General features: G+C 53.2%; 1 protein-coding gene and 11 non-coding genes across 12 annotated transcripts; 7 read left to right on the top strand and 5 right to left on the bottom strand.

Annotated features, from left to right (window-relative positions):
• Positions 1 to 1,892: 1,892 nt before the first annotated feature.
• Positions 1,893 to 1,964, top strand: TRNAG-UCC. Its single transcript has one exon. It is a non-coding gene; the product is annotated as a tRNA-Gly (tRNA).
• Positions 1,965 to 3,897: 1,933 nt separating this feature from the next.
• Positions 3,898 to 3,970, bottom strand: TRNAV-AAC. Its single transcript has one exon. It is a non-coding gene; the product is annotated as a tRNA-Val (tRNA).
• Positions 3,971 to 9,123: 5,153 nt separating this feature from the next.
• Positions 9,124 to 9,196, bottom strand: TRNAC-ACA. Its single transcript has one exon. It is a non-coding gene; the product is annotated as a tRNA-Cys (tRNA).
• A 1,607-nt stretch (positions 9,197 to 10,803) lies between these two features.
• Positions 10,804 to 10,877, top strand: TRNAT-UGU. The gene has a single exon. It is a non-coding gene; the product is annotated as a tRNA-Thr (tRNA).
• A 1,422-nt stretch (positions 10,878 to 12,299) lies between these two features.
• Positions 12,300 to 12,371, top strand: TRNAE-UUC. The gene has a single exon. It is a non-coding gene; the product is annotated as a tRNA-Glu (tRNA).
• Positions 12,372 to 18,771: 6,400 nt separating this feature from the next.
• Positions 18,772 to 18,843, bottom strand: TRNAG-UCC. The gene has a single exon. It is a non-coding gene; the product is annotated as a tRNA-Gly (tRNA).
• Positions 18,844 to 32,237: 13,394 nt separating this feature from the next.
• TRNAT-AGU lies at positions 32,238 to 32,311 on the top strand. Its single transcript has one exon. It is a non-coding gene; the product is annotated as a tRNA-Thr (tRNA).
• Positions 32,312 to 36,467: 4,156 nt separating this feature from the next.
• Positions 36,468 to 36,540, bottom strand: TRNAF-GAA. Its single transcript has one exon. It is a non-coding gene; the product is annotated as a tRNA-Phe (tRNA).
• Positions 36,541 to 37,531: 991 nt separating this feature from the next.
• On the top strand, positions 37,532 to 58,641 carry LOC123359747 (DNA-directed RNA polymerases I, II, and III subunit RPABC2-like). Its single transcript, XM_045001140.1, has 2 exons — positions 37,532 to 37,577; positions 58,092 to 58,641. The coding sequence occupies exons 1-2, from the start codon at positions 37,566 to 37,568 to the stop codon at positions 58,557 to 58,559; spliced, it is 480 nt and encodes a 159-aa protein (XP_044857075.1). The 5' UTR covers positions 37,532 to 37,565; the 3' UTR covers positions 58,560 to 58,641.
• On the top strand, positions 42,322 to 42,403 carry TRNAT-GGU. The gene has a single exon. It is a non-coding gene; the product is annotated as a tRNA-Thr (tRNA).
• On the top strand, positions 44,181 to 44,254 carry TRNAT-UGU. The gene has a single exon. It is a non-coding gene; the product is annotated as a tRNA-Thr (tRNA).
• TRNAI-UAU lies at positions 51,461 to 51,554 on the bottom strand. Its single transcript has 2 exons — positions 51,517 to 51,554; positions 51,461 to 51,496 (listed from the first exon to the last, which is right to left on the bottom strand). It is a non-coding gene; the product is annotated as a tRNA-Ile (tRNA).
• Positions 58,642 to 69,747: the final 11,106 nt, after the last annotated feature.

Here is a 69,747-nt window from a genome sequence, read left to right as displayed (position 1 = left end):
ACAGTTCCCGCACTCTCCGAAAACCATTTCAATTCTTGGCTGAGTTCCCAAAGCCTGAAGGGTAAAAAACATTGTTGCGGGTGGTTCAGGGTATATGTCGTTCCCCCCTCCCTCCTCCTGTGAAAGCAAAGGGGAAAAAATCATTTCTTGCCTTTTTTCACTGTCACCGTATGTCTACTTGATGTTGCTGTCAGACGCGGTGCTGCAGCGCTACACAGCAGCATACCCTTCCCTTCCCTTCCCTTCCCTTCCAGACGGCAGACGGTACAGTAGGACTGGTATGTGTCATCGTCATCCTGTGAGAGCTCCTGGCTGGCCTCGGTGAGGTCACCCAGGGGCACCTGGGCAAAAACGGGAAAGACTCCCAGGTCATTCTCTTCTTTAAGCTTTGTCTAATGGAGATTCAGTCCTGCCTGCAATATCATAGCAGCTGGAGGCTGCCCTCCCCTCCCGCCTTTGAGCTCTACTTGCAGAGGCAATAAAGTCAGTGTTGTTTCAAATTCCTGCATTCTTTATTACTTCATCACACAAATGGGGGGATAACTGCCATGGTAGCCCAGGAGGGGTGGGGGAGGAGGGAAGCAATGGGTGTGGTTGTTGCAGGGGCACCCCCTAGAATGGTATGCAGCTCATCATTTCTGTGGGGTGTCTGAGGCTCTGACCCAGAGCGGCTGTTTGCCTCTCTGGTTCTTTAGCAGGCTTGCCCGATAGTCCAGACAGGACTGACTCTCCCTTTAGACAAAACTTAAGGAAGGGAATGACCTGAGGAGTCATTCCCATTTTTGCCCAGGTGCCCCTGGCCGACCTCACCGAGGCCAGACAGGAGCACCCATGACAGCAACAAACGGTACAGTATAACTGGCAATTGTCATTGTCAAGTTGCAAAGCAGCAGACGGGACAGTATGGCTGGTAACCATCTTTGCTAAAAGAACAGGAGTACTTGTGGCACCTTAAAGACTAACAAATTTATTTTAGCATGAGCTTTCGTGAGCTACAGCTCACTTCTTCGGATGCATAGAATGGAACATACAGACAGGAGATATTTATACATACAGAGAACATGAAAAGGTGGAAGTATGCATAACAACAGGAAAAGTCTAATCAATTGAGATGAGCAATCATTAGCAGGAGGAAAAAAAACTTTTTGAAGTGATAATTAAGATGGCCTATAGAAGGTGTGAGGAGAACTTAACATAGGGAAATAGATTCAATTAGTGTAATGACCCAACCATTCCCAACTTGCAAAAGGCAAGGGGATGCTGCTGTGTAGCGCTGCAGTACCGCGTCTGTCAGCACCATCAAGTAGACATATGGTGATAGTGAAAAAAGGTTGAACGGGCTCCATGGTTGCCATGCTATGGCGTGTGCCTGGGCAATCCAGGGAAAAGGGCGCAAAATGATTGTCTGCCATTGCTTTCACAGAAGGAGGATTGACTGACGACATTTACCCAGCATCACCCACGACACTGTTTTTGCCCCATCAGGCGTTGGGATCTCAATCCAGAATTCCAATGGGCGGGAGAGACTGCAGAAACTATGGGATAGCTATGGGATAGCTACCCACAGTGCAACACTCCAGAAATTGACGCTAGCCTCAGTACATGGATGCACACCGCCGAATTAATGTGCTTAGTGGGGCCGCGTGCACTCGACTTTATACAATCTGTTTCCAAAAACTGGTTTCTGTAAAATTGGAATAATCCCGTAGTGTAGACATACCCTGTGATTAACAACTTTGGTGGCTAATTGAAAGGCTGATGGTTCAAACCCAAGTGAAAATGGAGGTGGTTTTTTTTTAGTGATGAGAATCCAGTACATTTTAACAGGCAGAAAATCTCCTCAATGCTGGTCTAGCCTCATTGGACAAGCATAAGTGGCATTTTTGCCAGATGCATTGGTGGTATAGTGGTGAGCATAGCTGCCTTCCAAGCAGTGGACCAGGGTTTGATTCCCAGCCAATGCAGAGATATGATGTTTTCTCCCCTGGGAATTGGTTTAATTTCAGTCACATTTTATCAGTTTAGCAATGGAACGAGAGAATCAATATCCTGCAGGTCATTCAACACACAATGGAGGAAGAAAGGGGAAGGACTGTACAATGAGCTGTTGAAGTCATCCTGGTATTACAATGTTTGGTTTATTTTTTTTAAAAACTTCCTTTACTTCCCTCTCCCTTTTAGACTCAGAGCCTTTAAGGTCAGAAGGTACCAGTGTGATCGTCTAGTCCGACCTGCTGCACCTTGCAGGCCAAAAGACCCCACCCACCCACTCCTGTAATAGACCCGCGAGGGGAGGCAGCTCTGTGCTCTGCCCCTACCCCAGGCAGCACATGGAGGCCCTCTGCTCCCCTCCCACCATAGGTGTGCAGAGATGTGCCAGCAGCACTAAGGTGGCTCCCTCCCCACTCTGCCTCCGTCCCTCCGTGCCACTCCCAGAAATGGACGGCATTTCCCAGCATCCCCGGGGCGGGGGGAGTGTCTCCATTCATTGCTCCTGCTCCAAGTACCAACTCTGCAGCGGCCATTGGCCAGGAACTGCAGCCAATGGGAGCTCTGGGGGCGGCGCCTGCAGGCAGCGGTGCACAGAGACCCCCTGGCACGGCCCACCTAGGAACTGCTGCCGCAGGGTTGTGTGTACCGGTCACTTTGGGAGCTGCAGTGCCCAGGGTAAGTGCCACCCCTCCTGCACCCCAACCCCCTCCCCCAGCGCAGAGCCAGCACCCCACACCCAAATTTCCTCCCAGAGCTTTGCTTGTCTTCCTTTCACCCAGAACTGTCCTTCTCCTGGGCTGCAAGTAGCCATCCCTGGGAAGCCAAGAGGCAGGCACAGGATTCTACCTCCCAGCAGCCAACCGCACCTCCCCAGGCTTTGCAGAACGACTGGTGACGCTCTACTAACCCCACTTAGCCGCACTGAGGTGCTTAGCTTCTGCCCTGCCTTCCTTAGCTTGACTTTCCTCTTTTTCCCCATTCCTGCCTCACTCCCTCCTTTGGCAAGTCACACAGAGGAGGCCAGCAGGAAGAGCCGGCCGCCATAGGCCAATCTCCAAGTTCAGAGGAAGCCAAGCCACAAGGCTTCAAAAGGTGACTGGCCAAGGTCCTCTAGCTTTCCCCTGCTGATGCCAAGGCTTTTTTCTCAGCTCATTTCACCACCCTCTGTCCTGCAGGGGTTGAGTTTATCGCAGGTGTTACCCAAAATTGGGCCAGCTAGTCAGTGTAGGGAGAACTAATGACACACCAGAGTTTGGCAGAAAGCAGCACGTTTATTATACTGACAGCTAAGCTCAAAAGAAGAAGTGGGGTGGAGGGGGTGTCGCACTCACACTCGCATACTCACGCTCCCAGGACAGGCACGGCACTGGAGATGTCAGGATTCTGCAAAGTAAGTGTCCCACAGGGCAGCTATGGACGGTGCGATGAAGGTAAGTCTTCCTGAGGCACAATGAAATACAACGCAGAGAACCACTGGCCAGGCGGTCCGGGCAAAGGGCCTTCACTGGAGGTACAAGCTTGTGAGTGCTCTCCTGAGCACAGGGCCCCTTCCCCTTTTAAGGACCTGCACCTCATGGCCTGCGACTAGAGATGACTTGGCTGCATCTGGTTGGTCACACTCCACCTTGGGCAGTGTCCATGCTCTGGGTGTGTGAGTGCTGCCTAATTAGCGTCCCAGACACCTTGTCTACCTGGGAGCTCTTCTGCTCTTCAACTAGCCCATTCATCCCACCAGCATTCCAGGGGGGAGCGGGAGGGGAAAAGCCACTTCACAGGCATTCAGAGAGGGAGAGGAGACAAAAGTGGGAGCGGGGGAAGTATAACAGACCTTCTGAGCATAGAAATCACTGCTGCTCCTACAACCGCAGGGACAGGCCAGTAGGAGCTCGGAAAATTAAGCCATTGTGTTTCTGCCTGGTTTCGAACCAGGGACCTTTTGCATGTTAGGCAAACGTGATAACCACTACACTACAGAAACTCTGTCAGGAGCCTTTTCCCCTCCCTTCATAAGTACATAAGAATGGCCATACTGGGTCAGACCAAAGGTCCATCCAACCTCGCATCCTATCTGCCAACAGTGGCCAATGCCAGGTGCCCCAGAGGGACTGAACAGTTAATGATCAAGTGATTTCTCTCCTGCCATCCATCTCCACCCTGTGACAAACAGAGGCTAGGGATAGCATTCCTTACCCATCCTGGCTAATAGCCATTCATGGACTTAACCTCCATTCATTTATCTGCAAAAAGAACAAGGAGTACTTGTGGCACCTTAGAAACTAACAAATTTATTTGAGCATAAGCTTTCCTGGGCTAAAACCAACTTCATTGGATGCATGCAGTGGAAAATACAGCAGGAATATAGATATATACATATATATATATATATATATATATATATACATATACACACACAGAGAACATGAAAAATTGGCTGTTGCCATACACACTATAATGAGAGTGATCAGTTAAGGTGAGTTATTATCAGCTGGAGAAAAAAACCTTTTTGTAGTGGCTTTCATGGCCTTTGAGAAAGCAAGACAGAGCCTTGGAAGACCCAGCAGGGTTTGTGGCCCAGGAATTGGTCTCAGATTCCACTGAGACTTCACCTCAGATTGCAGGATTCAAAGTCCTGAGTGCTGGCCCTTACACCATGGGATCAGCACAGCACCTGTTGATTACTGTAGACTTCCAGCAGGGAGGACTCTGTGGGCAGGGGCGGCTCTAGGCATTTTGCCGCCCCAAGCACGGCAGGCAGGTTGCCTTCGGCGGCTTGCCTGCGGGAGGTCCGCCAAAGTCGCAGGACCAGCGGACCCGTCGCAGGCATGGTGCCGAAGGCAGCCTGCCTGCCGCCTTTGCGGTGACCGGCAGAGCACCCCCCGCGGCTTGCTGTCCCAAGCACGCGCTTGGCGTGCTGGGGCCTGGAGCCGCCCCTGTCTGTGGGGACAATTTTTTCTGGCAGGGAGGACTCAGTGGGAACATGCCTCTCTGGCCAGCCCTGCATTTGCTCAAAAAGTCAGCACCCAGCACTTTGCTGCAGGCCAGAGGCCTTTCTTCCTCCAGTCTGTGAGGCCAGTGAACAGGTGAGGCAGTAGCACCTTCAGTCCCAGGCAATAAAGGGCCCTTCCTAGGAAAGGCCATGTCCTGAAAAGGAAAAACTAAAGTCAAGGAGAGTCCTTCTAAAACTCTTTGGGGATGTCACAGGGGAAAATGTTTTTTTGCCTGACAAGGGACTTGAACCCTGGACCCTCAGATTAAAAGTCTGATTGTCGACCAGCTGAGCTCACCAGACTCACATTTAAAAAATTGCAAATTTTCTGCAGAAGAGAAACTAGTCAAGAAAAATGAGGGCAGGAAACAATACAGAAAACCTGCTACTCTCACTCTCTTAGCAGTCCTAGCCCCCAACCTGCTCCTCCATCTGGTGCCTTGAGGCCTTCTTCTTCTTTTTTAATAAATATCAAATCCTGGAGAAAACACAGTTATACAAAGCAAAACGAAATCACAAACAGAAATGTAATTGGAAATACAAATATAAAAAGGGAAATGCAATTCCCATCACTTTATCATGTCGGGGCCATTCCTGTATCGAGAGCACCCGCGAAAGTCCCTGTGTGCTTACGAGAAACCTGGAGGAACTCATACCACAGTCTGAACATGAAACACAACTGCTCCCAGGTGCCGCAGTAAAACCCTTTCCCTGCTGTGACCTTGCACTCCATTGTGGGAGCCATTGAAATAATCACAGCAAAGTAGTTCAGGGAAACTGTTATTAATGAAGTGTGAGTGAAAGGTGAGAATCTGATGGTGTCAGTGTCACACTAGAGGGCGCTGAGATGGTTTTAAATTTGTCATCCAAACCCAGCCACCACCTAGCACATGTTTTAACCTCTTCTTCTCTTACTGTTGCTCCTTATTAGGGAAGGGGAGAGAGCAAACGAGCAATAGAAACACAGACCTAGTGACCGAAGCAAACATTTCTTTGCTCCTTGCTTGGCTCCGTCAGTTATTTGGGTACAAACTCACCCCCCACCCACTGTCTGGGCTGGGCTCAGTGGGCAGGAAGAGCTCAGCTGTCAGTGGGACTTGGGGAGCTCAGGACATTACTGGGAGCTGCTTGAATGTTTAGGTGAAAACCACCTAAACACGGACACAAGGTCTAGGCTGCCGTAACTCATCTTGCATCTGCGGCTGTTGAAGCTACAAGGCAGAGGACTAAGTACAACATTTAAACTTATGTTTGACCTCAGAGAATAAAACAAATGTGTCTGTGAAAAGAGGGGAGTTGAGTTCAATCCCTTGTCACCATCAATGTGCAAACCAGGAACCTGTTGCTTTGTATTCCTGATGTGTCACCATCATGTGGCTACTCTCATAGACTTTAAGGTCAGAAGAGACAATTATGATCATCTAGTCCGACCTCCTGCACAACGCAGGCCACAGAATCTCACCCACTCACTTCTATAACAAACCCCTAACCTATGTCTGAGTAACCTATTCTGTCTCAGTCCCTTTAATTAAAAAAATGTGTTTTTTTCATAGAAACTATATTTTCCTTGTAGACACATAGGGGCAGATTAATCTACAAAGGGAAGGTGATTCCAAGGCAGTTCTGGAGGAGAAGGGAATGTTTTCAGCATCATTAAATTATTTTGTTGTGCTTCACAGAGAGAGAAAGAGAGAGAGAAAATAAACCTATTAATTTGAGCTACCGACACAGTTCACAGCATGAAAAACACAATTTTGTGTTCAATGAGTTGTGTTAATTTACATAATATGAAAAATATGTATTAGGCAATGCATGAAAACCTCACTGCATTGAACAACCCACTTGATCTAGTCAATGTACTACAGAATATTTAAAGATATTAAGAAAGATGTGCTTATAAATCAACGTGTTGTGCCATTTACACACGTACAAGACACAGAAGAAACTGAATTATTTGAGCTACTAAAATTTCCACTTTCTCACAGCATTTTAGTTCTCAAGGTTGTTTTAATTTGCTTATTTTTTTGGAACTAGAAATGGGGAAAGAGCACATTAAAGTCAGTGGAATTATCGCAATGAGGGATTAGTCTCATTATTTGCCACTAACAAAACCTTTGTTAACAGAGAGTTAACTTTGACTGTGACTATCTCTTACCTTCCAGAACATGGAGTTCAGTAAAACTCAAACTCTGGAGAAACAGGGAATACCGAGTGAGGGTACATGCCCAGATAACCTTAACTCTGCCCTCTAGAAGAGAATCCCTGATAGCATATGAGAACAAGGAAAGGTTTGGGGACAAATTACAGCTACTTCCCAAGAGTTTGTTTCTTCTGTAATTAATTGATCCTGGCCCCATCCATTGATCCTGGCCTGGTGTCTGGCTGTGGAATTTACTATTTACTATTTTTATCCCAGCATATTTAAAGATGAAACTGCTTTACAAAAGCTCCTTTATTCTAGGTTATACAAACAGGTCACTTCCCCAGCTATTTCAAGGAGATGGAATTTTCCTGACCCACAGGGAACTTAAACTAACATGCTCAAGATCACACATTCCTTAGGAGAAAAGGAAGGAGAAAAAAAACAACCCACCAAACCATTGCTGTTTCTACCCAAATGATCAATGAGACCAGAAAGTGAGACTGTGCAATTAACTGTCTGGTACTACACTGACTGCAGTTACTTGGATGCAGCCACACCCAGCTCTACGGTTGGTAAACGTACAGAGACTCTGCTGCTCTCAACTAGCAGCACATGACCTCTAAACAGCTGCCATTTGAATGTATCTGAAAGTTACAAGGAACAATGATCTGTGTTAAAGGAAGGCTGCCATTTATTAGAGCCCCAGTTGATGCCGTGTGCACAAAGAGAGGCTTGAATGTGTAACAGGGAGTTTGGTAAATCTTGGTTATTTTAGTTTTTTAACAGGCTCCTGTCCACCTCCAGTAGAGTTTTCAGTCCCAATGGCAACTTACTTACCAAATGTAACACAGACTAGTCCAGGGGTCTCAAACTCAAATGACCCCGAGGGCCGCATGAGGACTAGTGCATTGGCCCGAGGGCCGCATCACTGACACGCCCCCTTGCTGCCCCATGCCCCACCCCCAATCCACCCCTTCCATGAGGCCCCGCCCCTGCCCTGTCTCTTCTCCACCTCCTCCCCTAAGCGCACGGCTCCCCGCTCCTCCCCCCTCCCTCCTGGAAAGTGCTAAGTGCCACCAACAGCTGTTTGGTGGCTTGGCGGTGGGGCACTTAGGCGGCGGGTCCCGGAACAGAAGGGGCCCCCCACCGCCGAAGACCGGGCTGCGCTTCGGCGGCGGCGGGTCCCTCTTTTCCCCACCCCGGCCCCGGCCCCGGCCGGTCCCGCTTCCCTCCCCCACCCCCCGGCCCGGCCCCGGCGGGTCTCGCTTCCCTTCCCCACCCCCGGCCCAGCCCGTCTCGCTTCCCTTCCCCCCCCCCACGACCCGGCCCCGGCGGGTCCCGCTTCCCACCCAGGCCCTAGCGGCTTCCGCTTCCCCCCCCCCCTTACCCGAGCGCGTCTCCGGCAAGGCCTGAGCTTCGTCCCGCTCAGAGCCGCGTGGTGAGGGGGCGGGGCTGGGAGCTCCACGCCGAGCGCAGCGCTCAGCCCAGAGCTCCCAGCCCCGCCCCCTCACCACGCGGCTCGGATCGGGGCGGGGCTCAGGCGCTTGGACGGAGACTCGGCGCTCTATGCGCCGAGGCTCCAGGAGAGGGGCGGAGGCAGGAGCCTCCGCTTTTCTCTTGGGGGCCCCTGCGGAGCCCAGGGCCCAGGGCAAACTGCCCCCTTTGCCCCCCCCTCTGGGCGGCCCTGGGGAGCTCCGCAGGCCGCATGTTTGAGACCCCTGGACTAGTCCATGCCTCCCAAGTGGATGTGGTTCTTGTTCTTCTGCATATTGTAGCCCATGGAGGCTAAGGACCTACAAATGTGTCTTCATGGGCCTTTGTTTAGTTGATGAAAACAAACCTAGATACTTAGCAGACTGGAACTGATTTCAGCTGGGGACTTGTTTGCTAGGTTTTTGTGCATTTGCACAGGCAAACATTGAGTATGTCCATTCATTTCAGGGATCCCTTTTTAGTGGAGCTCCTGAGCATACTGGGAACAGAATTATTTTTATTTAAGAAATTGGGACACTTGGATTTGAACGAAGGATCACTTGATTTGTAGTCAAACACTCTACCACTGAGCTATACCCCCACGACATTTGCATTGGCAAGTCAGTGATCTTAAGGATTTTGAAGGACGGGCTCTGCCTCAGAGAGCTCCTTTTCTATTCCCAGGCCACAGGGGTTTAAAAAATGGGGTTTGATTAAACTTTATATACACATGTAGACACCACAGCTTGCACACCCACCAACATAGCTTCCCCCACTGACATAGCTACCACCTCTCGGGGAGATGGGTTAACTGCACGGACGGGACAGCTCTCTCCCCTCCGCTTAGAGCAGCTTCATTATTTATGAATAGGTGGGAAATAACCTCCTGAATGGACAGGAACCAATGTATCAGATATTGCTGTGTCTGCATTCAATATGGGTAACTGGTCATATTGGGCTGGATTAGTAGGAGCGTTGCCAGCAGATCGAGGGAAGTGATTATTCCCCTCTAGTCAGCACTGGTGAGGCCACATCTGGAGCACTGCGTTCAGTTTCCCCCCCCCTCTCTGCCCCTCCCCTGAGACCCACCCTGTCCATCCAAACAGCGTCTGATGTTTTCCTGTCTAGCCGGCTTGCTTCCTGGAACGAACGCTCCTTGAGTGGGGTGATCCACAGGGAGTAGCTCAAACCTCCAAAGTGCCTGGCCAGGGGCAGGACATTAGCACAGCAAGGGAGGGGTGTGGCAGTGACATCACAAAGGCCTTTGGCAGGCCCTCAGACTATTGGTCAAAGGTGGTGGGGAGGTGGTGACCTCACAGAGAGATGCTGACATCAGCCAGGCAGGACAGGGGCGAGGGGCCAGGGAAACCTCAGAGACCCCTGTGGCTTTGCTTCAGCAAGTCTCCTTCTCCAGGTCTCTCTTTGAGGACTGAGAGAGTATTCGGGTTCACGTACGTGAGCGCCAGGAGGAGCCTCTTTTGAGTTTTCTCCTTCCCTTTTAGTGATTTTACTAGAAAACAGACGTCCCTGTTTAGAAGGTAAGAGCCTCCTCGATGGAAGGGATGTCCTGGGGGTGTCACAGTTCGGATGCCGGTGCCCCCCCCATGTAAGGAAGTTCCCGCCACCCTGCTCTGTGTTCGCAGTGCGGGAGAGAGCAGCATCCACGGCAGTGATTTGCTCCTGGCTGCCGGAGCAGAGCAGCAGGCTCAGCTGTCAGAACTTCCCAGAGCGATGAAAGGGGAGGGGCCCATGGCTCTGTAGCAGGAATGCAGGGCAGGCAAGTTCACGGCGGGCATTGTGGGATACTGGCAGAGGCCAGTTATGGTGATATAATGAACAGCAGCATCTACACTGACACTCTGCTACTTTAAGTTTGCTGCAAAAAACTCTAGACCTCTCATCAAAGTCGTTTTATTTTGTCAGCAAAACAGGGCAGTTTTGTCGCCAGACGTGGCATTGCAGTGTGTACAGCAGCCACAAGCTACCGACCGAGAGAGCGTTGTGTTTTTCACACACCAGAGCAATATCATTCTGCTGAAACAACTTTGTAGTGCAGACCTGGCCAAAGATTCACTCACACACAGCTTGTAAGGAAAACCTCACCTGCTCCTCTGCTTTGCGGAATCCAAACACAAGCAAAGCTTGTAAGGCCCTGGTGGAAATGGCAGGGAGTCAGGTGTGGGCAGACAGAGTGTTTTAACCACACACAGGCACCATGGCTTAGCTGGTTAAAGCGTCTGTTTTGTAAACAGGAGATTCTGGGTTCAACTCCCAGTGGTGCCTTGTTGGCTTGATGTTGGGATACCTGTTATTGGCTACTGTCAGAAGAGAAGTTTCAGAGCTAGATGGGCCTTTGGTCTAGCCCAGGGTGGTTTTTCTTATGGTTTAAATTACACTCACAGACACTGATAATAGAGTTACTGAAAGTTTGGGAATTAGGAGCAGGTAGGTCAGTGGTCCAGTCCCCTCACAGATGACCCCCTTCCTCTGGGACAGGGGCAGGTCTGAGCTCTCACCCAAATGCTCATTGTGGCTGCCAGAATCTGTGGGCAGCTCATTTAGTTTACAGCAAAGGTTGAGTCCTGCTTTGTGCACCGTGTGTGAGACTGAAAATCCTAAATCTCCTTTTGAAATATCGAATGCAGCAGGACGTGTTATTGTCCCTGCCCCAAAGCAGACAGACCAATGGAGAAATGCCATTGAGTCCAAGGTAACACTCCCCTGCCATTTTACCTTTTTTGCTTGCTAAACTCCTTCTTATCTGCCCGGCCCAGGCTGTCCTCTGCCTCAGCTGCTGCTCCCGGCCTGCTCTAGAGTCAAAAACGCAGGGCCCCAGGGGAACAGAGGCTGGGACAGGGCAGCAGCCTGGGCTGGGCTGGGAAGATGCTGGGAGTTCTCATTCCCTGAGAACTGGCCTGGCTCCCTTCTCAACAGCAAACAAATCAATTCCGCGTCCCCTCCCCAGAAAAACCAGCCTGGAGCCAAGGGCAGCAGGGGACGATTCCCTCCAGTTCCCACTGAGGCAGGAGAGAAGCCAGGGTGTTTCTAGCAGAGCTTATGGAACTGAGGTGGGGAAACCAGCCTTTAATAACAGGCAGTTCCAGTTTAAGCTCAGTGTTTTTAACAATTTCTACAACATTAAATAACCTTTTAATCATAGTGTCACGATCCATAAAATTGCTTCAGCCTCCTAAGTGCCCAGCTAAACATCTCTTCAAATCCAAGGGAGTGGAGATCAGTCAATGTTCAGAGTCATCCCACGTAAAAGAACCATGTTGTGGTACATACTGGTCCCATCATGTGGCCATCGCCTTTCCCTCCTCCTCCAGAGTCAGAATGTGATCAGCTCACAGCGAGGGGGAGCAACACCCCTCCCTTGGTCTCTATGCCAGAGCTCTTATCAGCTCAGCGTCCTTCCCACAAGAGTTGGCTGCTGAGAGGGTTGCGATGGGGTAAATGAAGGCAGAGGAGGATTGTTCCTGCTGGGTTTTCTTTGTGTGGCTCTGTGATCCTGCTGGAGGAAGCATCATTTGTGCTTGTTTCAGTAGCTTGAGTTGGGCTCAGGTTGTGACCCTGAGTACAGGGATTCCTGCACTCTCTGCTCTTAGCCCCTCAGGGCATGGACAATGGAGCAACTTCAGAAACTGGATAGAAAGTAGCCTAAGAAAGTGTAACATAAGTGAGAAAAAAACCAGCATCTGCCCCTCCCTGGTGGTCTAGTGGTTAGGATTTGGCACTTTCACTGCCAAGGCATGGGTTCAATTCCCACTCAGGGAAAAGTTACTTTAAACCAGAACTGCTTTTGTTATTCTTCACTTACAACATAAACAAATCCATGGTATTTTCCTGATTCCCCCATCTTCCCAGTGTCTCCATGGCAGGGCTGGCTCCAGGCACCAGCGCAGCAAGCAGGTCCCTGGGGCGGTCAATGGAAAGGGGAGGCTTCAGCAGCAATTCGTCCCTCTCAGAGGGAAGGACTTGCGGCCAAAAGCAGCAGAGGTAGAGCTGCCATTGATTGCAGCTTTTTTATTTTTTTTTCCACTTGGGGTGGCAAAAACACTGGAACTGGCCCTGCTCCATGGAAGACAATTTGTTAAATCCCAGATGAGTGGAGTTAAATCAGTTCTCAGCCTGAGTTCTTAGGTCTTAATCCTGAGGATATTGTCCCACCATGGGGCCATTTCCCTCCTCTCTTTCATACAGAAGCACAATTTTCTTTGCACAGACACAGGAACAGCAAGATCTTTCTCTGTCGCTTGTGCAAAGCAGGGGGCCAAATTCCATGGAAACAATGGACAAGCAGGGGGCCCTGGGCACATCCAGCCCTGGCCGTGAGATGTTCCCTCCCCTCTTTCTTTATGCTCCTGTTGTTATTTCATGAATAGTCTGGGATGGGGGAAAAGCTGAGTTCATTCCAGGTGGAGGGTAAAAAGGACCCTGAAAATCTCAGGCCCCAACCCCTGCTACCAGGATCACCGAGGTGCTGGGGATTTGAGTAGGAAAGGGACTGTGTTAATTGTCAAGGTGCGGAATGAATAACAATCTACAACTAGATCCACCTCATTAATCACTGACACAGGCTAATCCTGCTGCAGATAGAAGGGCTCTTCCAAGGCTCTATCTTGCTTTCTCCAATGCCATGAAAGCCTGTCTTTTGCCCGCTAGCTGTTGTGACTTGAGCACAAGAGGGGACGTTTGATCCAGAAGCCTGGCCATGCTTGGAGTCCTGTAGGTAGGGATGCGAGCTCCATTTCCTCTGAGTCCTGAAGCTGGGCTGCAGCCTGGCCTGGGAGGCAGCCCTATTGGTTGACCTACTGGCCCAAAGTCACTTGGGCAGTGTTGGTCTTCCCCAGGGATGCTGAAGGGCCTAAGGGAGGGAGGCTTAATAATCCTCCCTATCAGTCAGGGCGGAAAAGGAGGGCTGCAAGAGTGGGCAGGTTGATGGCTGGGCCTTCTAGCGTTCGGTTTGGGTTGAGGTGGGGAACGCGAACTGGGAGAAATGGTTGCTGGCCTGTGAGGAGTGGCTCAGCCGGTGGCGTAAGTGGACCTTGTCATTACCTACAAGGTTGTGATGCTCAAGACCCATCTGTGGGGAATTTCCTCAGCCAGGTATTTCCCTCTGCTCCACGAGTGCTGCTGAGACCGAACACGATGGCCTTCCACTTCTTGTGGGGCAATAGGACGTCCCTACCTAGTAAGGAGAAGTGTGGCTTTTCTGCCATATTAGAAGAGGGGTTGGGCCTGGTGGGCTTTGAAGCCTTGTACGGCTCTACTGTTTTGTGTTTCAATTTTCAGTGGTGGCTGAGCTGGAGGGCAGGTCAGGCCCAAGGGGAATGGCAGGGTAACCATAAAGAATGCAACTGACTCTTCCGATATGGCCGTATATTCTTTTTACCCCACTGGGTGCAGCACCGGGTATGGGATGGCGAATGGTGGGGGAATGGGGAGCCCCCCCCTCGTGTTCTTCTACCCACACCTTACACCCTACACGATTTTCAGTGGGTGGCTAGGCGGAAGGTGCTTGAAGGATGGCTTCATCTGCAACAGTGGCCACCCTCACAGCAGCGGCGGCCACAGTGGTGAGCCCCACCCCCCCTTTGACTCAGTCTGAACAGAGGTCAATGTACCACTGGGTGAGACAGGCCAATTTTAAGGAGCTTCCTCTGAAGGTGAGCAACTGTCCCCAGAACTTACTGACAGGAGCTTTAAAGTATTTGCAAATGTGCACGGCCGGCATGTACAGAGCAAAGGCGGCCCGGGGCACTGTGTCAGGCTCTGGCACCGCTTGAGACAATGGACCATCTTCAGCCACCAGGCGACCCAGGATCTAAGGCAGGAATGGGGTGAGGAAGCAAGTCAAGCTGAGCATGGCAGGCAAAAATTCATCTCGCCTTCGTGGGCGCTCGCAATGATACCCTTTTCGTGTGCCAGGGCTGACAAAAACCTCCCAGACAGAGAAGCAGCAGGCCAAAAAAGCCCTCTACACCAACATTCCACACAAAGATGGATTACAAGCCGTCAAGAACAGTATCCCCGATAATGTCATGGCAAACCTGGTGGCTGAACTTTGTGACTTTGTCCTCACTCATAACAGATTTGGGGACAATGTATACCTTCAAGTCAGCGGCACTGCTATGGGTACTCACATTGCCCCACAGTATGCCAACATTTTTATGGCTGACTTAGAACAACACTTCCTCAGATCTCATCCCCTAATGCCCCTACTCTACTTGCGCTACACTGATGACATCTTCATAATCTGGACGCATGGAAAAGAAGCCCTTGAGGAATTCCACCATGATTTCAACAATTTCCATCCCACCATCAACCTCAGCCTGGACCAGTCCACACAAGAAATCCACTTCCTAGACACTACAGTGCTAATAAGCGATGGTCACATAAACACCACCCTATACCATAAACCTACTGACCATTATACTTATCTACATGCCTCTAGCTTTCACCAGAGCACACCACACAATCCATTGTCTACAGCCAAGCTCTAAGATACAACTGCATTTGCTCCAACCCCTCAGACAGAGACAAACACCTACAAGATCTGTATCAAGTGTTCTTACAACTACAATACCCACCTGCTGAAGTGAAAAAACAGATTGTCAGAGCCAGAAGAGTACCCAGAAATCACCTACTACAGGACAGGCCCAACAAAGAAAGTAACAGAACCCCACTAGCCGTCACCTTCAGCCCCCAACTGAAACCTCTCCAGTGCATCATGAAGGATCTACAACCTATCCCTCACTCTCACAGATCTTGGGAGACAGGCCAGTCCTTGCTTACAGACAGACCCCCAACCTGAAGCAAATACTTACCAGCAACCACACAACAAAAAACACTAACCCAGGAACCTATCCTTGCAACAAAGCCCGTTGCCAACTCTGTCCACATATCTATTCAGGGGACACCATCATAGGACCTAATCACATCAGCCACACTATCAGAGGCTCGTTCACCTGCACATCTACCAATATCATATATGCTATTATGTGCCAGTAATGCCCCTCTGCCATGTACATTGGCCAAACCAGACAGTCTCTACGTAAAAGAATAAATGGACATAAATCACATGTCAAGAATTATAACATTCAAAAACCAGTTGAAGAACACTTCAGTTTCTCTGGTCACTCATTTACAGACCTAGAAGTCGCAATATTACAACAACTAATCTTCAAACCCGACTCCCATGAGAGACTGCTGAAGTGGAATTAATTTGCAAAGTGGACACCATTAAATTAGGCTTGAATAAAGACTGGGAGTGGATGGGTCATTACACAAAGTAAAACTATTTCCCCATGTTTATTTGTCCCCCTACTGTTACTCACACCTTCCTGTCAACTGTTGCAAATGGGCCATCCCAATAATCACTACAAAAGGTTATTTTCTCCTGCTGATAATAGCTCACCTTAACTGCTCACTCTTCTTATAGTGTGTATGGCAACACCCATTTTTTCATGTTCTCTGTGTATATATCTTCCTGCTGCATTTTCCACTGCATGCATCTGATGAAGTGGGTTTTAGCCCACAAAAGCTTATGCTCAAATAAATTTGTAAGTCTCTAAGGTGCCACAAGTACTCCTCTTTCTTTTTGCAGATAAATGAATGGAGGTTAAGTCGATGAATGGCTATTAGCCAGGATGGGTAAGGAATGGTGTCCCTAGTCTCTGTTTGTCAGAGGGTGGAGATGGATGGCAGGAGAGAGATCATTTGGTCATTACCTGTTAGGTTCAGTCCCTCTGGGGCACCTGGCATTGGCCACTGTTGGCAGATAGGATGCGGGGTTGGATGGGCCTTTGGTCTGACCCAGTATGGCCATTCTTATGGTCTTATGAAGGGAGGGGCAGATACCTATGACAGAGTTTCTGTAGCGTAGTGGTTATCACGTTTGTCTAACACCCGAAAGGTCCCTGGTTCGAAACCAGGCAGAAACATGCTGGTTTGCTTTTCCCAGCTCCTACTGGCCTGTCCCTACTGTTGTAGGAGCAGCAGTGATTTCTATGCTCAAAAGGTCTCTTATACTTCCCCTGCTCCCACTTTTGTCTCCTCTCCCTCTCTGAATGCCTGTGAAGTGGCTTTCCCCTTCCGGCTCCCTCCTGGAATGCTGGTGGGATGAATGGGCTGGTTGAAGAGCAGAAGAGCTCCCAGGTAGACAAGGTGTCTGGGACTCTAATTAGGCTGCACTCACACACCCAGAGCATGGGCACTGCCCAAGGTGGAGTGTGACCAACCAGATGCAGCCAAGTCATCTCTAGTCGCAGGCCATGAGGTGCAGGCCCTTAAAAGGGGAAGGGACCCTGTGCTCAGGAGAGCACTCACAAGCTTGTACCTCCAGTGAATACCCTTCACCCGGACCGTCTGGCCAGTGGTTCTCTGCGTTGTATTTCATTGTGCCTCAGGGAGACTTACCTTCATCGCACCGTCCATAGCTGCGCTGTGGGACACTTACCTTGCAGAATCCTGGCATCTCCAGTGCTGTGCCTGTCCAGGGAGCATGAGTATGCGCAGGGCCGGCTCTAGACCCCAGCGCGCCAAGCAGGCGCGTGGGGCGGCCCTTTCCCTGGGGGGCGGCATTTGGCTCCGGTGGACCTGCCGCAGGCATGCCTGCGGGAGGTCCACCGGAGCCCGGGACGAGCGGACCTGCCGCAGGCATGACTGCGGCGGGTCCCCTCTTCCCGCGGCTCCAGTTGAGCTCCCGCAGGCATGCCTGCGGGAGCTCAGCCGGAGCCGCGCGAAGAGGGGACCGGCCGCGGGACCGGGGAAGGGGCGGCGCTGCGCACGGCTGCTTGGGGCAGCCTATTTTCTAGAGCCGCCCCTGAGTATGCGAGTGCGAGTGTGACACCCCCCTCTTCTTCTTTTGAGCTTAGCTGTCAGTATAATAAATGTGCTGCTTTCTGCCAAACTCTGGTGGGTCATTAGTCCTCCCTACGCTGACTAGCTGGCCCAATTTTGGGTAACACCTGCAATAAACTCAACCCCTGCAGGGCAGAGGGTGGTGAAATGAGCTGAGAAAAAGCCTTGGCATCAGCAGGGGAAAGCTAGAGGACCTTGGCCAGTCACCTTTTGAAGCCTTGTGGCTTGGTCCTCTGCACTTGGAGGTTGGCCTATGGCGGCCGGCTCTTCCTGCTGCCTCCTTTGTGTGACTTGCCAAAGGAGGGAGTGAGGCAGGAATGGGGCAAAAGAGGAAAGTCGAGCTTTGGAAGGCAGGGCAGAAGCTAAGCGCCTCAGTGCGGCTAAGTGGGATTAGTAGAGCGTCACCAGTCGTTCTGCAAAGCCTGAGGAGGTGCGTTTGGCTACTGGGAGGTAGAATCCTGTGCCTGCCTCTTGGCTTCCCAGGGATGGCTACTTGCAGCCCAGGAGAAGAAAGATGGTTCTGGGTGAAAGGAAGACAAGCAATGCTCTGTGAGGAAATTTGGGTGTGGGGTGCTGGCTCTGCGCTGGGGGAGGGGGTTGGGGTACAGGCGGGGTGGCGCTTACCCCGGGCAGTGCAGCTCCCAAAGTGCCTGGTACACACAACCCTCTGGCAGCAGCTCCTAGGTGGGCCGTGCCAGGGGGTCTCCGTGTGCCGCTGCCTGCAGGTGCTGCCCCCTGCAGTTCCTGGCCAATGGGAGCTGCGGAGTTGGTACTTGGGGTAGGGGCAATGAATGGAGACACTCCCCCCACCCCAGGGGATGCTGGGACATGCCGGCCATTTCTGGGAGTGGTACAGAGGGATGGAGGCAGAGTGGGCAGGGAGCCACCTCAGTGCTGCTGGCACATCTCTGCACACCCATGGGGGAGGGGAGCAGAGGGCCTCCATGTGCTGCCTGGGGTAGGGGCAGAGCACAGAGCTGCCTCCCCTCCCGGGTCTATTACAGGAGTGGGTGGGTGGGGTCTTTGGGCCTGCAAGGTGCAGCAGGTCGGACTAGATGATCACACTGGTCCCTTCTGACCTTAAAGGCTCTGAGTCTAAAAGGGAGAAGGAAGTAAAGATTATTTTTAAAATAAATAAAACAAACATTGTAATACCAGGATGACTCCACCTGCTCATTGTATAGTCCCGCCCCTTTCTTCCTCCACTGGGTGTTTAATGACCTGCAGCACATTGATTCTCTCATTCCCTTGGTAAACTGATACAATGTGACTGAAATTAAACCAATTCCCAGCAGAGAAAACATCATAGCCCTGCATTGGCTGGGAATCAAACCCAGGTCAACTGCTTGGAAAGCAGCTATGCTCACCACTATATCACCAATGCATCTGGTAAAAGTGCTACTTATGCTTGCCCAATGAGGCTACACCAGCATTGAGGAGCTTTTCTGCCTGTTAAAATGTACTGGATTCTCATCACTAAAAAAAACACCGCCATCTTCACTTGGGTTTGAACCATCAGCCTTTCAATTAGCCACCAAAGTTGTTAATCACAGGGTATGTCTACACTGCGGGATTATTCTGATTTTACAGTGCATCCGAGTTCAGATTGCTGTCCAGACTGCGGTCACAATGATGCACTGTGGGATAGCGCCCGGAGGCCAATACCGTTGAATTGCGGCCACACTAACCCTAATCCAACATGGCAATATCGATTTCAGCGCTACTCCCCTCGTCGGGGAGGAGTGCAGATACCGGTATTAAGAGCCCTTTATATCGATATAAAGGGCTTTGTTGTGTGGACAGGTGCAGGGTTAATGTGATTTAACGCTGCTAAATTTGATATAAGCTCGTAGTGTTGACCAGGCCAGAGAGAGCAGCAGGTTTCCCCTATTTTTTTCCGCTCTTGTTTTCTTGACTAGTTTCTCCTCTGCACTAACTTGCTCTTTTGCTTTGTGAGCCTGGCTAGCTCAGCTGGCAGAGCATCAGACTTTTAATCTGAGAGTCCAGGGTTCAAGTTCCTTGTCGGGTGATAAACTACTCATAAAGATCTTAAACTGTCTTTCTGGAGTCCTCTTTGATGTTACTTTTTCTCTTCAGGATTTTCCCTTTCCTCAGAGGGGCCTTTTTGTGTGTGGGTTTGAAGGGGCAACTTCCTGACAGCCCCTCTGTCCTTGCAGCCTGGAGGAATAAAGGCCTCTGGGCATAGAGCATGTTCCTTCCCTGCACACACACACACAAAAAGGCCCCTCTGAGGAAAGGGAAAATCCTGAAGAGAAAAATATCCCTAAGGAATTAGAATCGCCTTTCCCTTTCCTGCTGGATCCCCAAACGAGGATGCTCTTCAGCCTAAACTCATGTCCCCTCTTTTCCCAGTGCCCCTCAATCCCAACCCTCAGTCCCTCCTATGCTCACTGCTCCTCACTCCCAACCAGAGCCTGCTCCTCTTCACCCTTCTCCTCTGTCCCAACCCACAGCCCCCTCCTATTCCCAGTGCCCCTCAATCCCAACCCACGGCCCCCTCCTATTCCCAGTGCCCCTCAATCCCAACCCACAGGCCCCTCCTATTCCCAGTGCCCCTCAGTCCCAACCCACAGCTCCCTCCTTCCCTCCAGCAGCAGGTGCTTCAGACCCCCTCAGGAAGATTTTCTTGCAAGGTTTCGTGTATGAGTCTGCATGTGGATTTTACAGTGTGTTGGAAATAGGTTGGGTTGCTTGCCGAAATGATCACTTGTGGCTGGTGTTGGATTCCCAGTCTCCATGTTACAGGGGCAGGAGAAATATAGGGTTGTTATCCTTGCTGAGTGAATCGAGGGCAGCACAACTGTGCTTGGCAGACCCTGATGGAGGGACTCACCCTCAATTCAATAGCACTTGCTAGGCAGGGGACAGGGGTTCCAAAGCCAAGCGGGCTGGGGCTTGGGTCCCAATACTAAAATGTAGGTCAGGGGTGAGCTGGAGCCGGTTCGCACGGGTTCGCGCAAACCCGTTGTTAAATTTAGAAGCGGTTTTAGAACCGCTTGTTAACTAGCTTCCCTGCGAGGGAAGCTTTGATGGGCTCTGCCTGGGAAGCCTGTAATTCCTCCTCCCGGCCGCCGGGGGGCGCTGCGCTGTGCTGCGAGAGCCATGTGAGCTGCCTCCTGGCCCTGTTGCTGCTCCTGCTCTTTGGACCTCTGGCCCTGGGGCTCCTACTGCGTCTTGCTGCTCCCAGCCGCTCCCCCCGTGTGAGTATCTGCGCCCCTCCCCCGCCTTCCCTGCCCCCAGCCAGCCCCAGCCCGCAGCCGCTGCCCCACCCCCTGTCCCCAGCCAGCCCCAGCCACCCCTGCCCCCAGCCAGCCCCTGCTACAGCCACCCCCAGCCCCCAGCCAGCCCCTGCCACCCCCTGCCCCCTGCCAGCCCCTGCCCCCTGCCAGCCCCTGCCCGCAGCTACCCACAGCCACCCACAGCCAGCCCCTGCCCCACCCCCTGCCTCCAGCCCCCCCCAGCCACCCACCCACAGCCCCCAGCCCCTGCCCCCAGCCAGCCCCTGCCCCCAGCCCCACCCCCTGCCCCCAGCCAGCCCCTGCCCCCAGCCACCCACAGCCCCCAGCCCCTGCCCCCAGCCAGCCCCTGCCCCACCCCCTGCCCCCAGCCACCCCCCTGCCCCCAGCCACCCACAGCCACCAGCCACCCCCCTGCCCCCAGCCACCCCCAGCCCCCCCTGCCCCACCCCCTGCCCCCATCCCCCCCCAGCCGCCCCCTGCCCCCAGCCACCCACAGCCCCCAGCCAGCCCCCTGCCCCCAGCCAGCCCCCAGCCACCCCCTGCCCCCAGCCCCCAGCCAGCCCCCAGCCACCCCCCATCCCCAGCCACCCCCAGCCAGCCCCTGCCCCCAGCCAGCCCCTGCCCCCAGCCACCCACAGCCACCCCCTGCCCCCACCCACCCACAGCCACCCCCTGCCCACAGCCACCCCCTGCCCCAGCCCCTGCCCCCAGCCACCCCCTGCCCACAGCCACCCCCTGCCCCACCCCCTGCCCCCAGCCACCCCCTGCCCCCAGCCACCCCCAGCCACCCGCAGCCAGCCCCTGCCCCACCCCCTGCCCACAGCCACCCCCAGCCGCCCCCTGCCCGCAGCCACCCTCTGCCCCACCCCCTGCCCACAGCCACCTACAGCCAGCCCCTGCCCACAGCCAGCCCCTGCCCACAGCCAGCCCCTGCCCCCAGCCACCTCCTGCCCACAGCCACCCGCAGCCCACCCGTCTGCATCACCTGCCCACAGCCAGCCCGTGTCACTCCCTGCCTCCAGCTAGCCCTGCCCCACGCCCCTATCTGCAGCCAGCCCCACATCCACTGGTGCCCTGCAGTTCCCAGGGCAGTAACCCTGCACACCTGCTTTAATGAGGGGGGGGCAGGGAGCAGCTGGGACCCACACATGTGCACACCCTAGAGCAGGGATGGGCAAACTATGGCCCGCGGGCCGGATCCGGCCCTTCAGGGCTTTGGATCCGGCCCGCGGGATTACCCCTGGTGGTGCTGCGGGCCCGGTGCTGCTCTCAGAAGCAGCCCCCGGGCCGGGAGGCAGAGGGCTCCATGTGCGCACGCAGAGCCCTCTGCCCCCCCCCCCCCAGGGGCCGCAGCACTTCCTGGAGTGGCGTGGGGACAGGGTTAGGGAGCCTGCCCTGGCCCTGGTGTGCGCCAATGCCACCCCGGAGCCAATTTAGGTAAGCGGCACCGGGCTGGAGCTCAAACCCCTCCTGCCCCCCGCCCCCCAACTTCCTGCCCTAAGCCCTCTGCCTGTACCTCACACCCCTCCTGCACCCAACTCCCTGCCCTGAGCCCCTTTCTGCACTCCTGTGCATTCCAACCACCTGCCCTGAGCTCCCTGCTGCACCCTGCACCCCAACTCCCTGCCCTGAGCCCCATCCTGCACTCCGCACCCCTCCTGTACCCCAACCCCCTTCCCTGAGCCCCCTCTTACACTCTGCACCCCTTCTCTGCCCCAATCCCTTGTCCTGAGCCCCTTCCTCCACATCCCGCACTCCACCCGCCCTGCCCCGGCCCTGCATACGATTTCCTCACCCAGATGTGGCCCTCGCCCCAAAAAGTTTGCCCACCCCTGCCCTAGAGTGACCAGACAGCAAGTGTGAAAAATCGGGACGGGGGTGAGGGGTAATAGGAGCCTATATAAGAAAAAGACCCAAAAATTGAGACTGTCCCTGATCACCACCCACACATTTGAAACGGAGCTCATTTCTAGTTCAGCCCCATCTTTTTAAAAAAGAACTTTAGGTAGGGTTAAAATACATCTGTATTTCCCTGGACATGTCAGGCTTTTCGGTTCTTAATCACCTCCTGGGAAAATATGGACGTATGGTAACCCTATTGGTACAAAAAATACATGCTGTCGCACATCCCTTAAATCAGAACTTTTTATAGGGAACTCGTTGTTAAATCAGAACTTTTTATAGGGAACCCGTTGTTAAGATTTTGGCAGCTCATCACTGATGTAGGTGTTAGACCAACCCTAAGACAGAGTGGCAGTGGAGGGATGAGTGAGTCCCTAGACAACATAGTGAGTATGGGGCCTTCTTATTTTCCCCCTTTTCCACCCAGGATGGCAGGTGAACTCTACAGCAGCACCTCTGGGCTTGCTCTGACTAAGGACAAAATCTGTGAGTGGGGTGCAGAGAGGGGATGGCTCATGTTAAAGGACTTTTGGTTGCTGGATTTACGAACCGTAGGCAGAAGGACACTGCCCAGCTTATCTGGGGTTGGGTCTTTCCCTCGTGGTTTATGTTTGTGTGTTGGGGCTGCTGACATGACTTCTGCTAACCCTGGGCTTACATTGCAGTGTAGACATACCCTGAGAGGACATCTATACTGTGCTAAAATCCCGCTGGCCCGGCTGGCCTGGATGATCTGATTTGGGCTCCTGGGGCTCAGACTGGAGCCCAGGCTCGGAGACCCTCACCCGTCGTGGGGTCTCAGAGGCTGGACTCAAGCCCAAGTGTCTACACTGTAATTTTATAACCCTGCAGCACAAGCCCCACAAGCCTGAAACAGCTGACCCAGGGTTTGAGAATAGTGACTTGGGTGTGTTAATGGCAGTGTAGACATAATGCTAGGCTATGTCCACACTGCAATAAACACCCACAGCTGTCCCGTTCCAGTGCAGGTTCCCAGGGCTACGGCCATGGGGTGATAAATTTGCAGTGTAGACATCTCGGCTCAGGCTCAATACCAGGCTCTGGACCCCACAAGGTTGGGAGAGAGTTTAGCAAGCGAAAAAGGTAAAATGGCAGCGGAGTATTACCCTGGAATCATGGCATTTCTCCATTGGTCTGTCTGCTTTGGGGCAGGGACAATAACATGTTCTGCAGCATTTGTTATTTCAAAGGGCAGTTTAGGATTTTCATTCTCACACATGGTGCACAAAGCAGGACTCAACCCTCAGTGCAAACTGAATGAGCTGCTCACAGGTTTTGGCAGCCACAATGAGCCATTTGGTGTGAGAGCTCAGACCTGCCCCTGTCCCGGAGGAGGGGGTCATCTGCGAGGGGCTTAGAACACTCATCTACCAGCTCCTATCTCCCAAACTTTGAGTAACTCTGTTATCAGTTCCTGAGAGTGTAATTTAAACCATAAAAAGAGCCACCCTGGGCTAGACCAAAGGTCTACCTAGCTCCATATTTTGTCCTCTGACAGTAGCCAATACCAGGTGCCCCAACAGCCAGTCAATAAGGTACCACTAGGAGTTGAACCCAAGATCTCTTGTTTACAAGACAGGCGCTTTAGCCAGCTAAGCCATGATGCCTACCAATGCCTGCAATGTCATATCTGCCCACACCTGACTCCCTGCCATCCCCACCGGGGCCTGACAAGCTTTGCTCGTGTTTGGATTCTGCAAAGCAGACGAGCAGGTTAGGTTTTCCTTGCAAGCAGTGTGTGTGTGTGAATCTTTGGCCAGGTCTGCACTACAAAGTTATTTCAGCAGAATTATATTGCTCAGGTGTGTGAAAAACACACAACGCTCCCTCGGTCGGCAGCTTGTAGCTGGTGCACACACTGCAATGCCACGTCTGGCGACAAAACTGCCCTGTTTTGGTGACAAAATAAAACCACCTTGACAAGAGGCCTAGAGCTTTTTGCAGCAAATTTAAAGCTACAAATTGTCAGTGTAGATGCTGCTGCTCATTATATCACCATAACTGGCCTCCACCAGTATCCCACCATGCCTGCCGTGAACTCGCTGGCCTGCATTCCTGCTATAGAGGCTGGGCCCCTTCCCTTTCATAGCTCCAGAAAGTTCTGACAGCTGAGCTGCTGTCTGCACTGGGGCTGAGTTGATATAACTGCATTGCTTGAGGGGGATGTAAATTTTTTAAACCCCTAAGTAATGTAATTACACCGACCTAATTTTGTAGTGTAGACCTGTGCAAAGAATCATTCACGCACCTTGGGAGTAAAACTTCCCCTGCTCCTCTGCTTTACAGACTCCAAAAACAGGCAAAGCTTGTCAGGGCCCAGTGGGACTGGTAGAGAGTCAGGTGTGGGCAGACACAATGCTTTAATTGACAACAGGCACCATGGCTTAGCTACTTAAAGCCTCTGTTTTGTAAACAGGAGATCCTGGGTTCAACTCCCAGGGGTGCCTTTGGGAGATGCTTTTGGGGCACCTGGTATTGGTACTGTCAGAAGACAAGATTCAGAGCTAGATGGACTATTGGTCTGGCCCAGTGTGGCTGTTCTTATGGTTTAAATTACACTCGCAGGCACTGACAATAGAGTTACTGAAAGTTTGGGTGTTAAGAGCTGATAGGTCAGTGGTCCAGTCCCCTCAACGCGGTTTTACCATTTCCACTCGCTAAACTTCCTCCCAACCTTCTGGGCTCCTAGAGCAGGGGACTGAGCCTGAGCCCAGACACGGACACTGCAACTTTACAGCCAAAGCCACATGACCTTGGTTAATATGACATGGGCCAGCCATGGGTGTTTCATTCCACTGTAGTCGTATCCTAACATTATGTCTACACTGTGATTAACACACCCAGGGCACCTATCTCAAAGCCCGGCTCAGCTGACTCAGGCTTATGGGGCTTGGGCTGCAAGACTATAAAATTACAGTGCAGACAAACAGGCTTGAGCCCAACCTCTGAGGCCCCACGAGGGGTGAGGGTTTCTGAACCCAGGCTTCAGTGTGAGCACAAATATCTGTACATGTTTTTAGACCCTCAGCTTTATCTCCAGGAGCCCAAGTCAGATGACCCAGGGCAGCCCTGCTGCCATCTTTATCCCAGGAGAGATGGACTCTAAGGGTACGTCTCCATTGCAATGTAAGCCCAGGCAGGGCCGCCCAGAGGATTCCGGGGGCCCGGGCTCTTTGGCGGCGGGGGGCCCCGCTTCGGCGGTAAGTCGGCGGCGGGAGGTCCTTCCATTCCGGGACCCGCCGCCAAAGTGCCCCAAAGACCCACGGCGGGGACCCCCCCGTCCGCCGAATTACCGCCGAAGCGGGACCCGCCGCCGAAGTGCAGCCCCCACCGCGGGTCTTCGGGGCACTTCAGCGCCGGGTCCCGGAACGGAAGGACCCCCCACCGCCGAATTACCACCCAAGACCCGGCTGCACTCTGGTGGCGGGTCCTGCTTTGGCGGTAATTCGGCGGCGGGGGGTCCTTCTATCCCAGAGAGGAAGGACCCCCCCGCCAGCGAAGACCGGGAGCGAAGAAGCTCCGGGGGCCCAGGCCCCGTGAGAGTTTTCCGGGGCCCCTGGAGAGAGTGAAGGACTCCGCTCCAGGGGCCCCGAAAAACTATTGTAGGGGCCCTGCTGGGCCCGGGGCCTGGGGTAAATTGCCCCACTTGCCCCCCCCCCCCGGGCGGCCCTGAGCCCAGGTGTGGCACGCTGTGCTCAAAGCAGCACCTGGAAGCCCCATATTCACCACTCTCATATAATGATGACATGGTTTGTACAAAGTCTGCCTGGTGAGGTATCATTTCAGAAGTCTTGATCTGTTGAACATTAATATCTTGTTGGATTGTGTGTGTAGCATTGGTTGGGAAGTTATGAAGTTTTGCTCTGTGTGCGTTACTGAGATATGTTATGAGGTTGGGAAATGCCCCCCACCAGCCTTTCAGGTGTGACAAGGGAGGAGCCAGACTTGCTGCTGGCCCATTGAAGGGATCCACACTCCCAAGGACTATCCCAGGAACCGTGTACAATGCAGGCTTCTCCGAGATAGCACAGAGACAATGGACACTGCTTGACTCACATGGTAGCAAAGGAGCTTCCTAGCAAGTTGGAAGAAACTAAGAAAGAGGGGAAGAGACATCGTGACTTGGCCTCTCTCCCCCACAACTTTGTCCTCCAGGTGTGCTGGAAACACATGAATGTGCCCCCATGAATGTTCCTCTGTGTCCCCCTAGGAGTCATGCCCCACATTTTGGGAACCACTGAACCCTACTCGCTAAGCAGGGGCTAGTGATGCCAAAGCCCAGGGAAAGGGAGAACAAGTGCGGGGCCCCCAGCACTGGAACCATGTGAAGGGGCTGCAGGAGAGGGGCAATGGCTGGTGGCCCAGGGAGTTAAGGGCAAAGGGGGCACAGGAGGGGGCAGGAGTTAGGGGTGAAGGAGGCACAAGGGTTGGGAGTGCAGGAGCTAGCGGTAAAGGGGGAGTGGGGATCATCCAGGGGCAATGGGGAAGTGCCAAAGTACAAGCTTTGCCCAGGGCACCATTTTCCCTAATGCTGGTCTGAGCAAACAATTGGAAATGACCCTTCAGTTAGAACAGAACCATTGTGTAGAAAAGCCTTTGATTAAGTGGTGGTGGCTGAGTGCTCAGGAAAAGCAACTGGGTGTCTTTCTGTGGAGGTTTGATTCTTGCCTGCTAGGCAAGGCTGGTGTGTGGTGTCTCCATGGCTGTACTTTCAGTGTCTGATCACCCACGGTGCCACAGGGAGCCAAGTCTAGACATATTCAGAGGCTCTATGCCAGGGTTTCTCAAACTTCCTTTCACTGCAACCCGCTTCTGCCAAAAAGAACTTACTACATGGCCCTGAAAAGAGGGACCAAGCCCCTCCCCACTGCGCAGAGGCAGGGGAGACAAAGTGAGGGGAGGGCAAAACCAGAGCTTGAGGGATTCAGCCCTGGCTGGTGGGGCTGGTGGGGCTCAGACTTTTGGCTTCAGCCCCAGGCCCAAACAAGTCTAATGCCAGCCCTGGCGACCCCATTAAAATAGGGTTATGACCCACTTTGGGGTCCTGACCCACAGCTTGAGAACCACTGCTCTATGCTGAGGGGAGAGAGTTTTCCTGTGGGTGTAGTTAATCCTCTTCCCCAAGAGGTGGCAGCTATGTCAGTGGGAGAAGCTATATCGGTGGGTGTGCAAGCTGTGGTGTTTGCCACATTTAAGAAGTTTAATCAAACCCCATTTTTAAAACCACTTGTGGTGTGGGAATGGCAAAGGACCTCGATGAAGCAGGGTCTGTCCGTCAAAGTCCTGGAGATCATGAGTCCATTCTTTTATTGTCATGGGGGTATAGCTCAGTGGTCGAGTGCTTGCCTGTCCATCAATTGCTCTTTGGTTCAAACCCCTGTGTTCTCTTATAACCTTTTTGCTTTTTTTTTTAAAAAAGCAAAACATTTTCATTTCCATTCTCCATTATGTTCAGAAGCTCCACTATACGGGGGTGCTTGATATGCATGTAAACACTCAACATTTCATTGTCCAAATGCATAAAAACCTAGCAAAGCTGTCCATCAGCTGAAATCAGTTCCAATCCTCTAAGTGTCTAGTTTATGTTTTCATCACTTAAACAAAGGGTTCATATGAATGTACATTTGCAGATCCCTCTTCTCCAGATGCTGTGCTGTGCAGAAGAACAAGAACCACATCCAGCTGCAGTTCAGGAGTCTGATGACCAAAGAGCCACCAAATGTTTTGAGGGCTGGAGAAAAATGCCTTCTAGTGAGCTATTGAACGAGCTCAACCTGTTTAGCTTATCAAAAGAAGATTGAAAGGTGACTTCATTGAAGTGTTGAAGGGCCTTAATGGAGAGAAAAGGCTGTGTATTAAAGGGCTTTTTAATCTAGCAGAGAAAGGCATAACAAGACCCAGTGGCTGGAAGGTGAAAAGAGACAAATTCATATTACAAATAATACACAAATATTCAACAGCGAGGATGATTCACCAGAGGAACAAGCTACCAAGGAAAGTGGTGGATTCTCCATCTCCTGATGTCATTTAATGACGACTAGATGCCTTTCTGGAATGTGTTTGCTCCAAAAGTAGCTACTGTGTCATACAGGAGGCCTGTGATATGCAGGGGGTCAGATTAGATGCTCTAATGGTCTCTTCTGTCCATAAAGTTGACTAATTTCTGAAAAACTGAGCGTAGCATTGGGAGCAGCATCTGATGTTTTCCTGTCTAGCCGGCTTGCTTCCTAGAACGAACACTCCTTGAGTGGGGTGATCCACGTGGAGTAGCTCAAACCTCCAAAGTGCCTGGGCAGGGGCAGGACATTAGCACAGCAAAGGAGGGGTGTGGCAGTGACATCACAAAGGCCTTTTGCAGGACCTCAGACTATTGGTCAAAGGTGGTGGGGAGGTGGTGACCTCACAGAGAGATGCTGACATCAGCCAGGCAGGACAGGGGCGAGGGGCCAGGGAAACCTCAGAGACCCCTGTGGCTTTGCTTCAGCAAGTCTCCTTCTCCAGGTCTCTCTTTGAGGACTGAGAGAGTATTCGGGTTCACGTACGTGAGCGCCAGCAGGAACCTCTTTAGAGTTTTCTCCTTCCCTTTGCCTGATTTTACTAGAAAACAGACGTCCCTGTTTAGAAGGTCAGAGCCTCCTTGAGGTTTGAAACCTGTTCAGTCTGATCCATCTGGTGACAGTTGAATTCTAGGCATGGAAAACACGAGCTTAAGGAGGCAGAATTTTATTCCACACTTGGGATTTTGTCCCATAGAATCACTGGGGATATTAGGGTTTGTCCTTTTTGCTTCACCTTTTCCTCCATCCCTCCCTCCCTCCTTCCTTTCTCTTCTTCTCTTGCTTCTTTTGTCCTTTCTCCTGTTCCCCTCCCAACACCAGGAGCAGTGTGTGTGTGTGTGTGTGTGTGTGTGTGTGTGTGTTCTGTGTAAGACACTGCACGCATCTAAACAGACCACAGTTCCTGAAAACACGCATGTCATGAACTTTGCCCGGCCACCCGAACGTTGATGTTGGTAAAACGTCCCCTATGGTCCACCAGTGCTTGCAGCACCATTGAAAAGGAGCCTGATTTCTCAGCAGCTGACGGTGGAAGAGGTGGATGATAAGGTGCGAGGAGGTGAAAACGGCCATAACTGCAGCGGGCTCCATGCTCGCAGTGCTGTGGCGTCCACGCTGTCACTGACCACAAAAGTGCACGAACAGATTTCCCGCCGGCGCTTTCAGGGAGGGAGGGAGGGCGTGACTGACGGTTCAATGATGACAGTTACCCAAAACCACCCTCGACACATTTTTTCCCCCAGCAGGCATTGGGGGCTCTACCCAGCATTCCAATGGGCAGCGGGGACTGCGGGAACTGTGGGATAGCTGCCCACAGTGCACCGCTTCCAAAGTCGATGCTGGCCCCATTAGTGTGGACTCACAAAGTCGAATTAGTGTCCTTAGTGTGGATACACAAATTCGACTTCGTAAGGTAGATTCCACAAATTCGAATTAAGTTGAATCGAACTACTCTTGTAGTATAGACATACCCACAGAAAACAATCTTTATTGCCATAAACTTTCACTGGTTCTTTGCTTTAACCCCTAGGAATGTACCTGTTAGACAATCAAAAGAGTTTCTCCATTTCTGTGGACCTCAAATCTGAATTCAACATAGATATTTTATACTACTAACATTGTATCAAAGTATTAATTAAATGTTAACTTGAGACCATGGGCGGAGACATTATGTAACCTGTTAACCATTGGCTGCTGTTTTATCTTGTCTTGGTGCAGAACTTATCCTGGGGTGTGGAACTGCCTACCCCGTCACTTTCCCCCGCCCATGGAAAACCTATATATTCTGCTGTAATCAATTGACTGACAGTGTCTCTGAGCCTAATAAGCCAGGTGACACTCCACCAGCGCTGTGTGTAATAAACTCCTATTCTTGACCTCGACACGGTGTAGATTTATGTCCTTCACAGACACCTGCTGAATAAAGAGGAGATTCAGCATCCAGCACCCAGTGAATGTGGGCTGAATGTGTCTCCTCTCCCCACAGCTTGGTGATCTTTCAAGGAAATGGAGAAGACTGCCTTTGCCTAGCTGTACATTGCTTGCAAAAGAAGCAGGTCTTTTTGGTGACAAGTGTTGAAAGGATCCACTAGACGAATGTGGAGACAAGAAAAACATCCCCCAACTGAACTTGCATCTGTGGATGCTGAAGCCACAACACAGAGCACTAAACGCTATATGACCACGGCTGGTGTCAGAAGAGTCTCTACCAAAGCCTTTTTCCACCACCAGGAGCCTCTCTGTGCACAGAACTCCTGGTAGCTTGATGGCTGCAGGCAGTGGAGAGCTCTATTTTGGCATCTCTTTGTCTCTTTTGTGGTGAACATCTGCAGTGACTGTTAAAGGGCCTCTGGATAGTGGTCTTTGGGAAGAGCTGGCTGAAGAGCCTTCCTAGTAACCAGGAAATCCTGGCTTGGCCTGACAGTTCTTCCTTGCTGAACCTAATGTCTCTGTTGGCTCCTTTTTTGTATCTCTTTTCATAAAAAAAAAAGACCTGTCAGCAGAATCCTTCTAAGTGGTGGTTCAAGACAGAGAGAGCCTTCCTTGCGGCTGAGTCTTGGTGCCATGGGGCATGTCTCACCACTGCAGTGCCTCCTGTTGGCCGTCCTGGCAGTTAGCTCTGGTCCCCCGGTGCGCCTTCATCCAGTGGCGTCTGGCTGCCATCTGTTCTATCATTAGGACCCATGTCACTCTCAGGACTTCAATGTCCTCTTATGGACACAACCCTCTGGCTGTGCCCCACTCAGTTCTCTCCCCCCTTACAGGGGGCAGCCGTCCTCTACCCAGACACTTGCATCAGTGGCCAGCTGCAGTCCAGGGTGTATCCACCTGTCTCAGTGGCGACTGAGGCAAAAAGGGTGCACCTCTAACCCCTGCCATCTGTTTCCCTGGACCACTTCCCCACAGACCTAGCACCTTCCTCCGCCTTTGCATCAGGGCCTCAGTCTGACAGTAGTCTCTCAGGAGGTCACTCATGCTCCTCATACCCACCCAGCACTACTCTGATCATGGTGCCCTCCCTTCTCCATCCTTCAGGGCAGCCAATCCTCCCTCCTCAAACTCCAAGGAGTGACTAACTCTTGCTGTGCTGAGCAGCCCTTTATATACGGGCTGCTCCAGCAAGCCTTCTCCTGATTGGCTCTCCCAATAAGCCCTTTCCTGACTGGCTGGGTTCGGCGCAGCCTCTGCAATGCTGCCTTAATCTTTCTCCTGCTTGTTTGGGGCAGCCACCCCACCACACGTGGAAAGTGGCAAATGAGAAGTCTAGAGCTGAAGGAAAGGTTACCATGACTCAGAACTGAGCTGAGGTTGCTGCGACTGAAACACAGATCACTAACCACTATATGATCACAGTGGCTGGTGGGAGAAGCACATGTTAGAAGCCCTCTGTCAACTTAGCTGTGGCTTTCTGTGCACGGAGAGCCAGGCACCTCAAGGTCTGCAAGTCTTGAGGGAAATGGGAAATGTCTGTACTTTAGACTGTGCAGGCGTTGTCCTAGACCATCAAATGGAACAGTTGTAAATATTTTTCCAAGGCAGGCACCATGGCTTAGCTGGCTAAAGTGCCTGTTTAGTAAACAGGAGATCCTGGGTTCAACTCCCAGTGGTGCCTTGTTGTATGGCTTTTGTCTCCTCTACTCACATTTTCCTGTGTCTTTCTAGGAAACAGAAGAGACCTCCCTTGGTATCCAAATAATATCTTGCTAAGGAAAAGGCTTCTTTGGAGAGAAGCATTGGAAAGAATCAAATCACAAGCCTGGAGCTGATGAAAAGGCTGCTGTGACTGGCATTGGCATGGTGGTTGCTTCAACTGCAATTGCTGCAACACGAGAGCCTGTGCCACACGTCCTTGTGATTCGCTGGGGATGTCCACACACAGAGGCCATGTCACCTTCCTTTTGATTGTCAGTGATGAGAAATGGAGCAACTGGGAGAAAAGTCCCAGAGACCAACACCGTGGCTAAGCTGGCCAAGGCACCTGCCAGGTAAAGTGTAGGTTAGGGATGCAGCACCCAGTGGTGCCTTAACAAATGTGTCTGCTCTTCCCACCTTTTGGTCAATCTTTCGAGGAAGCAGAGAAGACTGCCTCTGCCTTGCAGTGCAAATGCTTCCAAAAGAAACCGGTCGTTTTTTTCTGACAAGTGTCGGAAGGAGGCACCTAAGAAACGTGGACAAGGAAAAGGTCATCATAACTCAACTGGCATTCATGGCTCTTGAGGCCACAACACAGAGCACTGAAGGACCACATCGGGTGACAGAAGGGGCTTTTTCAAAAGCATTTTCTACTAGCAGGGTCCTCTCTGTGTACAGAATTTCTCATTCTTTGGTGTCTGCAGGCCCTGGAGATCACTATTTGGTATCTTGCTCTGTGTCTCAGTGAACATCTGCTGTGGCTGTTGAAAGTCTGTGACGGGATCTACAGGATACAACCTCAACAGTAGGACCCCTGTGTTGCCGACCTAAAAGGCCTGAGGCAGCAAACAGTGGTTCTTGCCCGGTGTATCTCGCTCCAATAGACACACCAAGGTGGAGAAGCAGTTAAATGTTTATTTGAGTTCTCAAATAACAGGATGCTCGGAGACACACACACATCTCAAATCGAGCACATCAGACATAAGCTGTGTCTCTCTTCTTATACACAAGTCCAGCTAGGTATCCCTATTACCCCCCACTATCTACTCCCCCCTCCTATCCTATAAGTCCCCTCCCATATAATAGACACATTGTATAGCTAAGGATTACATTAAACAGGTTAAATCATTCTTGACAACAAGCAATTCATTTTCTTAGTAACTTTTCAGGGCTGTTAGGTTAGTTTACTTCTGAATTTATTACCGTTCCTCCCCCCCTCCTCCTCCTAAACCAGAGACGAGTGGCCTCTTTTTACTATCTGCTGGTGCCAGTTACACTGATAAGAAGCTTTTACACATTCCATTCTCACTTCTAACCTAGGAGTTCAACTGAAGTTTAACATGGAGGGACTTTGGACAAGTACAAAATAACTTTGGCTCATTCAGGCCTAGTATAAATGCCTGATGCCACCAACACCTGTGTCCCACCACCTGGATTCCCTCTCACACTGTGATGCTGTGACAGGCTGTGAATCTCTGGCACATATTGCACTTACACAGACATCCACAGGTAGGGACACATCTAACTGAGTTACATGAATGCTTCTCCCAGCCACTCACAAAACTAACGATAGATAAAGAGCCTCCCGCCAATTCCCCCCAGCTCTGCAGCCTGGCACCCCTGGATCATACCGCAGGAAGGGCAAACCACAGCGGCTGCCTCCCCCACATGCGGGAAAACAGCTTGACCTGCTGGCTCCACAGACTAAGTCACCAGGCCTCCAACTTGCCCCATTCGACCCAAGGGTTGGTCTTGTGGCCAGAATTATTTGCAGTTGTGATTTCCCCCAACAGTGCCCCACAGGGGTCCAGGAGCAGCTCCAGCACAGGCCCCACAGGAAGGCTTAATGCTCGAGCTGCAGCACGTGCTGGGCAGGCTCTAGGCCGGGCTCCCCATGGCAGGAGAGAAGAAGAAGACTCGGCTCCTGGAGGGGCAGGCTGGGGCTTCCTGGATCCCATTTGCTCACAGCCAGTCCCCCACCCCCACTCCCAGGTTGTCAGTGGTGCCCCCAGGTCGGCCAGAATGGAGCAGCGGTTTTCACTGCACCAAGTCCACTTATGGCTTACAGGCAACTCCAGACCCCCCACAGCCCACCATCTCGGCCAGAAAGGAGCCCACTCCGCCTCCCCATTGCTTCTTTTCCTTCCCCCCAGGACCCCGCTTCTCCTGGCCTGCAAGTAGCCTCCCTGGGATGCCAACAGGCAGGCACCGGGGTCTATCTCCCAGAAGCCAACTGCATCTCCATGGGTTCAGCCCTCAGAAGGGCAGGTGGGGGCTTCCTGGATCCCAGTTGCTCACAGCCAGCCCAACCCCTGCCTCTAAAGCCATCAATCTATAGGCCAACTCCACGGGCAGAGGAGGCCAAGCCACAAGCCTCCAAAAGGTGACACACCACACTCCTCTAGGTTCTCCAGACTGATGCCAAGGTGCTTTCTCCACTGATGTCAGCACCCTCTGTCATGTGAGAGTTGGAGTTATTCCAGGGACTGGGCAATAGGAGAAGGAGGCGCGCCTTCCTCAAGAGCAAGGGGATTTGAGAAAAGGAAGCCAGCATGTTTCTGCACCAGAGATCTTTTGCATGTTAAGCAAATGTGATAACCATGACACTACAAAAACTCTATTTACTTGGTTGATGCTTGCCCTGACACACACCAATGGGGAAACAGAGCAAGTGGTGGCAGCCCTTCGATAGGTCAGCTGGCAGAGCAGAGGACTGGAGCCGGTGCTCAGGAAGTCGTCCTTACGTCCCCCTTCTGAACCTTGCTTGAAGGGGAGCTTCTTTTTCTTCCCCTTGCTGACAAAGAGCAAGAGAAGAATGAAAGGTCAGGTGGGCCAACTCAGTGCAGAAGCCCATGCTGCCTTTTCCTGCTGCATAGCCTGAAATGAGGGATTTGTGGCAGTTAAAGGAACTGCTGCACTTTCAGAAAACAGCCCACCGTTGCACAAAGGGGGAAAGAAGAGCCCCCTCCCCAAAGCTTGGGATTGAACCACAGACCTTTAGTCTCACCCAGCTCAACTACTTCAACAGCTGCTAGGTTTCTTTTTGGCCTATTGCTTTTCTGTCTGGGATGCTTTTGTCAGTGGCCCATTAAGACAAGATTCGCTTTTGCTTTCCTTAGCTGGCTAAAGCCCTTGTTTCATAAACCAGGAGATCCTGGGTTCAACTCCCAGTGGTGCCTTGGGGAGTGGCTTTTGGGGCACCTGGCATTGGCTACTGTCCGAAAACAAGATTCAGAGCTAGATGGACCTTTGGTCTAGCCCAGTGTGGTTTTTCTTATGGTTTAAATTACACTCACAGGCACTGATAATAGACGTTTTGCAGCATGAGCTTTCGTGGGTGAATACCCACTTCGTCGGATGCAAGCAGTGGAAATTTCCAGGGGCAGGTGTATATATAAGCAAGCAAGAAGCAAGCTAGAGATAACGAGGTTAGATCAATCAGGGAGGATGAGGCCCTGTTCTAGCAGTAGAGGTGTGAAAACCAAGGGAGGAGAAACTGGTTCTGTAGTTGGCAAGCCATTCACAGTCTGTTTAATCCTGCGCTGATGGTGTCAAATTTGTAGATGAACTGAAGCTCAGCAGTTTCTCTTTGAAGTCTGGTCCTAAAGTTTTTTTGGTGCAGGATGGCCACCTTAAGATCTGCTATTGTGTGGCCAGGGAGGTTGAAGTGTTCTCCTACAGGTTTTTGTATATTGCCATTCCTGATATCTGATTTGTGTCCATTTATCCTTTTCCTTAGAGACTGTCCAGTTTGGCCGCTGTACATAGCAGAGGGGCATTGCTGGCATATATGCAGATGAATGAACCAGTGATGGTGTGGCTGATGTGGTTAGGTCCCTGGTACTACCCTTGCTCAGCTGCACAGAGGAGCTTCCATCCCCAATCCCTGCCTGTCACTGCCCAGCAGCCCTCTGGCACTATTCCTGAAGGTCACCCTCCCTTGCTCTCTCCCTGCCATGTTGGGAAAGACAGCTCCCATCTCTCCTTGTTAAAGGTCAGGTGGGCCAACTAGGGGCAGAAGCCCATTCTATGTTTTCCTACGGCAGAGCCCAAGCTCAGGGACTCACCTTGGGTGCAGGGCACTGCTGTGCTCCCAAAGAACAAGCCACCCCTGCACAAAGAGAGATAAAAGGGGCTGCCAAAGCCTGGGATTGAACCAGGGACCTTTAGATCTTCAGTCTAATGCTCTCCCAACTGAGCTACTTTAGCAGCTACATAACAGTATTTTGGCCTGTTGCTTCTCTGTCCGGGATGTTTTTGTCAGCAGTTGCACACAAAAAGGACAGGAAAACGAACGGCTGCTCCACACCCCACCGGAGGCACCCGGCGCCCTTAGCTGTGGGGAGTAAGAAGTGTCTGTTGGCTGACAGGGCCTGTCCCCGAGGAGCTGGAACAGCAGCTGCCGCCTCCCCCTCGGCTCCAGGCTGTGGGAAATGCTCATTGCCTGGCTGCATGGGCAGATGCTGCTCCCTGCTCTGGAGAGCGTCTGTATTGCTCTGTCAACCCCCCGTCTTCACTGAGCCAGTCTGGTAAGGTCCCAAGTGCCCCCTCCGGCCTGGCAGCTGAGAGTCTGTGCAGACATCAGCCCCCCTGCCAGCCCCACAGGCAGCAGCAGCGCCAGCCCCCCAGCACCACAGGGGCACTCAATGCACTTCCTGTGGAGAAATGGCTCCTTGGTGTCCAGCTGCTAGAGTGAGAGCCAGGAGAGAGCAGTGTCTGGCTCACCGTGGGGGAGAGAAGAGACCTGGTGAGTGCGGATCTCCCTCAGCCTCCCCCGCAATGCTGGTCAGTTGTATTGTCACTGTGATAGTCAGTGCTTCCCTTCAGGGCCGGCCCTAGAGGGTTCTGGGACAAATCCCCCCTTTACTCCCCAGGCCCTGCCCCCACTCCACCCCTTCCCCCATACCCCCACCCCTGTCCCATCTCTTCCCAGTCTGCACCTTCCTGCCCCATTCCTCTCCCTCCCCCACCTCTTCCTCTCCCTGCTCCTTCCCCCTCCCCGCCCAGCGCCTCCTGCACCCCACTGAACAGCTGATCACTGGCAGGTGGGAGGTGCTGAAGGGGAAGAGGAGGAGCTTGTCAACAAGGCCTGTAGTGGGGTGAGGGGGAGCTGGCTGCCAGTGGGCGCTGAGCACTTATTTTTTCTCTGTTGGTTCTGTAGCCCCCATGGATTCGCTGACTCGGCTCCTTTCGCACTCTAGAGAGAGGAGCAGAACCAGGGCTATGGCTGATCTATGGGGCACCAGGTGAGTGGCAGAGGCTTCAGGTGCTGAGAGTTTGCCTGACCCCTCAGGGACACAGTGTGAGGTGGTGTCCCAGGGATCTCTATGAAAGGAGCAGAACAGGATTTACTTGGGGAGGGGAGAGAATTGAGAGTGTCTCAGGGGGTTGTACAGAGGTGTTGCCCGGGTAACACAGGCCTTGCTGTGAGCAGGCCTTGTTAGTCTATAAGGTGCCACAGGACTCTTTGCTGCTTTTACAGATCCAGACTAACACGGCCCCTCTGATACTCCTAGTGACACTCTCCAATGGATCCCCATCCTCCACCCACCGTGAGGTAGGTAGGAGCGGATCATTATTATCCCTACTTGAAAGAGGGAGAAGCTAAGGCTGAGAAAGGAGAATTGACTTGTCTTAGGTCACACAGCCAGTCAGTGGCAGAGTTGAGAATAGGACCCAAGAGCCCTGATTTTGAAACTAACCATCAGATCTTGAATTTCACACATTGAATGACCTGAGTAAAGTGTTCTCAGATGAGCTCCAGACCAACAACAGTGCACAGTAATTATTCAGCAAGTATTTGAGGAGAACTGCAATGTTAGAGAGAATCATGAACTGCTCAGAGACAATTAATGCAGAGAAGCAGCAAAATTTGTCAAACACATAACAGGTTACGACTTATTTCCTTGGTCTTCAAAGAGAACAACAAGGACCTGAGTCTCCTCCCTGTCAATAACACCCTGCTCAGCCAATCAGGGTAGAGACTGAGGACGGGAGGCTGAGGGTTCTCACCAGAGAGCCTGTGCGGATCACTGCCCAAGCACTATTTCAGCCCCACATTTTTGGGTGGACCTCCCACAGTGGGAGCTGCAGAGCACTCCCCAGCAAAACACACACACACACACACACACACACACACACACACACACACACACACACACACACACACACACACACACACCCCGCTCCTGGTGTTGGGAGGGGAACAGGTGAAAGGACAAAAGAAGCAAGAGATGAAGAGAAAGGAGGGAGGGATGGAGGAAAAGGTGAAACAAAAAGGACAAACCCTAATGTCCCCAGTGATTCTAAGGGACAAAATCCCAGGTGTGCAATAAAATTCTGCCTCCTTAAGTTTGTGTTTTCCATGCCTAGAATTCAACTGTCACCAGATGGATCAGACTGAACAGGTTTCAAACCTCAAGGAGGCTCTTACCTTCTAAACAGGGACGGCTGTTTTCTAGTAAAATCAGGCAAAGGGAAGGAGAAAACTCGAAAAAGGTTCCTCCTGGCGCTCACGTCCGTGAACCCGAATACTCTCTCTGTCCTCAAAGAGAGACCTGGCGAAGGAGACTTGCTGAAGCAAAGCCACAGGGGTCTCTGAGGTTTCCCTGGCCCCTCACCCCTGTCCTGCCTGGCTGATGTCAGCATCTCTCTGTGAGGTCACCACCTCCCCACCACCTTTGACCAATAGTCTGAGGTCCTGCAAAAGGCCTTTGTGATGTCACTGCCACACCCCTCCCTTGCTGTGCTAATGTCCTGCCCCTGGCCAGGCACTTTGGAGGTTTAAGCTACTCCCTGTGGATCACCCCACTCAAGGAGCGTTCGTTCTAGGAAGCAAGCTGGCTAGACAGGAAAACATCGGACACTGCTCCCAATGCTACACTCAGTTTTTCAGAAATTAGTCAACTTTATGGCCAGAAGAGACCATTAGAGCATCTAATCCAGGGGTCTCAAACTCAAATGACCCCGAGGGCCGCATGAGGACGAGTGCATTGGCCCGAGGGCCGCATCACTGACACGCCCCCTTGCTGCCCCTGGCCCCACCCCCAATCCACCCCTTCCATGAGGCTCCGCCCCTGCCCTGTCTCTTCTCCACCTCCTCCCCTAAGTGCGGGGCTCCCCGCTCCTCCCCCCTCCTTCCTGGAAAGTGCTAAGCACCACCAACAGCTGTTTGGCGGCTTGGCGGCGGGAAGCGCCAGGAGCCCTCTGATTCCCAGCCGCTGCGGGCAGCTCGGAGCCTTCTGATTCCCAGCCGCGGCTGGGAGTTAAAGGGCTCTGGGCTCCCCGCCGCGGGGGGCAGCTCGGAGCCTTCTGATTCCCAGCCGCGGCTGGGAGTTAAAAGGCTCTGGGCTCCCCGCCACCGCGGGCAGCTCGGAGCCTGCCGCGGCTGGGAGTTAAAAGGCTCTGGGCTCCCCGCCGCCGCGGGCAGCTCGGAGCCTTCTGATTCCCAGCCGTGGCTGGGAGTTAAAAGGCTCTGGGCTCCCCGCCGCGGCGGGCAGCTCGGAGCCTGCCGGGGCTGGGAGTTAAAGGGCTCTGGGCTCCCCGCCGCGGCGGGCAGCTCGGAGCCTTCTGATTCCCAGCCGCGGCTGGGAGTTAAAAGGCTCTGGGCTCCCCGCCGCCGCGGGCAGCTCGGAGCCTTCCGATTCCCAGCCGCGGCTGGGAGTTAAAAGGCTCTGGGCTCCCCGCCGCGGCGGGCAGCTCGGAGCCTTCCGATTCCCAGCCGCGGCTGGGAGTTAAAAGGCTCTGGGCTCCCCGCCGCGGCGGGCAGCTCGGAGCCTTCCGATTCCCAGCCGCGGCTGGGAGTTAAAAGGCTCTGGGCTCCCCGCCGCGGCGGGCAGCTCGGAGCCTTCCGATTCCCAGCCGCGGCTGGGAGTTAAAAGGCTCTGGGCTCCCCGCCGCGGCGGGCAGCTCGGAGCCTTCCGATTCCCAGCCGCGGCTGGGAGTTAAAAGGCTCTGGGCTCCCCGCCGCGGCGGGCAGCTCGGAGCCTTCCGATTCCCAGCCGCGGCTGGGAGTTAAAAGGCTCTGGGCTCCCCACTCTAGAGCCGGCCCTGGTGGGGGAGCTCCGCGGGCCGCAGGGAAGAGCTCCGCGGGCCGCATGCGGCCCGCGGGCCGCGTGTTTGAGACCCCTGATCTAATCTGACCACTTGAAGATCACTTGAGCTGCAATCAAGCACTCTACCACTGAGCTATACCCCCACAATGACCTGAATAGGGAATCGTGATTTCCAAGACTTTGAAGGACAAACCCTGCTTCACCGAGCTCCTTTGCCATTTTCAGAGCACCGGTGGTTTTAAAAATGGGGTTTGATTAAACTTCTTAAATGTGGCAAACACCACAGCTTGCACACCCACCGATATAGCTTCTCCCACTGACATAGCTGCCACCTCTTGCAAAGTGGCTTAACTACACCCACAGGAAAACTCTCTCCCCTCAGCACAGAGCAGTTGTTCTCAAGCTGTGGGTCAGGACCCCAAAGTGGGATGTGACTCTGATTTAATGGGGTTGCCAGGGCTGGCATTAGACTTGTTGGGGCCTGGGGCTGAAGCCAAAAGTCTGAGCCCCACCACCCAGGGCTGAATCCCTCAAGCTCTGGTTTTGCCCTCCCCTAACTGGGGCAAGGCTCAGGCTCTGTCTCTTCTGCCTGTGCTCAGTGTGGAGGGGCTTGGTCCCTCTTTCCATGGCCATGTAGTAAGTTTTTTTGGCAGAAGGGGGTTACAGTGAAAGGAAGTTTGAGAAACGCTGGCATAGAGCCTCTGAATATATCTAGACTTGGCTCCCTGTGGCAGATCAGAGACGGAAAGTACAGCCATGGAGACACCACACACCAGCCTTGCCTAACAGGCAAGAATCAAACCTCCACAGAAAGACGCCCGTTGCTTTCTAACTCATCTCCCTAAGCCCTCAGCCTCCACCACTTAACAAAGGGGCTTTTCTACACGATGGTTCTGGTCTCACTGAAGGGTCATTTCCAGTTGTTTGCTCAGACCAGCATTAGGGAAAATGGTGCCCTGGGCAAAGCTTGTACTTTGGCACTTCCCCGTTGCCCCTGGATGATCCCCACTCCCCCTTTACCGCTAGCTCCTGCACTCCCAACCCTTGTGCCTCCTTCACCCCTATCTCCTGCCCCCTCCTGTGCCCCCTTTGCCCTTAACTCCCTGGGCCACCAGCCATAGCCCCTCTCCTGCAGCCCCTTCACATGGTTCCAGTGCTGGGGGCCCCGCACTTGTTCTCCCTTTCCCTGGGCTTTGGCATCACTAGCCGCTGATTAGTGAGTAGGGTTCAGTGGTTCCCAAAATGTGGGGCATGACTCCTAGGGGGACACAGAGGAACATTCATGGGGGCACCTCAGGGCCTGAGCCAGCCCCCATGGAGGGAGCAGCACTCAGCCCCACTCTGCCCCAGCTCTTCCCCAACCCCACCCTCAGCCTGGGCCTCTGACTCCCTGCTCGGCCTCGACCCCCTTACCCCTATCTGCACCCCTCTTCCCAGCAAGCAACAGCCCCACTCCCAGCCTCGGTTCTTGACTGCAGCTTCCGAGGGGCCACAGCCATGGCTAAGAGGGCACAGAGTGAAATGTTTGGGGACCACTGGTTTAGGGTGATGTTCTCAATCACTTCTACGAAGTCCAATAAAAGCTATTCCTCACCCACCGACTCCTCCATTAGGACGGACTAGGTATGTTCTGCTGCCCTTCACTCATGCAGGAAGGATAATAACATTTCATTCCACTCAATCCTAAAGTGATTTGTAACCCGCCACCAGCCAAAACTGGTCATTTTGGGAAAGCGGCCCCATCATGCTGCATAGCTAGGCAGAGTAGGTGTCTATGGAAAAACGGTCTGTTCCTGAAGTCTTTCCCCCAGTTCCTCACTAGATGTGAGGGGGGAGCTCATTCTGCCCCTGCTTCCACTTAGTTTTTAAAAACTCCTTATTGTCCCTATCTCTGCTGGCCTTAGATTTCTCCTCCTGTCCTTTTTCTAACAGCTCAGATGAGGTGGCCCAGTGGTTAAGGTGATGGACTGGTAATCCGTTGTGCTCTGCACACATGGGTTCGAATCCCATCCTTATCGGATGCATTTAGTTTTCACCCCTTCTTTGTAGACAACCATCTCCCCCTTTGGTACAATGACAGATCAAACAAGGTTGCTTCTTGCAAACAAAAACCTTGTCAGAAACTCAGAACTCCCTGGCTTTAAATAAAATGTCTAAATCCCAGTTTTCTTAAAAAAAGAAATTCTCTAGTGCTGTATTTCTTAGTTTTTATCTCAAAAGGGAACATCCTCATCATCTCCCCCAAACACCCTGGGACCTGCCCAAATTATTAAAATACTCCCATCCTGAGCAAGGCCACAACCGTGAACCAGAGCTAGTATCTAGGCCAAGCTGATCTGAAGGAGGCAACTCAAACATTTTCTCCCTGCTTCCCTTGGAAAAGTCTGACTGAGAAAACAAAATTCCCCAAACTGAAAATTTTCTGCTGAAAAACCAATACTAGTCTGTTTGGGGACTTTGGTTTGCAAGTATTATTGTTATTATTCTCTTCTGATTTCTGAATCAGTTCAGTTCAGTCTTTGTTCTCCAGGTGTGTTTCCACCTGCTGAGGTGTGGGGGAGAGGCCAAGTCATGATGTCTCTTCCCCTCCTTCATAGTTTCTTCCAACTTGCTAGGAAGCTCCTTTGCTACAATGTGAGTCAAGCAGTGTCCATTGTCTCTGTGCTATCTCAGAGAAGCCTGCATTGTACACGGTTCCTGGGATAGTCCTTGGGAGTGTGGATCCCTTCAATGGGCCAGCAGCGAGTCTGGCTCCTCCCTTGTCACACCTGAAAGGCTGGTGGGGGGTATTTCTCAACCTCATAACATATTTCAGTAACACAGAGCAAAACTTCATAACTTCCCAACCAATGCAAGCACACACAATCCAACAAGATATTAATGTTCAACAGATCAAGACTTTTGAAATGATACATCACAAGGCAGACTTTGTACAAACCATGTCATCATTATATGAGAGTGGTGAATATGGGGCTTCCAGGTGCTGCTCTGAGCACAGCGTGCCACACCTGGGCTTACATTGCAATGGAGACGTACCCTTAGAGTCCATCTCTCCTGGGATAAAGATGGCCCACACCTGACTCTCTGCCAATCCCCACTGGGCCCTGACAAGTGTTGTTCATGTTTGTATTCTATAAAGCAAAGGAGCAGATGAAGTTTTGCTCCCAAGGTGTGTGTGTGATTCTTTGGACAGGTCTACACTACAAAATTAGGTTGGTGTAATTACATTACTTAGGCTGGCAATGCAGTTCTATCAACCTAATCCCGGTATAGATAGTGGCTCAGCTGTCAGAACTTTCTGGAGCTATGAAAGGGGAGGGACCCAGCCGCTGTAGCAGGAATGCAGGGCAGGTGAGTTCACGGCAGATGTGGTGGGATACTGGTGGAGACCAGTTATGGTGATATAATGACCAGCAGCATTTACACTGACAATTAGTCACTTTAAGTTTGCTGCACAAAGCTCTAGGCCTCTCGTCGAGTTGGTTTTATTTTGTCACCAAAACAGGGCAATTTTGTTGCCAGACGTGGTATTGCAGTGTGTGCACCAGCCAAAAACTGCTGACCGAGGGAGCGTTGTGTGTTTTTCACACATCTGAGCAATATAATGATGCTGAAGTAACCTTGTAGTGCAGACCTGGCCAAAGATTCACACACACAAACGCACACACAGCTTGCAAGGAAAACCTCACCTGCTCCTCTGCTTTGCAGAATCCAAACACAAGCAAAGCTTGTCAGGCCCCAGTGGGGATGGCAGGGAGTAAGGTGTGGGCAGACGCTGTGTTGTTGCCACAAGTAGGCACCATGGCTTAGCTGGTTAAAGCACCTGTCTTGTAAACAGGAGATCCTGGGTTCAATTCCCAGTGGTGCCTTGTTGACTAACTCTTGGGCAACCTGGTAATGGCTACTGTGGGAGGACAAAACACAGAGCTCTTTGGTCTGTCCAGCCTGGTATGGTTGTTTAAATCATACTCACAGGCACTGATGATAGACTTACTGAAAGTTTGTGAGTTAAGAGCTGATAGGTCAGTGTTCCAGCCTGTCACAGATGATCCTGCTTCCTCTGGGACAGGGGCAGGTCTGGGCTCTCACACCAAAGGGCTCATTGTGCCTGCCAGAACCTGTGGGCAGCTCATTTAGTTTGCACCGAGGGTTGAGTCCTGCTTTGTGCACCGTGTGTGACAATGAAAATCCTAAACCACCCTTTGAAATAACGAATGCTGCAGGATATGTTATTGTCCCTGCCCCAAAGCAGACAGACCAATGGAGAAATGCCATTGAGTCCAGGGTAATACTCCACTGCCATTCTACCTTGTTTGCTTGCTAAACTCCCTCCCAACCTTGAGGGCTCCCAGAGCCCGGTATTGAGCCTGAGCCGAGATGTCTGCGCTGCAAATTTACCACCGCACGGCCCTAGCCTGGGAGCCTGCACTGGCACGGGGCAGCCGTGGGTGTTTCATTGCAGTGTGGACATAGCCTAGCATTATGTCTACACTGCCATTAACACACCCAAGTCACTATTCTCAAACCCTGGGTCAGTTGAGTCAGGCTTGTGGGGCTTGTGCTGCAGGGTTATAAATTACAGTGTAGACACTTGGGCTTCAGCCCAGCCTCCAAGACCCCACGAGGGGTGAGGGTCTCCGAGCCTGGGCTCCAGTCTGAGCCCAGATGTCTACGCTGTAGTTTTTAGCTCCACAACCTGAGCCCCAGGAGCCCAAATCAGACCATCCAGGCCAGCGGGATTTTGTCACAGTATAGATGTCCTCTCAGGATATGTCTACACTGCAATGTAAGCCCAGGGTTAGTAGAAGTCATGTCAGCAGCCCCAACACATAAACATAAACCACGAGGGAAAGACCCACCCCCCAAATAAGCTGGGCAGTGTCCTTCTCCCTACGGTTTGTAAGTCCAACAACCAAAAGTCCTTTAACATGAGCCATCCCCTGTCTGCACCCCACTCACAGCTGTTGTCCTTAGTCAGTGCAAGCCCAGAGGTGTCTCTGTAGAGTTCACCTGCCATCCTGGGTGGAAAAGGGGGAAAATAAGAAGGCACCGTACTCACTATGTCCCCTGCCTAGCAAGTGCTATTGAATTGAGGGTGAGTCCCTCTATCGGGATCTGCCAAGCACAGTTGTGCTGCCCTCGATTCACACAACAAGGATAACAACCCTTTATTTCTCCTGCCCCTATAACAAGGAGACTGGGAATCCAACACCAGCCAAAAGTGATCATTTTGGCAACCCAACCTATTTCCAACATACTGTAAAATCCACATGCAGCCTCATACATGAAACCTTGCAAGAAAATCTTCCTGAGGGGGCCTGAAGCACCTGCTGCTGGAGGGAAGGAGGGGCCTGTGGGTTGGGATTGAGGGGCACTGGGAATAGGAGGGGCCTGTGGGTTGGGTCTGAGGGGCACTGGGAATAGGAGGGGCTGTGGGTTGGGGACAGAGGAGAAGGGTGAAGAGGAGCAGGCTCTGGTTGGGAGTGAGGAACAGTGAGCATAGGAGGGACTGAGGGTTGGGATTGAGGGACACTGGGAAAAGAGGGGACATGGGTTTAGGCTGAAGAGCATCTTCATTTGGGGATCCAGCAGGACAGGGGAAGGCAGCAGGTGATTCTAATTCCTTAGGGATATTCTGTGTGTTTGTATGTGTGTGTGTGCTGGGGAGAAACATGCTCTATGCCCAGAGGCCTTTATTCCTCCAGGCTGCAAGGACAGAGGGGCTGTCAGGAAGTTGCCCCTTCAAACCAACACACAAAAAGGCCCTTCTGAGGAAAGGGAAAATCCTGCAGAGAAAAAGTAACATCAAAGAAGACTCCAGCAAGACACCTTAAGATCTTGGTGAGTAGTTTATCACCTGACCAGGGACTTGAACCCTGGACCCTCAGATTAAAAGTCTGATGCGCTGCCAACTGAGCTAGCCAGGCTCACAAAGCAAAATAGCAAGTTGGTGCACAGGAGAAACTAGTCAAGAAAACAAAAGCGGGAAACAATAGGGGAAACCTGCTGCTCTCTCTGGCCTGGTGAGGGGGCTGTGCCGTTTGGGTGTCCACACTAAGTTTGGCATCAATATGTGGATCCCTGGGAAGCTTGGGGTCCCCAGGTTGCCTAAGGAGGGGTGAACTGGCCCAGGTCGGAAACGGAGCATGTCAAAACTCCCATGCTGATCAGTAGTGGGATCGCGCCTGTGAATAGCCCCTGCAGCGTAGTCTGGGCAAGACAGTGAGACACGGTCTCCTTTTAGACACCCCCCTCCCCCGCAGAGACTGTATGGGGGGATGGGAGCTCCCATTGTGGGGATCCTGAACTGGTGGGAAGTAGGCACCATGTACCAGGGATCCCGAAACACAGAACAGGGACACCCACACACCAGGTGTCTTGCAGCAAGAGCTGCGGTCTTGATTTACAAACTGCAAGTGATGGGGAATTTACCACCTCCCTTGCGGAGCTTGTTCCACTAGATAATTAGCCTCACGGTTAAAAAATGGTCATTTCCAGTTGGGATTTTCTGACATCGACTGCAAGCCAAGGGGGTCTTGTTTAATCTTTGTCTGGTGAATTAAAGAACCCTTTAAATCACATATCCCCCCCGTCTGGGAATTTGTAAAACGTATTTAAAACAGTGATTAAATCGCCTCTTAACCTCCTGTCAATGAAATCAATTGAGCGTCTTCAGTCTCTCGCTGTAGACATTTTCCTTGTTTTTAAAGGCAAAAATCCTGATCTTTCCAATGGAAGCTTCTGCTTCAATGTTCAGTTTGGGGAGGGATCTGGCTGCGCTCAGAGATCTGCCCGCGGGTTACAATCTGCGATCCGAAGGGTCGAACGCAAACAGCGTTTAGATGGGACCGTTAGTGCCGCCCCCGTGTGGCCAAAGATTAGAACTGACCAGCAGAGTTTACAGCTGGAGCCTGGGATGCGCCTGAACAAACTGGGCACAAAGCCTCTCGCGTGAGAGCAGGAGGCTGAGGGCAGGTCAAAACTCCCGTGCCAATCAGTAGTGGGGTCATGCCTGTGAATAGCCCCTGCAGCGTAGCCTGGGTGAGACACGATCTCTTTTTATACAGACACCCCCGCAGAGCCTGCAGGGGGGATGGGAGCACCCACACGCTGGGGATTCTGACTTGGGGGGAGGGACACACCGAAGCAACATGGATCTTGAAAAGGGGAACAGAGACACCCACAGATCCCGGATGGGGGCAGGCAGGGGAAACCACACACGGGAGTTAGTTCATGGGGTAGGGGACAGAGACACCCACCAGAGATCCTGGATGGGAGCACCCACATGATGGGGATCTTGAACTGGGAGGAGGGAAGCACCATGTGCCAGAGGTTCTGAAGGGGGAACAGGGACACCCACACACCAGGTGTCTTGCAGCAAGAGCTGCAGTCTTGATTTACACACGGCAGTGATGGGGAATTAACCACATCCCTTGCGGAGCTTGTTCCGCTAGATAATTAGCCAGACTGGGATAACAGGGGCTGCAGGTCAGGAGTGAGGGGCACCAGCAGCGCAGTGACTGCAGAGCTCAGCAGGAGCCCAGGGGGCTGCAGTTTGGGAGTCAGTGGCACCGGTAGATCTGGGGGAAGCCCAGGGGGCTGCGGGTCGGGAGTGAGGGGCACCAGCAGAGCTGTGAGTCTGGAGGTCAGGACTGGGATATCAGGGGCTGCCGGTCGGGAGTGAGGGGCACCAGCAGCACAGTGACTGGGGAGCTCAGCAGGGAGCCCAGGGGGCTGCGGGTCGGTAGTGAGGGGCAACGCTAGAGCTGGGGGGAACCCAGGGGGCTGCAGGTCAGGAGTGAGGGGCACCAGCAGAGCTGTGAGTCTGGAGGTCAGGACTGGGATGGCAGGGCCTGTGGGTCGGGAGTGAGGGGCACCAGCAAAGCTATGAGTCTGGAGGTCAGGACTGGGATAGGACAATGGGCAGAGGGTGATTGATGGATGGGCCGATCTCTCTGGTCCTCGGCCAGGGAAGAACGATGGGATTGGAGTCTTGTTCTTCACATTCACGGTGCGAGTACAGAAGGTGCTGGAGCTCGGACCAGAGAGGGCATTAGGAACCCATTATCATGCAGGGAAACATTCACCCACTGAGCTATACTCACAACAAAGAGTGTCATGTATAGCCCAGAGCAGGAACAGTTTTTAACCTGGGGGTTAGTAAACTTTATCTCTGTACAAACACCACAGCTTACAAACTCCCCACCCCCGCTCTGTGTCACCAGAGCACAACAACAACTCTCCTTGGGGCACACACAGCTCCCCAGCTCCCTGCCCGTCAGTCTCTCCAGCGTTGCTCCAATCCCTTAAAGTAGGGTCTCAACCTCAATTTACCTTAGGGCCGGTGCCAGTCCTCCAGTCCTCCTAGTGGGCCAATAATGTCACTCATATTGCCCAGACCCCGCCCCCCAAAACTCCGCCCCTCACCTGCCTAAGGCTCTGGGAGGGAGTTTGTGTGGGGGGAGGAGGTCTAGGGTGCAGGCCCTGGGCTGGGGTTTGGGGTGCAGGAGGGGTGCAGGCTCTGGGGGGAGTTTGGGTGCAGAAGGGGTGAGAGGCTGGTCTCTGGGAGGGAGTTTGGGTGGGGGAGGGGTTCTGGGGGGCAGGCTCTGGGATGGAGTTTGCAGCGCTGTAACATGGGCCAGGCGAGTGAGGCACTTGCATCAGGCGCGCAAAGTGGAGGGGCGCAGCTCTACCCCGATCAGCGGCGCTTCAGCAGCAGCTCTACCGCTGCCACTTCTTCGGCAGCAATTCGGCAGTGGGTCCTTCTCTCCGAGAGGGACTCAGGGACCCGCTGCCAAATTGCCGCCGAAGGATGAATGAAGCAGCCGTGGCAATTGGGCGGCAGGTCCTTCCCTCCGACAGGGACTCAGGGACCTGCCGCCAAAGAGCCTGGAGCCGGCCCTTGCCTCGGGCACAAAAATTCCTTGTTCTGGCTCTGGGAGTTTGGGTGCTGGGTGCAGGCTCTGGGCTGGGGCAGGGGGTGGGGGGAACAGGAGGAGGGGTGGGGGGTGCAGGTTCTGGGAGGGAGATTGGGGCAGGCGGGAGGGGGTGTGTGGAGGGAGGGGGCACAGGCTGTGGGAGGGAGTTGGGGGCAGGCTCTGGGAGGGGTCAGGGGTGTGGCGCTTAACTGGGGCTCCAAGGCAGGGTGGGCTGGGGGGCCTCCGCATGCTGCTGCCCGCAGGCATCACCCCCACAGCATCCCATCGGCCACAGGGGCTCGGGGCGGGGGCAGCGCGCGGAGGCACAGCCCCACCCTGCCCTGCCATGGGGAGGGGCCGGCAGCCACTGGAGCGAGCAGGCAGATGCTGCTCAGCTCCACTGCACTGACGGGGCCCCTGGGGGGGAAGCGCCTGGGGGCGTCAGGTGGGGCCAAGGGAGTGACCCAGTCCCAAAACTGCTGGAGCCCCACGGGTGAGACCTGGGAACCAGGACTGCCAGCCGGACAAACACCTTTAAGAGGAGGCGTCCCTCTCCCTGTCAAAAACTGATCTTCCTCCTTCAGTTCAGTGACAGCCTGAATTGTTCCTTATCCCGGCAGAGCCAGAGGACTGAAAGCAGCAACATCAAACCCCTGTGTAGCTCGCAGGAATGGACATAAACACTCCCTGGTATCTGAGGAGATGTTCAGCTTTGCCCTTGGTCAACTACAAGGCTAAAGGGAAAGGAGGTGGTGCCAGGTATAAAGAGTGAAACACGACACATCATAGTTATGCCCATAATGGCTGCAAAATCTTTTGATGTACTTCTTCTTATCAGCAGTGTATTGTTTTCTCTGGAGCCTAGGCCTTGACCAAGAAATTTGTACCTTGATAAAATAATCGACTGCCCCTGGTGAAGACAATGGACTTGACACCCACTGGGGTGTCCCTACACAGGTACAAGTACTAACAACAGTGGCTGCCTTTTAGCCATAGATTTTAATCAGGGCAATACATTGATACAAACCTCTGTTAAATAATTTCTCAGCCCGAGTCCTTCACTCACATTCCTTAGGGCGTTGGGCCACCATGTGAACGTTTCATTTCCCTCCTCAGTTTCACACAGAGACACAATTTCCTTTGCACAGATCCATGAACAGCAAAATCTTCCTGTGTCTCTGGTCTGAGCCAGGGCATTCGATTCCAGTGACCCCTTCTCTCCTGCAATGGCGATGGTCAGACAGAGGGGACGTGGCACCTGCATCCCTGCCAGGGAGATATTGGCTCAGCTCTTTCTTTCTGCTGCTGTTGTTAGTCCATGAAACATCAAGGGTGGAATCCAAGGCTGAATTCACGCACCAGCCCTCAGTGCCCCGGAGAAATCCTGCCCCCTGCTATTGGAACGATGTGCTGGAGATTTGACTAGGAAAGGGACTGTCTGAATTGTCAGAGTGGGAAATGAACAACAATTTACAGCAATGTCGTTCACACAAACACACTCTGATCATGCTCCAACTGGAAGGGAAATGGGCAGGAATTCTCGCTGTTCAGCCCAGGACACACTTACACTAATGCAGCCATGAGTGTGCTGGGGAAGCTGGTCTGAGCAAACAATTTGAAGTGACAATTCAGTGAGAACAGAATCATCATGTAGTAAAGTGGGTGTATGTCAAGTAGTTGTGGCCGAGTGGTTAAGGTGATAGACTAGAAATTGATTGGGGTCACCCTGTGCAGGTTCAAATCCTGCCAACTATGCAAGCACTGCGCTGTTGTTATTATATCTTAGTACTTGAGCATCCACAGTGTGAACTGGAGCCACATCTAGTTTCACTCTGTCTACACTTAAAATGCTGCTGTGGCACTGCTATAGCACTTTGGAGTAAACAGTGACTGGAGGGGTTTTCCCATCCCTGTAATAGCTACATGGACAGAACAATTCTTCCTTATCTTTAGCACTAACTAACCAGGGCTTAGGTCACCTTAACTATATGGGTTTGGCAGGGGGCGGGTCACACCCTGAGAGACCTCCCTCTGCCAGGAGATAATAATTGAAGGGGGCATTTTTGACTCCTCCCCTGCCTCAGGGTCCCCTGGCTGGAATTCTACATTCCACAGGGCCAAATGAGGGGGTGATGCCATTTGGCTAATGAAAACTAGTACTCCAGGTGAGGTTTGAACTTACAACCTCAGCATAGCTTCTTTCAGCACTGCTCTATAAGTACTGTGCGCTAACCAACTGTGCCACTGGAGCACCTGTTCACTAGGATTCTACAAGACCCCTAGGCTGATAAAAGCAAGGAGTGACCCCAAAACTGAGCTGAGAGCGGATAGCAACAAGTGTTGGTACTTGGTGGGGTGGATTCTTCTTAAGGGTTCCAGGCACCATTTCACCCTTTTGTTCTTCCCTGTGTAATAACAGAGCTGGTTAAGACTCAATGGAGAGTCTTGCTGCAGACCAACAGATCTGAAATCACTGAGAACCAGCTCTAAGCATTAGTCCGGCTTTGGGACAGTGTCTCTCATGCAAGAAACTGCCCAGTCTGCGCTAGCAGTGAGGCTCCCTCACTAACAGCTGAAATCAGGGAGAGCTGTGTGAAGTGCAGGGCCCCAGGGGTTCCTGAACAGGGGGGAACAACACCCCAGGGCTTTTAAAAATGGGAGGGCTCTGCCTTGCCACTTTGTAATGACCATAAGGGCGAGTGAGGGCGGGGAGGGGACGGAGAGCAGTGAGCGGGAGGAGGGTCTTGGGGGAAGAGGCAACATAGGAGGCAGCGTAGGAGTGAGGCCTTGGGGAGAAGGGGTGGGGCAGGGGCATGGCGTTGAGCGGAAGGGATGGGGCTACTGTTCGGGCTCTGGTGGCCGCTACTTTTAGGGAGCCTGTTCCGCTCCTGGTGGGACCACAAGACGTCCCAGAGCAGAGAGGGTGGCCAGCAGAGCGGTGACAGGGGGGGAACGGCAAGGGGCCGGCAATGTGGCCAGACAGCGGAGGGAGAAAGGGGCTTTCCCCCCAGGAGGTGAGAGGTGAACTCTGGGTTTTCACTGACCCAGGGCAGCAGCTGTGGGTGAGGTGCAGTGAAGGGAGGGGCACATACAAAGAACTTCTGGTGTCTGGATTTAGGAGCCTGAGGCAAAAGGCCACTGCCCAGCGCACTGTGGGGTGGGTGGTTTGCTCATAGTGTTGTGTTATGAATCCTCATTGTGGTGTTTTCCCAAGTTAATACAGGGTGATTTTCCTCCTTTTTCTTAAAGTTTCTTTTCTACACTCAGTGGTTGTGAGTGGGGAAAGTATCACCTCTTAGAGGCACCCAGTGGCCAGGGTTAGTTTCCCCAGGTTACTGGGTGGGGGCTTAGGCAGACTGTGTGTTGTATTGTTGAAGAGGAGCCCCAAGCACGCAAACAGGGAATTGTAACTTCAACCTTCAGAGTAAGAGCCAGAGGTGCTGCCAGCTGAGCTAGCCAGGCCGCTGAAACGTATTAACCCTTTCACCACAAGAGCAAAGACCGGGTACTTCTGTGCTTCTCAGCAGCTGGGAAAAAGCCTCTTGGGGGAAATGTCTCCTGCCCCATGGCCAAAAGGAGCCCCTTGAGTGGGAACGGTCAGAGGCCCCACTTGGGGGCTGGCCCTGCTTTCCTACCACCTTGTGATGCTGGCTGGCCGCAGAACGAATGCTGGTCTGTGGGTGGCCTTCAGTGGGGGTTCGGCATGGCAGGGAGCAGAGAGCAGGCTGGCCGGGTGTCTTTGTGGCTGTCTGCTGGCCACGCATAGTCATGGTTCTCCTCTCCTCTGGCCCTGCCCTTGGTTGCTCTGTGGCTTTTAAGCTTCCCTTGGCGCTGTCAGCACCAGCCGCCTCTGCTCCAGGTGCCCAGAGGAGGAGAGAAGTGTTGGGCTCCAGCCTGGGACTCTTCCGCCCTCCTGCCTAGCCCTGACTGTGAAGCCTGGCCCTGGCCCTCCTTCCTTTAAATGCCATGTGGGCAAGAGGAAGAGTGTGGCAGCTGCAGGGACCAAAGTTGTGGACATCAGGTGAAGCAGCGAGAAACAACCATATGGTCAACCCACAGGACTCTCTAGCCAGACTGTTAAGTTCTAGGACCCCAACCTATAGCCGCCAGCCCATTGAACCAGCCAGACCAAGACCTATCTCCAGTGGGCATCAGTCACCCAGTAGGAGGGAAAAAACTCTCTCTCGTTCACCCTGGAAGAAGATAACCAAGCACGTTGAGCTCTAGGACTTTGTAGCAAAGCAACATATCTCCAAGAGGTCCCACTGAGATTTGAACTCAGATTCCACGATTCAAAGTCTTGAGGGCTGCCCCTTACACCATGGGACCTGCTACTGTTTTGTTTTTTAGACCCTTGTGACTCTTGGCTCATTTGCACTCTGCACTTATTGCTTCCCACCAGAGGCTTCCTCTCGCAGGACTCTCTCTCCTTCTCCAGCGACTATAGTTCTGCACTACCGGATCTGTGGGTCCTGCCCTGAGACCCCACATCCCCCTGCTTTGTCTCCGTTCCCTGCAGGCTGCAAAAATGTCAGGGGACGCTGCTCCTCCCTTCACTCGGTGCTCCCACTCATATTGGCCAGCTGCAGCCTCATCTCCTGGAACTCGGCCAGCTGTCGCTTGATCCGATCGTACAGTCACACGCTGACTGGCTCCCCTGCCTGGATGCTCTTGTGGAAATCCCACAGGCGACACTGAAAGACTCGGAACCACTCATTTCTTTAATGTTGTGGTGTTTACCCGACTGCCGGAACAAAGCCACCAACTCCTCCCTGACTGACTCCCACCAATCCCCCCGGTTGCCATAGAACCCTCTGATGCTTTCCCGTTCTGCCAACACCGCCAGGCCTCACCCCTGCCCCTTTATCTTGCAAGCTCTGGATGTTCAGCTTCCAATATCCTCTGCCCTGGGTCAGGGAATTGCCCACATTGAGCACACGGTGAGAGCTGCGTGAGCTGAAAAGTCCATTGGCACCACCCTGCACTGGGCTGTCAACGTGCTCTCCTTCACGGAAATCCAGTCAGTGCGACTCCTGGCCTGTCCCCGCAGAAAGGTGTATCCCCTCTGTGGCTGGTGTGAGCTCGGGTCAGAGGAATAGGAGGCTACCACCCGCCCTCCACTGGTTCCACTGTGGAGAAACACGTCCTCTAAGCCGACCTCACTACAGACCTGCGCCAGGTAGTGCTCATCATAGAAGAGTTTCCTCTGACGGTCGGGAAAACAGGACCAGCAGTCCTCAGGCCGGTGCAACAATTGAAATCCTGCCCCCCCCAACACCATGCAGAGGAAGGGAGTCAGTTCCTTCATAGGACTTATGCCTTAACTGGAGACCATACACACTAATATAGCCATAACCAGTGCTGCAGAGCACAAAGCCCACCAGTAATGCTCTCCCTGGTGGGAGCTCCAGCCCCTTCTGTACTCACACCATGAATATGAAGAACAAGACTCCAACCCCATCATTCTTCACTGGCCTGGAGAACCAGAGAGATGGGCCCTTCCACCAATCACCCTCTGCCCATCAAGCTACCCTAGAGTTATTAATGTGCATTTCCTGAACACCCACCATGTCCAAGTCCAGCTGCTCCAAGGCACTGAACATCAAGTGCCTCCTCCCTGGGCCCCCAAATCCCTTCCACATGAACCACTTTCACACATGCCCCTTCAAGGGTACTGCCCTGGCTCAGCTGCACAGAGGAATTTTCATCCCCTATACCTGCCTGTCACTGCCCAGCACCCCTTCTTGCACCATTCCCAAGAGCTATCCTCCCTCACTCTCTTCCTGCCATATTTTGTTCAACTTTTTTTTTGTTCAGTTTTGTTCAATATCTTCATTAACGATCTGGAGGATGGTGTGGACTGAACCCTTAGCAAGTTTGCAGATGACACTAAACTGGGAGGAGTGGTTGATATGCTGGAGGGTAGGGATAGGATACGGAGGGACGTAGACAAATTAGAGGATTGGGCCAAAAGAAATATGATGAGGTTCAACAAGGACAAGTGCAGAGTCCTGCACTTGAGACGGAAGAATCCCATGCACTGCTACAGACTAGGGACCGAATGGCTGGGCAGCAGTTCTGCAGAAAAGGACTTAGGGGTTACAGTGGATGAAAAGCTGAATATGAGTCAACAGTGTGCCCTTGTTGCCAAGAAGGCTAATGGCATTTTGGGTTGTATATGTAGGGGCATTTCCAGCAGATCGAGGGATGTGATCATTCCCCTCCATTCAGCACTGGTGAGGCCTCATTTGGAGTACTGTGTCCAGTTTTGGGCCCCACACTACAAGAAGGATGTGGATAAATTGGAGAGGGTCCAGCGGAGGGCAACAAAAATTATTAGGGGGCTGGAGCACATGACTTATGACGAGAGGCTGAGGGAACTGGGATTGTTTAGTCTGCAGAAGAGAAGAATGAGGGGGGATTTGATAGCTGCTTTCAACTACCTGAAAGGGGGTTCCAAAGAGGATGGATCTAGACTGTTCTCAGTGGTAGAAGATGACAGAACAAGGAGTAATGGTCTCAAGTTGCAGAGGGGGAGGTTTAGGTTGGACATTAGGAAAAACTTTTTCACTAGTAGGGTGGTGAAGAACTGGAAGGGGTTACCTAGGAAGGGGGTGGAATCTCCTTCCTTAGAGGTTTTTAAGGTCAGGCTTGACAAAGCCCTGGCTGGGATGATTTAGTTGGGTTTGGTCCTGCTTTGAGCAGGGGGTTGGACTAGATGACCTCCTGAGGTCCTTCCAACCCTGAGATTCTATGATTCTATTGGGTCCACCAATAACTCATGTAGAAGAGACAGCTCCCATCCCTCGTTGTTAAAGATCAGGCCAGCCAACTAGGGGCAGAAGCCCACAGTTTTCTTTTTCCCCTATTGCAAAGCCCAAGGACTCGCTTTGGGTGCAGGCACTGCTATGCTCTCATAAGACAAGCCACCATCTGTACAATGAGGGATGAAAGGGCCTGCCAAAGCCTGGGATTGACCCAATGACCTTTTGATCGTCACTCAAACACTCTCCCAACTGAGCTACTTTGACAACTGTTAGAAAGTATTTTGGCCTGTTGCTTCACTGCCCGGGAGGTTTTTGCAACAGTTGCACACAAAAAGGACGTCATTGTGAGTGGCCCATGAAGACAAGACTCGCTTTTGCCTGCCTTGCTCAGCTTGACTTGCTGCCTCACCCCGTTCCTGCCCTAGTGCCCGGGTTGACCTGGTGGTGGAAGGGGACTGGGGGCCAGTGGCGCGGGGAGGAAGTTGAGCTGGACTCTGAGCTAGACTAGACCCTGGCGGTGAGAGTCTGGCCACCACTTGCCGCCCCCCCACCCTGTTGTCCCGGCTTCCCCCACTGGGCGTCATTTCGGGAGGGAAGTGGGGCTTCTGCCTCCCGTCCCCGATTTTCACACCGCAGAGGAGTGCGAACAGGAAAACGAACGGCTGCTCCACACCCCACCGGAGGAACCCGCCGCCCTTAGCTGTGGGGAGTAAGAAGTGGCTGTTGGCTGACAGGGCCTGTCCCCGAGGACCCGGAAGAGCAGCTGCCGCCTCCCCCTCGGCTCCAGGCTGTGGGAAATGCTCATTGCCTGGCTGCATGGGTGGCTGCTGCTCCGTGCTCTGGAGAGCGTCTGTATTGCTCTGTCAACCCCTCCCCCGTCTTCACTGAGCCAGTCTGGTAAGGTCCCAAGTGCCCCCTCCGGCCTGGCAGCTGAGAGTCTGTGCAGACATCAGCCCCCCTGCCAGCCCCACAGGCAGCAGCAGCACGAGCCCCCCAGCACCACAGGGGCACTCAATGCACTTCCTGTGGGGAAATGGCTCCTTGGCATCCAGCTGCTAGAATGAGAGCCAGGAGAGAGCAGTGTCTGGCTCAGCTTGGGGGAGAGAAGAGACCTGATGAGCGCGGATCTCCCTCAGCCTCCCCCGCAAGGCTGGTCAGTTGTATTGTCACTGTGAGAGTCGGTGCTTCCCTTCAGGGCCGGCCCTAGAGGAGTCTGGGACAAATCCCCCCCTTTCCTCCCCAGGCCCTGCCCCCACTCCACCCCTTCCCCCAAGCCCCCATCCCTGTCCCCTCCTGCCCCATTCCTCTCCCTCCCCCACCTCTTCCTCTCCCTACTCCTCCCCCTCACCCCTCCAGCACCTCCTGCACCCCACTGAACAGCTGAGCACCTTTTTTTTTTCTGTTGGTTCTGCAGCCCCGTAGCTCCCATGGAGTCGCTGACTCGGCTCCTTTCGCACTCTAGAGAGAGGAGCAGAACCAGGGCTATGGCTGATCCATGGGGCACCAGGTGAGTGGCAGAGGCTTCAGGTGCTGAGAGTTTGCCTGACCCCTCGGGGACACAGTGTGAGGGGGTGTCCCAGGGATCTCTATGAAAGGAGCAGAACAGGATTTACTTGGGGTGGGGAGAGAATTGAGAGTGTCTCAGGGGGTTGTACAGAGGTATTGCCCGGGTGAAAGACTGGCTGAAACACAGGCCTCGCTGTGAGCAGGATTTGAACCTGCGCAAGGGAACCCTATTGGATTTTGGCTCCAACACCTTAACCACCACAGCTGTGAGCACAGTAATACCTCAACATCAGAGAAACTGGTAAAGAATCCCCATGCCCAGGTGTGATGTCATCTGAACTACAGAATTCCCACCTCAAACCTGGCTCCCAAAGCACAGGGGGGATTGGGGGCTTGTTCTCTTTGCTTAGCCATGTGCAGTCACACAGCAGGATGCGGCTGGTGGGACAGGGATACTGAATGCTCAAGGGTCAGACCCAGGAAGGTTGAAGCTGTATAAGCTTCTTGCCCTGCAGACAGCCTGCTCAGAGAAAGGAAACTCCCACAGAGGGGTCTGTGGTTGGGATCGCGTCGCGAGAGTCTCGCGCCGGGCCAGCAGCATGTCCGACAACGAGGACAACTTCGATGGTGACGACTTTGACGATGTGGAGGAAGATGAAGGGCTAGATGATTTGGAGAACGCAGAGGAGGAGTGTCAAGAGAATGTAGAAATCCTTCCATCTGGAGAGAGACAGCAGGCAAATCAGAAGCGGATCACAACTCCACACAAGACCAAATATGAGCGAGCCAGAGTCCTGGGCACTCGTGCACTCCAGAGAGCGATGTGTGCTCCAGTCATGGTAGAGTTGGAAGGAGAGACAGATCCTCTGCTGATTGCAATGAACGAACTCAAAGCTCAGAAGATTCCCATAATCATCCGCAGGTACCTGCCAGATGGAAGCTATGAAGACTGGGGTGTGGATGAGCTAATCATCACAGACTGACCTGCTTCCTGTCATTGTCCCTGGTTCCTCCTTCACCTGCAGATGCTTTTATTTTTGTTTATATTTGTGTAAATAAATAATAAACCCCCATTTTTAAGCAAAAAAAAAAATCCTGACTGGCTGTATATAGCGCACTTCCACAGCATTGCCCAGCGCCCCAGCGACAAGCCAGAGCTGTGGTTTGGGAGTGAGAGGCACAGGCAGAGCGCTGACTGGGACCTCAGGGCTGGGACAGCAGGGGCTGCAACAGCAGAGGCTGCAGGCTGGGAGTCAGGGGCACCGGCAGAGCATGTAATTGAACCGATTTAAATCTCAGGTTTGATCGTTCCTGGGACTGGACCCGGCGATGTCTATCGGGCATCACTGAAGTGTTCTTGAAATCAGGTTCCAGCTTTGTCCGGCCCCCTCCTTTTCTGAGCTGGGCTGCAGCCCCTGACGCAGCCACCGGCCCGCTGGGGAGAGCTGGACCCAGCAGAGGCCCCGGCGGGGACCAGGCGGCACTTCGGCAAGGGCCCCTGGTGGGGCTGGCAGCCGGGCTCTTAGCGCCAAAGAGCCGGGGCTGGCCAGGGGAGTGCCCCAGGCCGGGCAGGTAGGCAGGGGGAGGGACCTGACTGGAGGGCTGGAGCCACGTGAGCAGGTGTGGGAGCAGAGCATTGCCGGAGAGGAAGCAGGAGTAATCAAGTTTATTTACCTGTTGATTTTGGATCAAGGACAGAGTAACTGTACCTGGCATTTGAGGCCTGAGAGCGCCACGCGAGTCAATGGCAGGTCGAGTCAGGAGCCTCGGCTCTTTCCCCTGACAGCCACACACACAGCGCTGCCTAGCGCCCCGAGAGCCTCCCTTGCCCAAGCGGCAAGGGAGAAGTGGAGGAGACACGCCGGGTCAAAGACGCCTCCCTCCCACTTCCCTGTACGCTGTGCAAAGCTCTTGGCCTGCCTCATGCCTCATCAGGAAAGCACGGCCATGCGGCCCAAGCCTGAGTCACGTCCGCAGCCTGGCCCGCCCCGGCTGACAGCGCGCAGAGCCACGCGAGTCAATGGCAGGTCGAGTCGGGAACCTCGGCTCTTTCCCCTGACAGCCACACACACAGCGCTGCCTAGCGCCCCCAGAGCCTCCCTCGTGTTCTCCCGCAGCAGCCGCCTGCCAGGGTGGTGGGAAAAGGGGACCAGGAAGCACTGCAGCCTCATTCCAGGACAGGAGGCCCTCGCCACGCCCAGGCCTGCCTCTTGCCTTCAGCCCAGGCAGCCAGAGGTGCCGGGGAGCTCCCTGGCAGGCCGCTTTGCCTCAGCCACCTCTTGCCTCACGGCTTAGGCTCTTGGTGCTCTGCTGGTCACCGGCTCGCTTGAAGGCCCAGAGGGAAAAGAAACAAGCGCACACGTAGCAGAGGATGGTTTCGATCCATCGACCTGTGGGTTATGGGCCCAGCACGCTCCCGCTGCGCCATTCTGCTGCTTCTTCACACCCTCCCCCTGCCACCTAGCCGCCACTATCCGGATTAGTGCCTTACACGCTCTCGCTCTGGCAGGCAGATGCGCAGGCTGCTAGGCAGCTGCCCTGGTCACAGGATTTTACAGCTTCTACAGGGTAAAAGGGATCTATTTGGGGTTTTGACCCCATTGGGAGCTGGGTAGCTGAGTGCCGGAGACGGGAGCACTTCTTAAACTGTTTTCAGTTACGCTTTCAAGCTTGTGGGGGATGAGGTTCAGCCTTGAATCCGTGTCTGCAGCAGGCAAGCGCCTCTGGCTCAATCGCCCCCCCCTCCCCCGCTGTATTAGCAGACTAAAACCGGAGCAAATGCACATGCCTTGCAAAGGAACAGGAGCCGGGATCTCGAACAAAAGTCAACATTTTATTAAGATGACATTCAAAGAAAACAAAAGTGTACAGTACAGAGTTTCGGCATAGAAGTTTCTGGTGCTCAGGGAACAACGTACAGCTTACCCAAGGGGTGCAAATTTCGGTTTAAGATCGGGTGGCATAAGGAATACATAATCTGCAATAGCCCTGACTGGGGGGTAAAAGGTTAACGTACAGATACTGAGTTAGGAGGGTATGTTGTCCATATGAGGGCTACGTTCGGGTGTGGAGTATAACGAGCGGTTACGACGATGAGGATGGATTGACCCGCGTTTGGTGAGTTTTAACGTTCGGTGTTTTGGAATCTTTGCCACAATCTAGTTGAAGCAGGGTCAGTATGAAGTCTGCCCTGCCATCTGTTGGTGATGTGTTGTCAAGGCCTTTTGGGGCTGATGTCATTTGCATGGTTACAAAGTCCTCAGCTGGCAAAGGCCACAGATTTACATTTACCTTCCACTTCCTGGTAGGATACTGCTCCCAGACCCTCCAAACTGGCATCAGCATGCAGGATAAACGGTTTGTTGGGTCAGCAAGGACTAGGTCTGGCACATGAATCAGGCAAATAATGATTTCCCGTAAAGCCCTGTCACATCTCTCATCCCACCATGTCCCCAATGGAGAGGAGAGGAGCCCCTCCCCTGTCCCAGGCCAGGCACACCAGATCTGTCGGGGGAGGTGTCCATGATCCAGTCCAGGTGTGCTGGAGCTGCTGGGGAGAGAAGATCCTCACTCAGCCCAAATGCACCAGAGTTGATGTTGCAGTGGGGGAGAGGTATCTCTCATCTGGTTTTTAGATACTCTGATGAGAGGGAGCAGGAGGAAGATTTTTCTTTTCCTTGCATTTCAAACCCTTCACCACCGCCCCCCCCCCCGCAACCACTTTCTGCTCTAGCCTGATCTCTCTCTCAGGTCTCCAGGGCCGTCCTTAGCCATAGGCAGCTGCCTAGGGCACCACTAGGTCCGGGGGCACTGCTCTGCCAGGAGCCTGGACAGATGGGAAGCAGTGGAGCATGTAAGAGCAGCACAGTCTGAGGGAGGGGATTGGCTGCTGGGGTCTCTGGGAAGGGAAGGGGGGATGCGTTGGGGAGGGAGCTCACCTGTGAGTGTGACTATTTCCCCCCGGCTGAGGTGAGGTGAGGCAGGCTCTGCGGCTCTGGAACCAGTATCCTTGTCCCCCATAAGATCCATTCTTCTCCTGCCCTGCCCCATGGAGCACCCCCTCCTTTCTCCCTTCTCCCCAGGAGCATCCCTCTCTCTCCCCTCCCTCCCCTCCGTCAGGGCTGGGTTGGGTGAGGTGCTGGGGGGTAGGTGGGGGGAGGAGGCTGGCTGGCTGCCTGCTGAGGAATGACAGTGAAAGTAACTCACTTCCTGGCAGTGAGCCAGGATTGGAATGTCACACGGGGCTGGGCTGGGGTTAGCCAGATGTGTGAAAAATCAGGACATGGGGTTGGGGTAGGGTGAGCAGATATCCCTATTTTATAGGGCCAGGCCCAATTTTGGGGTCTTTTTCTTATATAGGCTCCTTTTAACCCCCCACCCCCCACCCACCCTCACCCCCTGTCCTGATTTTTCACACTTGCTGTCTGGTCACTCTAGGTGGGGGTAATTGGTGCCTATATAAGACAAAGCCCCAAATATCGGGACTGGCCCTATAAAATCAGGACATCTGGATCTGGGCACCCTAGCTGGGGAGCGCCTCTCCCCCGGGCTGGCAGCTGCCAGCGATCCATCTCATCCAGGGGGAGCTGCACAGGGCAGGATGAGCTGCTGTGGCTCCATGGGTGACCTGTCCCTGAGATCAGATGTTGTGCTAACTTCACCATGGTCCGTAAGGCTGGTGGTGGTGCCCATTGGCGTGTGATTGGACCTGAGGGTTTGCTGCTGCTGTTGCCACTTTGCACCCCAAGAGGTGGATTTTGGGGTCTACTGCAGCTGTTGGACCAGCAGGCTTGGGGGTGAGCCAAGCATGACAGCAGTACTGTGTTGCCATTTAGATTGTCATTTAACAACTTTGTTTACCAAAAATTCTTGCTAACAATCCTGAATCCAATTTCAATATTTAAAGAAAAAAATCAATATCTTAGCCAAAAACAGAAAATTAAGTTGTTGACAATTATTAGTGACAGGTTTGGTTTGAGGCAGGGAGTGGGCCAGTTTTCATCAGAGAAACAAAAAATGTCGACTGACTTTCCTATAGCCTGTTACTCCTGATAAGAGCCCTCCAACAACTGTAATATGCTCATCTCCTTACTAGCGTATAAAGCAGGGGTCGGCAACCTACGGCACATGCGCCAAAGGTGGCAGGTGAGCTGATTTTTGATGGTACGCAGCGGCAGGCTGAGTGGCTCAGCCCATCACTGCTCTGGGGTCCCGGCTGCTGCCCTATTGCCAGCTGGGATACCGCCCACCGGCCCCACTCAGCACCTGCTGCTGGCCTGGGGACCCCCAAGGAACCCCAGGCTGGCAGCGGGCTGAGCAGGCCGGCTGAACCACTCAACCTGCTGTCAGCCTGGGGTTCCATTCACTCAGCCGGCAGCGCGCTGAGCGGGCTGGTGGTGGGCTGAGCAGGGCCGGTGGGGGGTTGAGTGGCTCACTCTGCTGCCAGTCTGGGGTGCCAGCAGCACTCAGCCTGCTGCTACTCCGGGGTTCCGGCTGCCGGCCCCTTGCCAGTCAGGAGCCCAGCTGCCGGCCCCACTCTGCCTCCTGCCAGCCTGGGTGAGCAGAATCCCAGGCTGGTAGCGGGCTGAGTGGGGTTGGCGGCCGGGATCCTGGCTGGCAGGAGTTGGTGGTCAGAACCCCAGACCAGCAGCGGGCTGAGCGGGTCTGGGGTTTCATTTACTCACCTGGCAGTGGCCTGAGCAGGACTGGTGGCCGGGACCTCAGATAATAACAATAGTTTATTTCTATAATATAGAGATAGAGAGAGACCTTCTACAAACATTAAAATGTATTACTGGCACGAGAAACCTTAAATTACAGTGAACTTGGCACACCACTTCTGAAAGGTTGCCGACCCCTGGTATAGACTGACCATATGTTGTACTAAGATTCTCCTGCTTTTTTTTTTATCCTGTGAGTCAGTATAGCCTTTGCCAGCCCAGAAGTTGGGCAGCCAATGTTTTACGTTTTCACAATGTTTTCTCCAACTTTCATAAAGTAAATACATAGTTAATATGAGTTAAAAAGGCCAGGGACACTTCCTTGTGAAGAATCTGTGCAGCAGATCATGCTAGAGCTGTGAAAATGTCAGTTTTTGATGGAACTTTAGAGGCAGTGATTTATCATGTATTTTATCATGTGAATGTGCTGCTATTGCCAATGTCTTTCCAAACAAAAATAAGGCACAATAGGACTTCTGTAACATTTCTGTGCTACCTTAATCTAGATGAGATGATTCTGTGCTGACTTCATTTTGGTCACTTTGTGCTTTACCTAGCAGTAAAACTAAGGTTATATTTTCCCACTGTTTGGAAACCCAGCTTATTAAACTGATTTTGCAGCCAAAAAAGCCAGAAAGATTGCTTTTAATTAAAAACAAATCTTTGTTTCAAAACCTCTTCATATAAATTTCCAATAAAATTTTGACAAATTAAAAAAATTATATTATTTGCATCATTCTGTCAAATCAGATTTTTTTCTATAGTGCTACTTCTTTAGTGCTAGTGCATCAGCATTACAGTGTGCTTAATTAAGTTAAACTGGTTTTAATAACGTGAATGTGGCAAGTTTTCCAATACTGTATGCTTATATTTGTGTTGCTAAGAGCAGACCAGGCACAGGGGCACCAGTTTAATAATCTCGCCTAGGGCGCCATAAATCCTAAGGACGGCCCTGGCTGGAATCAATTAGGGGCAGGGCGCTGAGGGGGAGGAGGAGGGCGGGGCGCTGAGGACAGGGATGGGGGGGCGAAGGGAACGGCCGGGCAGAGCGGACAGGGTGGGGGAGGGGACGCCGGGGGCGGGGCTGGCGGGAGGGTCACAGCGGGGGGGGACACTGCGGGGGCAGGTTGGGGGGGGGTTGAAGGCCCCGCGGCCCCAGGCTGCCGCTTGTGGGGCTGCTCCCCGGCAGCTCAGCCCCCCCCCCTGCTGCCCCCCAGGCCCAGCTGGGAGGGGAGTGAAGCCCTTTCAGTCCGCGCTGCCTCTGCCCTGTGCCCCCCCCAGCCCGGCTCCCACGCGGGATTCGAATCCCAACGGCCGCAGCGCGGGCCCGGGGGGGCGGGGGGGGAGCGAAGCCTCGGGGCGAGGGAACCGGGGCCTCCCCCACGCGCCGAGTCTCTGTCCCGCGCTCTCTCCGCCAATCAGGGAGCGGGGAGGGGCGAAGTGACGAGTTACGGCCCCTCCTCCAATAGAGGCCGCGTGTGACAGAGAGAGAGAGAGAGAGAGAGAGAACTACGCTTCCCAGAGTGCACCGGGAGGGGGCGCGTTGTCTGAGCAACCACACGTCACTTCCGCTCTGAGACAAGCCAGGAACTACAACTCCCAGCCTGCCCCGGGGCGCCTCCGTCCTCTCCAGCCCAGGTGAGGGCGGGTCCCTGGGTCAACCTGACACCTCCCCCCCCCAATGCAACTCCTCATCCCCGCCCCGCCCCCCAGAGAGCCCCGGCCCCGCCCCCCCGGTGCAGGGTCTGAAGCTGCCCCGGCTGGTCGGGGCGGGGCCGGGTCTGGCTCTGTCCGGGGACTGGATCCACGTGTCCGCCCCGCGGGATGTTCCCGGCGCCCCTTGTTCGCTGGGGCTGTAACCCCCCCCCACGCCCCCTGTTGTGTATTTGGTTGTCATGGTTTTTGCTGCTATGGCAACTGAGTTAGAGTATTATGGTCTGTAAATAAAATGGAGGTTTTGGTTAGCTGCCTGCTCTCTGGCCTCAAGTGATTGCTTCCTACTCCGGCTGCCCCAAGGATATAACACTGGCGACGAGGATGGGATCCTGGTGCTGCTCCAGTAACAGAAGGAAGTAGAAGTCAAGGTAAAGACCAAACAAAGAAAAAAAGCTGCTTCTTTGCACTGACTGTGAAAGTGAAACTAAAAATCATGGCTACTCTGACCAGGCCCCTGGAGCCTTTTGATGAGAATACAGAGCAGTGGCATGTGTATACTGAGCGTTTTGAGCTTTTTTTTATTGCAAATGACATTACAGAAGCGAAGAAGGTGCCAATATTCTTAAGTGTTGTAGGGGCTAAAACCTACTCCCTGCTACACAGCTTACTACACCCTGTTAAGCCAGCAACTAAATCTTACAGTGACATTGTGGAAATCCTGGGGTCCCATTTTTCCCCAAAACCACTGGTAATTGCTGAAAGATATAGGTTCCACAAAAGAGACCAAAAGGAAGATGAAACAGTTGTACAATTTGTAGCCATTCTAAAAAAGCTAGCAGAACACTGTGAATTTAAAGAAATGTTAAATGATGCCCTGCGTGACAGGTTAGTGTGTGGCCTGTACAGTGAAGCTATACAGAAGCGCCTACTGACAGAGGCTCAGCTTACCTTACAGAAGGCTGTTGATATTGCTGTCTCCGTGGAACTGGCTACAAGGGAGGCACAATACATCGGTGCACCCCCTAGGGTGCAAAAAGTGTCACAAGAACCGACCCACAAAACTGTGCAGAGTCAAGAATGTTACCGCTGTGGTAAGCCAGGACACCAGGCATCAGAATGCTGGTGTAAGGACCTGGTGTGTCGACACTGTGGCAAAAAGGGACACATTGAGTATGCCTGTAAACAAAAGAAAAAGAGGCCTGTGGTCTGGCCGACAAAAAGAGGAACCTTGCATACTCTAGAGCAGACCCAGGATGATCAAGGAGACACCTCATCACAAGAGGAAGTGCCACTGCATGTTTTGTCTTTGGCAGCGGGCTCACATGAATACTGGGTAACCCCCTTATTGGAGGGCAAACCTATACGCATGGAACTGGACACCGGTGCAGCTGTCTCGCTGGTCTCTGAGACTGTGTATAAAGAAAAGCTACAGCATCTTCCGCTTAAGGCAACAAAAACTGTTCTGAAGACGTATACGGGAGAAGCTGTGCCCATGGTGGGCACTATTGATGTTAAGGTGGAGCTCAATGGACAGGCCGCTAGATTGCCACTGTTTGTGGTGAGAGGTAACTACCCAGCCTTAATGGGTAGGTCTTGGCTTGGGAAGATTCAACTGAACTGGGCAGAAGTGCACCGGATGACTAAAGAAGAAACCAGTCTAACCCCTATACTAAGGAAACATGTTGCTGTTTTTGGAGATGATTTGGGAAGTATGAAGGGAATCACTGTGACATTGAACATTAAACCTGGCAGTCCACCAAAATATCTGAAATCCCGAACTGTGCCATATGCCATCAGGCCAAAGGTTGAAGCAGACCTGGAGCGCCTGGTCACCAATGGAGTCCTAATACCAGTTACCCATAGCTCATGGGCCACTCCTATCGTTCCAATAGTGAAGAAAGATGGCTCTCTCCGGATTTGCGGGGATTTTAAAGTCACTGTCAACCCAGTGTTGTGTGCAGAGCAATACCCGCTTCCCCGCATCGATGACCTCTTCGCAGGCCTGGCTGGGGGACAAAAGTTCAGTAAGATTGATCTGAGTCAAGCATATTTACAGATGCACGTCGATGAAAAGTCCCAAGAGCTGTTGACTATTGTGACTCATAAGGGGCTTTATCGATACTGTCGCCTACCCTTCGGAATAACATCGGCTCCCGCCCTGTTCCAGAGAGCTATGGACCAGATCTTGTGTGGCTTGTCAGGAGTTCAGTGCTATCTGGATGACATCCTGGTCACTGGAAGAAATGAAGAGGATCACTTAAAGAATTTAGAGGCTACCCTACAAAGATTGGAAGAGTATGGCCTAAGAGTTCGCAAAGACAAATGTGAATTCTTCAAGCCCTCTGTTGAATATTTGGGACACATCATCGATTCTGCAGGTCTTCATAAGGCCCCTGCAAAAGTTAAAGCTATTGTGGAGGCTCCCCCACCACGAAATGTTGGGACGACAGCTGCGCACTTGCTTTGATCTGCTGAAACCTTCTGAACCCCGACAAATTGTGCAACATCAGCAGCAATATCAAGTCATCAGACAGGCACCCAGAGCAAAAGTCCGAACCTTTAGCCCGGGACAGCCAGTTTTGGCTCGGAATTATACTTCCAGAGCTAAATGGGTCCCGGCCACAGTCATCACTCAAACAGGACCTGTTTCCTACACAGTCCGGACTGCAGAGAATGTTACCTGGCGGCGACATGTAGATCAGCTGTTGCCAGGTCATGCCAGTCCTCAGGACCCATCTGCAGTTGAGGGGTCTGGTGAGGCACCGAATCACGAGTCACCTGTTCCTGACTGTTCTCCTCCATTACTGCCGGCGGCTGAGATACCCCTTTGCCCAGCACGAGCTGATACCACCTCCTCACCCGTTCGTGCTGCGGACCCTGAGCCCCTAGTGCTTTCGGGTGCAATAACACCAGAAGTTCGCCGTAATCCACCTAGAGACAGAAGGCCTCCTCATCGGCTGGATCTCTAGCTAGGGCGAACCCACGGTTATGGGGCAAAATAATCCCCAGGGTTTAGCAGGGAATGGAGGCAGTCTACCCTCCTTCTCTAGTCTAGTGTGTGTTTTTTTTAATTTAGGGGATGTTCTTATTAGGGGGGGAGGAATATGTTGTGTATTTGGTTGTCATGGTTTTTGCTGCTATGGCAACTGAGTTAGAGTATTATGGTCTGTAAATAAAATGGAGGTTTTGGTTAGCTGCCTGCTCTCTGGCCTCAAGTGATTGCTTCCTACTCCGGCTGCCCCAAGGATATAACACCCCCGGCTGGGTGTGAGCGGGACTGGGTGGGTCCGCCGGGCCTCGGCACTGGCCGCGTGTCACCCCCCGACTCCCGCTGCCCCCGGGTGAGCCCGGCTCCAAACACCCGCTGCAGGGACAGCGTCACCCCCAGGCAGACTTGCCCCGGGCCTGAATGAGCCCTGCTCCTTCCCCCAGCCCCCCCGCCCCGCCCGGTCACTGCCCACCCCGTGTGGGGGCACCAGCACTGTGCCAGGTAGTGATGGGAAATTGTCTTAGCTGGCCCAGGAGAGACGTGTGTGTCCCTGCTGCCCTCTGCTGGCGGGGCTGAGCCCTGCTCTGTGTGTGTGTGTGTGTGTGTGAGTGTGTGTGTGACACTGTATCAGTGTGTTGCTGGGCTAACCAGTAGGAAATGGCTTTGCAGGACTTTGTATCTTGCAGTAAGTGACACACACACACGGACTCACACAATCCCAAGAACACGCACACAACACACCCAGAGGGACATGCTAGCCCAACCCCCAAAGAGAAACAATCACACCCCCAGCCGCACTCACAATCACCCACACACACCATAATATTCACAATCGTGCTCAGAGACACAAATGCACACAGTTCACTCCCACTGCTCCAAATACAAGGACCTCCTGCCCCACACAGCGTGTGCCGAGGCCTGTGGAACTCACTGCCACTGGACAGCTACCAATGAGAATGATCCCCTCATGCTGGATCATCTGCTTGGCCCCCTCCCAGGGTGTGCTGTGCGTCGTGGGTGGGGATTGTGCAATGGCCTCGCACCAGGCAACGCAGAACAGACACCACAGGCCCTGCCCAGCCTCACCTGAGCTGCTCTCCAGGTGCATTGGAGCCCAGCGCCCCGCACCTTGGCACTCCTGCCCCACAGGGGGTGAGCTGCAGCCCCACCACACTCTGCAGAGGGGAGACAGGTCAGGCCAGCCAGCCCTTGTAACATGGGGAAATCACAATCAGGGTCGACGGTATGGGGGCTGTGACATATGGAGAAATGGTTGTTGCGCCGGCAGAAGGCAGCAGAGCATGCACACACACACAATTGCAAACATACATGAACACATGCATGAATCCAGCCACACACACACAAACACCCGCACAAATCCAGCCAACACCAACACAAGCCTGGGAGCCAGGGGAGCAGAGCAGGCTGGGGCCGGGTCACTCCACTTCCCCCAGGAAGTAGCCAGCCCCCCATCCCCCACGGAGGCCTGGGACCAGCCCACCTCTGCTTCCCCCCATGGAGGCCTGGGGTGCCAGCCTGCTCTGCTCCCCTGGCTCCCAAACTTGGGGGCAGGAACCGCCCCACAGCACTCGCCGGCAGCGTGGCTGGGAGCCAGGGGAGTGGACCAGGCTGGGGCTGGGTCACTCCACTTACCAGGCAGTGAGTGCAGGGGTGGGGGCCATGAGGAAGAGCCGGGAAGCCCCCCCCCCAGCAGCTCCCCACCCCAGCTCACCTCCGCTCCACCTTCTCCCCTGAGCTCGCCGGCGCCGCTCCACTTCTCCCGCCTCCCAGGCTTGCGGTGCCAAT

This window comes from Mauremys mutica, unplaced genomic scaffold (genome assembly GCF_020497125.1).
Source record: "Mauremys mutica isolate MM-2020 ecotype Southern unplaced genomic scaffold, ASM2049712v1 Super-Scaffold_100186, whole genome shotgun sequence".
Classification (NCBI taxonomy): Eukaryota; Metazoa; Chordata; order Testudines; family Geoemydidae; genus Mauremys; species Mauremys mutica.
This window is presented reverse-complemented; position numbering and strand designations above follow the sequence as displayed.